The sequence below is a fragment of the Callorhinus ursinus genome, unplaced genomic scaffold (genome assembly GCF_003265705.2).
Source record: "Callorhinus ursinus isolate GAN/ISIS: 27379988/994484 unplaced genomic scaffold, GSC_fseal_2.0 scaffold5, whole genome shotgun sequence".
In the NCBI taxonomy this organism is placed as follows: domain Eukaryota; kingdom Metazoa; phylum Chordata; class Mammalia; order Carnivora; family Otariidae; genus Callorhinus; species Callorhinus ursinus.
The window spans coordinates 61,078,160-61,150,248 of NW_027397067.1; the positions used below are offsets into that span (position 1 = coordinate 61,078,160).

Consider the following 72,089-nt stretch of genomic DNA (forward strand, 5'->3'; position numbering starts at 1 on the left):
CTGTATTTTATATGCATGTGTGTATATATTTGTATAAATTATGCATGTATATACATTATATATGTGTGTGTGTGTGTGTGTGTGTGTTTACAGTGGCCATATGTATACATATATATCTTTATAGTGGTGATGGAGCCAGTTTGCATGGGCTAGTGAAAGCCAATCTGAAGCATCTCTTCTCAGCTCCACATTCAGCAACATCATGTTGGTGGCTTGAAATTGGCCCCATGGGATATCTACACTACAGAAACTGGCAATGCTACAAATCAGGAACTCCTCCCACAAAAAGTGATTGTTAAACATTGACCAGCTCACATACGTCATCAGATGTGTGAACGTGTGTGTGCGTGCATTCACGTGCTTTTTCATCAAAGTGTTTAAACTAAAAGAGACTAAGTCACCTTTACCAAGCATTCTCTCCCACGTCTCACCCTCGAAACACGCACACACAAGTGCGTGCGCACATGCGTGAAGTCATCGTCAGAAATGAGAATTTCTGAGCAAGATGAGACCTGTGATTCAAAAGAAAAAGTTAGCTTTTGCACATGTGAGACGTGAAGAGTAAATTTCAACCACACTATGCTTTACAAGGAGATACCTATCTTTTGGGTCATTATTGACAATGTTGGCTGCTCGTGTCTCTGTCATCATATGGTTGGCAGAGTAAATCTGCATTTGACTCTCTGCTCAACACTTAACTATGTGATGATCCTGCATAAGTTATTCTACCTCTCAGTTCCCATTTCCTCTGCGTAAAATATCCTTACCTAGTAGGGTGGTTGAGAAGAGAGAAATGCAAGTGCAGACCAGGTCAATATTAAGCTTACTAAACAAGTCACTGTTAAAGGTAAGGTACTCGGTTAATAGAACAGATGCTTTCTTTCATGCATCTGCGATGGGCTGGAGAGAGCCCACTGGGAATGGGGGAGTGAGGGAATCACAGTCCACAGCAAAAGTAAGGCATCACCCTACACTTTTTAAAAGAGCTTACTTATGGGACGCCTGGGTGGCTCAGTCATCAAGCCTCTGCCTTCGGCTCAGGTCATGATCCCAGGGTCCTGGGATCGAGCCCTGCATCGTGCTCCCTGCTCCGCGGGAAGCCTGCTTCTCTCTCTCTCACTTGTGTTCCTCTGCTTGTGTTCCCTCTCCTGCTGTGTCTCTCTCTGTCGAATAAATAAAATCTTAAAAAAAAAAAAGAGCTTACAAGTCTGCAGGAGATTATGTGCTCCCCCAGGGGGCGTGGGGGAGTGAGCCTCGCTGCATGGCGGGGCGGGGTGGACACGATCAAATGTGGCGTGCTTCACTCTCTAGGAATAACATCCTAAGGCTGGGCACGGAGCTGGGTATCTGAGGAGCTTTCTTAAATCAAAAGCAAAAAGGCTTGGGAAAGGCCTGCTTGTGCACACAGCTCCTTGAATGCAAAATACATATGTGGCAAAGGGACCGACCAACACCAGCCAGCACGGAGGGGAAAGCAGGGGCTGACACAGTGTAAGGCTGAATCCGCTCACACGCCTCCCCCAGGAAACAAAAAGGCGGGTGAAAAAATCATAAAGAGGTGAACGAGAGCATGAAAGGCCTTTCTTATCCCCAATTAAGTGTGGCGTGAAAGGTGATCCGTGTGAAAGGGAACAAGGCTGCCGGTAGCAGAGAGGCGAACGCGGGACAGCGTTTTTGATATTTGCTGTCTGCGCTGGGAGGGCAGAGGCTGGATAATTGCCCAAATCTCATAACCCTTAATTACCCACATCCCGGAGGACAAATTAAAGAATGTGCCAATAACACCTGAAACCAAGGTTACAGGTTCTAGAACTGTCAGACAGCAGTTCCTTAGAAGTGAAGGAATTTTCCTTGATGTTTTCACACCCGTAGGTAGGAGAGAGCGAGCAGCGAGGACGTGAGAATCCTCACCCCCAGCCTACCACCCGCCCCCCCGCCCGGCCCCAGTTCCAAACATAAACATAAACATCTGCTGTGAAGTGACCCGCATAACATTAAAGAAGAGGGGTGGGGTGGGGGGCTCACGGGAAAGATTCTGAGCTTCACACTTGCCATCTATCTTAGGGGATCAAAGGGAATAGTGGCAATGACCCCGCCTCTCTCCCCTTCCCATTCTTCCTTTGTTACAACTCTTTGAAGATGTGCCTCTTATCCTTGGGGTTTCCAAACATGCTCCCAACAGCAGCTAGGCCAGAAATGGAGGTAGAAAACAAGAGGATTTGTCGGGTAAGATGGGACTTGGACTGATGGCAGAGTAAGAGCCAGCTGGTACAAGAGGGAATGTGGGCACTGCGATGAGGCATTAGATCCAGAGTGAAGGAAGCCTTGGCTAACTCAGAAGCAAGCTGCGTTTCAGGATGCACATCCCTAGCTGAAAGCACCTCCACGTCTGCTGCGAGAACCAGAAAAGTGCCTTTGTCTGCAATGGGGGATTTGGAAACCCAGTTAGGGAAAACTGGTTAGAATGTTGAAAAGTCCCAAAGCAGGACCTCCCCTAGGAGTCCATGTGCAAATACATGTTGTTGTTGTTTTTGGCCCAGTTGTGCAATCCATCCATCTACACATATATATGTATGGGCACCTGCCTTGCCTCATTACTGTGCAGGGCATGATAAGGTTTCAGGAGGTGGTGCCTGGCCTCAAGACACATGAAGTCCAGTGGGAAAGATGAGTTTAGCATCAACAGCAAGATCCCACGTATGATGAAATGCTACATAAATAAATTCACGGAACCAAAAAGGCAGTCATTTGTTCGTCTGCCTATTCTTTGAGGATAGGAAGATAATCTTTTCAGTTTGTCAGGATCAAGGAGACCACCATGCACAAAATAGGAATCCCATAACTGTGGCTGGAGTCAACTTTCTGCTCCCACTTGTTGGGGGATAAAGGGAAAGTTTCTGCCATAAATGCCCTTTCTTGGCAGTGCAGGAGACAGCACTCAGAGACAGAAAGGGAGCCAATGTTGAGCCTGGAAATCTTTGCCCAAGGTCTTCCTACACCATTGTTTGTTTGTGTTCTTGCGCAAGATGTTTTAACTCTGTCTCAGTTTTCTCATCTGTAATATAAAGATAAATATAATTTCTATCAGGCTCTATTGTGCGGATAAAATGAGAGAATGCAAGTAAAAGAGCTTTGCAAAATTAAAAAGTGGATGAATAAGAAGTTGTAGTGATGATGATCATAACCTACAACAAGCTTTCCCACCTCTGGGCTAAGTATTGCTTTCTTTAACCTGTAAATTACCTTGGGAAAAGGTAGCATGCAATGCTCCCATCACTTCCCTGTCAATGAGGTCACAGATTTCCTCTGGTTGTTGAAGGGCCTTGATCCAGCGTAGGGAACCTGGGCATCAAAGGCTTCTAAGTCTTACCTAGGGCTATCCCATACCATGTTTAGATTTATGGGAGAAGATGTTTTAAAGAAGTGAGTGGAAAGAAAAAGTCTTGTAGCACCTGTTACAAACCTCATTGTTCATATCAAATAGTAGAGAAGGGTCTGAGATGCTACTTGGAATCCACAATGGCCAAAACCAAATGTCAGGCCAGAGACAACCGTCTTGGCACATTTCTGGCATGTTCTACCTTAGCTTCTTTTCAGGTTCTTTTGAGGGACTGTCTGAGGAGATCTTGAGCTGGTGTAGAGCGAAAGGGCATTATAGAAAGAAAAAGGGGGAGCAGTTCTTTCTTCAGTGGACACCCACATGTCCTCTGTAAACCTCAGCCATAGGGTGTTAGATGAAAGGCCATCACTTCTTACCCTCTTCTCTCTGTTTTTTTATTCAAGTCAGGGCCAAGACTAAGTAAGACAACTAAGATACCTAGGGCCAAAGTTTAAAGAGGTGTTCATTCATTCTCAAGGTTGATGCTTGGTAAAAAAAAAAAAAAAAAAAAAAAAGGAAAGAAACATCAAAGGTTGCCTTAAATAAGGAATGAAATACAAAGGGCCAACAATTAGCTTGATGCTAGGTATGAAGGAAAAAAGGGCTAGAGAAGCCACTTTCTCCTGATGAAATATGCATTATATGTAAGATTCAGCAACCTGTAACACCGACTAATAGAGTAACTACCTCCCCTTTTTGCTGCCATCCTGGATTCACTGGCCATCTGTCATCACAGACTCGCAGGTCCCAGAAGTATTAGGGTCAGGGTAATTGTCCCACTTTGCTTTGCTCTAGTCTAGAAGTACCTCAGAGGGTTATCCTGTTAGTTGTTCGATCCTCTGTGTTCCCAAAATACTCTCTCCCTATATCTTATTCAGCTTGAACAGTGAGAATCTACCTCCTTTCTTGGCACATTGACAGTGTTTAATATGTTGTGTGAAAGACACGATAAATGCTCAAATTCACTTCAAAACACGTCTGCTGAGGGCACACTATCATTCTTGCCTTGAGTGGAGGGAAAGAGCCTCTTAGTCTTGTCTTTTAGATTTCTCACTGGCTTATGTTCTGGATGAAATTTTTCCACTGAAAATAGAATATACTTAAGATTAGAATGCCTTTTTGTTAAAAAAAAATAAGAAAAATAAGGAAAAATGTGCAAGCACTAAAGAGCGAACGAAGTTCAAAAGGAAATTCTGCAATGCTGCACACAATCTAAGCCAGGAATTATCTTGACAGCATGTGGCTGGCTGATTTTTCTAGGCTGGCTAATTTTTAAGGAATTAGCTGAGGTTAAAACAGCAAACAAAAACATTTTTGCCTTTTTGGGAAGAAAATTTGCTTGGATCTTAAGGTGATGATGTTGATAAAGTAGCCTTTTCCACCACCATTCTCAGAAAGTCAATGCTGAAACACTTGATATTTGGTTCTTGCCCTGAACCTACGTCTAGGGGAGTTGTTAATGAGGGATCCATGAATGGGTGGCTTAGGGAGACAGAACTCCCTGAAAAAACATGCACAATATTGTAAGAAAACATAAGTGTGCTTCTGTGCATGTGTGGGCATTTTGTGGAGGAAGACCACAGTTTGGTCAGCTTCCAAAGTTTAAGAACTACTGTACCACATTTAACATTTCAAAAAAATATCTGTTAAATGAATCACAATTTCATAGTGGAAAGAATATTATCCAGGAGCCCCAAGATCCAGTGGCTTTGCCAGTACCCACAGGAGAGACTACGGACAAAGTCAATTAGGTTCTTTGAAGCTCAGCTTTCTTAAGTGTTTTAAGAATTTGTAAGTATTACCATCAGGTGATAGACAAAGGGCTCTAAATTTAAGAAGGATATTGACAACAACGAACAACTTTCCCCCAAATCTCCAATGAAGAACTAGTTAGTGGACAGTTTAATTCCACGGTCCAAAGGGGCTCCCTTCACAGAAAAAACAGAGTGAAGGAACCACGTATTCCTTGGTATAAATCTTTAAGAATGTTCTATCCACTGTTGCCAACGCTGACACTTCTTTAAAGAGCCTTTGAAATAGTGCAAAACTTTGACAAGACAGATATCTGGAGACTCACACTTTCTTCTCTTAGAAATAAAATAAAACATCTAGATAAAGAAAGTTAAGGGTCAAGGTTTAGAATTTGCAGCCCAAGAATTTTGTACCCCACCCTCTAAAATATACTCGGGCCAAGAATGTGGCCAAAGACTAGGTAGTTAAAACAGGCACACGGATACTCCCTCTCTGGGTTTGGATAAAAACAAGGATGGGTCAACTTCAGAAAATTTTACCATGGGATAATGAAAACAAATTCTTTTATAGACTAGAAGTGGCAGAATCTGAGATGCTAAACCCTAACCTGTTTAAATTTGAAAATGCATCAAACGTTAAAAACATGAGGATAAGGACAAAAATATGACATATGGGTTTTGCTCTGTACAGGAAGAGAGAAATTTTCCTACTCCCTTTCTCTCATTTTGAGAATATTAGAAGACAACACCCTGCTTGAATATCTGATCTGGGGCAAGGTAAGATTAAAAAAAATAAACAAGAATAAAAATTTCAAACTTTCTGCTGATTCTTTGTGCTCTTCAGGGTGGAAAAAAAGAAGTACATAGCGACTTTGTTGATGAAAACACCTGACAGAGTCTTTCCAGTTGAGAAAGACAGGCCCCATGGGCAGATCTCCAGCAATGGTTCTCAACTGACTGCACTTCAGAATCACTAGGGAACCTTTAAAAATAGAAATAGAGATGCCTAGCATTCACCAGGACATTCCGATCTTGTTGCGTACAGATAATGCCTAGCAAGCAGAATTTATAAAAGTTCTGGTTGATGATTCTAGTGAGCAGCCAGAATTGAAAACCACTCTTCTAGAAGAAGGTTGAGGAAAAAGTCTAAATTCCTCTGATTAATCAAGTTATGAGAATTCTTAGTTTGGAGCTGGTAGCTTGAGAGAGAGGAGTTAGGAATTATGGAATTGGATATGGAAAAAATATAGACAAAGGGATTAAAAAAGGAAAATGAATGGATCTCAAAGACTGGCTCAGACTGGAGCCTCTGTGGGACAGACACATGGTAAGAGATTCCCTACCATGGATGGCCAAGTATCTTCAAGGCTGTTGATGTGAAATATTCTACTGTAAGTATCTACTTGTCCTCTGTTGTAGTGTGATGTTGCTCTATCAACAGTACTCAGTTTCTCAGGAGTGAAGGTTAGTGGAGAAAGAACCAAGAAAATAATAAACGGACTCTCCAGTATTAAGGAGGGCACGTGTTGTGATGAGCACTGGGTGTTATATACAACTAATGAATCATTGAACACTACATCAAAAACTAATGATGTACTATACAGTAGCTAACTGAACATAATAAAATAAATAAATAAATAAACAAACAGACAGACAAACAGACTATCCAGAAAACTCTGAGGATTTGGGAGAAAGTGTTAAGCTTACTCTAGATCATAAAATGTGGACTTAAGTTTCTTTGTTCAACAATTATGCTGAGTCCTTTTGCTTCTGACCATGACGAAACACCTGGTAGTGGATTACCCATTCCACCATCAATAACTACAAAACTGGATAAAATTTATTTAAAAAAAAACAATATTCTGAGATTAGACAAAGAATAGCACAGTAAGGTAATTCCCAAAGAAAGGAACACAAATAAGGTGAACCCTATTTGTAAACTAAACAACTAATCTGGTTTGCACAAGGCTGAGAAAATTTTAAGTCGTGACCAAGAAGAGTTCAAGACCTCACTGAACACCAGGGCATTTAGTAGAGAGACCATAACGGCCACACATTAAGAATAGTTATATAGACAAAAAGTTAACACTTCTCTAAGACAAGCTCTAACAGAAGTTAAAAACAAGCGCTGAAAGTATCAAATGGACCTAGAAACAAAGTTAACTGATTCCCAGAACAACATATGACACTCTTTTTAGGAAGAAAGCAAAATCTAGGTATTCTAACTAGGTAACAATCACAATACCCAGTATCCAATCAAAAATTACTAGGCATGGGGGTGCCCGGGTGGCTCAGTCGGATAAGCATCTACCTTCTGCTCAGGTCATGATCTCAGGGTCCTGGGACTGAGCCCCACATCAGGCTCCCTGCATAGCAGGGAGGCTGCTTCTCCTTCTGCCCCTCCCCCTGTTCTTGCTCTCATTCTCTCTCTCTCTCTCAAGTAAATAAATTCTGAAAAAAAGAAAATTACCAGGCATGTAAAGAAGCAGAATATCAGGATCCACCATAGAAAAGCCAAAACAATTTTGAAAACATGAGACAAAGTAGGAGGACTTACACTTCCTACTTTCAAGGTTCACTGTAAAGCTATAATAGTTTAAAAACTATGGTAAGGAAATAAGCATAACAATACAGATCAGAGGGAAAGAATATTGTTTTGGAGAATGTTTATGAGGTAATTCAATGCAAAAAGAACACTTTCTTCCAACAAGTTGTGCTAGGAAAACTAACAGCAATATAAGACAAAAAGAAGTGTAATCCTTATTTAAAACATAAAAAAAAAATAAAATTGATTTAATCTAAATTTTTAAAAGCTATATTATTTCCAGAAGAAAATATAGAATATCTTTGTGACCTTTGGGTGGGAAAGATTTTTTAAAAATTATTACAAAAATAACTCACCACAAAAAAAAAGATTGATAAATTAGAATTTCATCAACCTTCTCTTTAAAAAAACACTTTTTGGAAAGTGAAAAGTCTCAAGGCTGAGAGAGGATATTTATAGCAGATATTGCAATATCTAACAAAAAGCATTTTCAAAATATGTACATAAAGTTTACATCTCAGTAATAAGATGAACCAATAAAAAGTTGGCAAAAGATGGGACACTTCACAAAAGAAGATATTCAGATGGCTATTAAACACAAGAAAAAATGTTCAACATCATTATTTATCGAGGAAAACAAATGAAGTCACAATGATACACCACTAGAAAAACTAAAATTTAAAAATACTGACAATACCAGGTGTCAGCAAGGATGTGGAGAAACTTGAACTGTCATATATTATCAATGGAAGTGTTAACTGGTACAACTAGTTTGAAACACAACTTGGCAGTTTCTTCTATAGTTAAATAAACACTACATGACTCAGAAGTTCTACTATTAGAAAATGTAAACACATGTCCACACAAAAGTGTGTACACAAATGTTCACAAGCATTGTTCATCATAGCCACAAAATGGGAAACAACACACATATGCATCAAGAAGTGGCACATGCACCTGAAACTAATAGGATATTGTATGTCAGGTATACTTCAATTAAAAATAAATAAATAGGGGGGCCTAAATGGCTCAGTTAACTCAGTGGCCAGCTCTTGATTTCGGCTCAGGTCATAATCTTGGGATCCTGGGATCAAGCCCTGCATGGGTCTCCACGCTCAGTGGGGACTCTGCTTGAGGTTTCTCTCTCTCCCTCTTCATCAGCCCCTCCCCCTGCTCCCTCTCTCTAAATAAATAAATAAATCTTAAGTAAATGAATGAATAAATAAAATTTAAAAAGAAGTGATGTATTCGTACAACTATTACTCAGCAATTAAAAGAAACAATCTACTAACACTGGGAGCAAGACGGCGGAGGAGTAGGAGACCTAAATTTCGTCTAGTCCCAGGAATTCAGCTAGATGGGGATCAAACCATTCTGAATACCTACGACCTCAACAGGAGATTGAAGAAAAGAATAGCAGCAACTCTGAACAGAAAAGCGACCACTTTCTGGAAGGTAGGACGTGCGGAGAAGTGAATCTGAGGCGATATTCGGGAGGATAGATGGCGGGAGAGGAGGCCTCCGTCGGCCACTTCTGGCAAGTGATAGAGCTGCGGAGCACAAAATCGGAACTTTTAGAAGTTGCTCCGCTGAGGGACATCACTCCAGTGGCTAAGCAGGGGATGGAACCCTTGCTGGGACAGTGTGGTCTCAGGACCCTCAGGGTCACAGAAAGAACGGGGGTGCCTGAGTGCGGCAGAGCTCCCAGGTGTTGGAGCGGGAAGCCGGCTGCAGAGACCGAGCTGAGGAGTGGGCTCTCAGCTCGGTGTTGCCATAAACCGTGATCCGTGGCACAGTCGGGCCACTGCTCCTCCAGCAGGGACCCAACAAGCGGCAGATCCGGGGAGACTCCCCTTCCTCCCCGGGAGGAGCGGCGTGGGAGCGCACTGCAGGGATCTGCTGGGTTTGGAGACTCCACACGGGGTCGGGTGCCAGAGATAGAAACACTCGGTCACAGGCCAGGTGAGCCCAGAGGGCAGCCAGAGACTGGGGAGATGGGAGTGATTGACTGCTTTTTTTCTGGGGGCGCACTGAGGAGCGGGGCCCCAAGTTCTCGGCTCCACCTGGGTGGAGATTGGGAGGCCGCCATTTTCACTCTTGTCCTCCAAAGCTGTACAAAAACTCCCGAGAGCAAACCGTAGCACATTACTTAGCCCGGCCCCCGGCAAGGGCGGGGCAATTCCACCTCCGGCAAAGACATTTGAGAACCACTTCAACAGACCCCTTCCCCAGAAGATCAGCAAGAACACCCAGCCAAGGCCAAGTTTACCGATCAATGAGAACGGCAGAACTCCAGCCCTAGGGGAATACTGCACATAGAATTCATGGCTTTTTCCCCATGATTCTTTAGTCTTTCAAAGTCAATTTTTTTTTAATTTTTTTTTCTTTTTCTTTTTTTTTTGAATTTTTCTTTTTCCCTTTTTCAACCAACATCTTATCAATCCCTTTTTTTAAAAATCTTTTTTATTTTTCATTTTTAGAGTCATATTCTATCCCTTCACAGTAAATTTATTTTTGGTATGTGTATATATATATATATATATAAGTTGTTCTCTCTTTAAAATTTTGGGATACAGTTTCTTCTAACAGACCAAAATATGCCCTAATCTCTAGTGCATGGTTTTGTTCTAGTCTCCTGCCTGATCACATTCTCTCCCTTTTTTTAAAATTTCTCCTTTCTTTTTTCAACCAACTTCTTATATTATCAATTCCTTTTATAAAATCTTTTATAATTTTCATCTTTACAGTCATATTCCATCCCTTCATCATATTTACTCTTATTTGTGTACATATATAAGTTTTTCTTTCTTTAAAATTTTGGGAGGCAATTTCTTCTAACAAACCAAAATACACCCAAAATCTAGTGTGTGGCACTGATCTATGCACCAGCCTGATCATATTCTGGGTTTTTTTATTTCTTTTTCTTTTTCTTTTTCTCTTTTTCTTTTCTTTTTCCTTTCTTTCCCTTTCTTTTCACCCAGTATTGGGCCTCTTCTGGTTTGTTTGCTGTATATTTTTCCGGGGTCACTGTTACCCTGTTAGCATTTTGTTCTCTCATTCATCTATTCTCCTCTGGACAAAATGACAAGATGAAAAAACTCATCTCAAAAAAAAAAAAAAGTACCGACTGCCAGGGACCTAATTTATATGGACATTAGTAAGATGTAAGAACTAGAGTTCAGAATGACGATTACAAAGATACTAGCTGGCCTTGAAAAAAGCATGGAAGATACTAGAGAAACCCTTTCTGGAGAAATAAAGAACTAAAATCTAAGTCGAAATCAAAAAGGCTATTCATAAGGTGCAATCAAAAATGGAGGCTCTAACTAGTAGGATAAATGAGGCAGAAGAATTAGTGATATAGAAGACCAAATGATGGAGAATATAGAAGCTGAGAAAAAGAGAGATAAACAACTACTGGATCATGAGGGCAGAATTTGAGAGATAAGTGATACCATAAGACGAAACAGTATTAGAAAAATTGGGATCCCAGAAAAGAAAGAGGGGCAGAAGGTATACTGGAGCAAATTATAGCAGAGAACTTCCCCAATTTGGGGAAGGAAACAGGCATCAAAATCCAGGAGGCACAGAGGACCCCCCTGAAAATCAATAAAACCAGGTGAACACCCCAACATCTAATAGTAAAACTTAACAAGTCTCAAAGACAAAGAGAAAATCCTGAAAGCAGCTCGGGACAAGAGGTCTGTAACCTACAATAGTAGAAACATTAGACTGGCAACAGACCTACCCACAGAGACCTGGCAGGCCAGAAAGGACTGGCATGATATATTCAGAGGACTAAACGAGAAAAATATGCAGCCAAGCATACTATATCCAGCTAGGCTCTCATTGAAAATAGAAGCAGAGATAAAAAGCTTCCAGGACAAACAAAAACTAAAAGAATTTGCGAACACAAACCAGCCCTACAAGAAATATTGAAAAGGGTCCTCTAAGCAAAGAAAGAGCCTAAAAGTAACATAGAGCAGAATGGAACAGAGACAATATACAGTAACAGTCACCTTACAGACAATACGATGGCACTAAATTCATACCTTTCAATAGTTACCCTGAATGTAAATGGGCTAAATGCCCCAATCAAAAGACACAGGCTATCAGATTGGATTAAAAAACAAGACCCATCAATATGCTGTCTGCAAGAGACTCATTTTAGACTCAAAGACACCTCCAGATTGAAAGTGAGGGGTGGAAAACCCTTTACTAGGCTAATGGACATCAAAAGAAAGCTGGGGTGGCAATCCTTATATCAGACAAATTAGATTTTAAACCAAAGACTATAATAAGAGATGAGGAAGGACACTACATCATACTTAAAGGTTCTATCCAACAAGACGATCTAACAATTGTAAATATTTATGCCCCTAACATGGGAACAGCCAATTATATAAGCCAACTAATAACAAAATCAAAGAAACACATTGAAAATAATACAATAATAGTAGGGGACTTTAACACCCCCCTCACTGAAATGAACAGATCATCTAAGCAAAATATCAACAAGGAAATAGAGGCTTTAAATGACACACTGGACCAGATGGACTTCACAGATATAGTCAGAACATTCCATCCCAAGACAACAGAATACACATTCTTCTCTAGTGCACATGGAACATTCTCCAGAATCGATCACATCCTAGGTCACAAATCAGGTCTCAACCAGTACCAAAAGACTGGATCATTCCTTGCATATTTTTGGGCCACAATGCTTTGAAACTAGAACTCAATCACAAGAGGAAAGTCGGAAAGAACTCAAATACATGGAGGCTAAAGAGCATCGTACTGAAGAATGAATGGGTCAACCAGAAAACTAAAGAAGAATTTAAAAAATTCATGGAAACAAATGAAAATGAAAAAACAACTGTTCAAAATCTTTGGGATACAGCAAAGGCAGTCCTAAGAGGAAAGTATATAGCAACACAAGCCTTTCACAAGAAACAAGAAAGGTCTGAAATACACACCCTAACCCTACACCTAAAGGAGCTGGAGAAAGAACAGCAAATAGAGCCTAAACCCAGCAGGAGAAGAGAAATAATAAAGATCAGAGCAGAAATCAATGAAATAGAAACCGAAAGAACAGCAGAACAGATCAACGAAACTAGGAGCTGGTTCTTTGAAAGAATTAATAAGATTGATAAACCTCTGGCCAGACTTAACAAAGAGAAAAGAGAAAGCACTCAAATAAATAAAATCATGAATGAAAGAGAAGAGATCACAACCAACAACAAAGAAATACAAACAATTATAAGAACATATTATGAGCAACTATACGTCAGCAAATTAGGGAACCTGGAAGAAATGGATGCATTCTAGAGAACTATAAACTACCAAAACTGAACCAGGAAGAAATAGAAAACCTGAACAGACCCATAACCACTAAGGAAATTGAAGCAGTAATCAAAAATCTCCCGATAAACAAGAGCCCAGGGCCAGATGGCTTCCCAGGGGAATTCTACCAAACATTTAAAGAAGAATTAATACCTATTCTTCTGAAACTGTTCCAAAAAATAAAAACGGAAGGAAAACTTCCAAACTCATTTTACGAGGCCAGCATTACCTTGATCTCAAAACCAGAGAAAGACCCCATCAAAAAGTAAAACTACAGACCAATATCCCTGATGAACATGGATGCAAAAATTCTCACCAAAATACTAGCCAGTAGGATCCAACAGTACATTAAAAGGATTATTCACCCCGAACAAGTGGGATTTATTCCTGGGCTGCAACATTGGTTCAACATCTGCAAATCAATCAATGTGAAACAATACATTAATAAAAGAAAGAACAAGAACCATATGATCCTCTCAATAGATGCAGAAAAAGCATTTGACAAAGTACAGCATCCTTTCTTGATTAAAACTCTTCACAGTGTACGGACAGAGGGTACATACCTCAGTATCATAAAAGCTATCTATGAAAAACCCACAGCGAACATCACATTCAATGGGGTAAAACTGAGAGCTTTTCCCCTAAGGTCAGGAACACGGCAGGGATGTCCACTATCACCACTGCTACTCAACATAGTACTGGAAGTCCTAGCCTCAGCAATCAGACAACGAAAAGATATAAAAGGCATCCGAATCAGCAAAGAAGAAGTCAAACTTTCACTCTTTGCAGATGATATGATACTTTATGTGGAAAACCCAAAAGACTCCACCCCAAAACTGCTAGAACTCATACAGGAATTCAGTAAAGTGGCAGGATATAAAATCAATGCACAGAAATCAGTTGCATTTCTATACACCAACAACAAGAGAGAAGAAAGAGAAATTAAGGAGTCAATCCCATTTACAACTGCACCAAAAACCATAAGATACCTAGGAATAAATCTAACCAAAGAGGTAAAGGATCTGTACTCAGAAAACTATAGAATACTCATGACAGAAATCGAGGAAGACACAAAGAAATGGAAAAACGTGCCATGCTCATGGATTGGAAGAACAAATATTGTGAAGATGTCAATGCTACCTAGAGCAATCTACACATTTAATGCAATCCCTATCAAAATACCATCAACTCCTTTCACAGAAATGGAACAAATAATCCTAAAATTTGTACTAAACCAGAAAAGACCCCAAACAGCCAGAGGAATGTTGAAAAAGGAAAAACAAAGCTGGTGGCATCACAATTCTGGACTTCAAACTCTATTACGAAGCTGTAATCATCAAGACAGTATGGTACTGGCACAAAAACAGACACATAGATCAGTGGAACAGAATAGAAAGCCCAGAAATGCACCCTCAACTCTATGGTCAACTAATCTTTGACAAAGCAGGAAAGAATGTCCAATGGAAAAAAGACAGTCCCTTCAACAAATGGTGTTGGGAAAATTGGACATCCAAATGGAGAAGAATGAAACTGGACCATTTCCTTACACCACACAAAAATAGGCTCAAAATGGATGAAAGACCTAAATGTGAGACAGGAATCCATCAACAACCTAGAGGAGAACACAGGCAGCAACCTCTTCCGACCTCAGCTGCAGCAACTTCTTCCTAGAAACATTGCCAAAGGCAAGGGAAGCAAGGGCAAAAATGAACTATTGGGACTTCATCACAATAAAATCTTTTGCACAGCAAAGGAAACAGTCAACAAAACCAAAAGACAACCGACAGAATGAGAGAAGATATTTGCAAATGACATTTCAGATAAAGGGCTAATATCCAAAATCTGTAAAGAACTTATCAAATTCAACACCAAAAGAACAAATAATCCAATCAAGAAATGGGCAGAAGACATGAACAGACATTTTTCCAAAGAAGACATCCAAATGGCCAACAGACACATGAAATAATGCTCAACATCACTTGGCAACAGGGAAATACAAATCAAAACCACAATGAGATACCACCTCACACCAGTCCAGAATGGCTAAAATGAACTAGTCAGGAAACGACAGATGTTGGCAGGCAGGGATGCGGAGAAAGGGGAACCCTCCTACACTGTTGGTGGGAATGTAAGCTGGTGCAGCCACTCTGGAAAACAGTATGGAGGTTCCTCAAAAAGTTGAAAATAGAGTTACCCCGTGACCCAGCAATTGCACTACTGGGTATTTACCCCAAAGATACAAATGTAGTGATCTGAAGGGGTATATGCACCCCATTGTTTATAGCAGTAATGTCCACAATAGCCAAACTATGGAAAGAGCCTAGATGTCCATCAACAGATAAATGGATAAAGAAGAAGTGGTATATATACACAATGGAATATTATGCAGCCATCAAAAAAAAAAAACAAAAATGAAATCTTGCCATTTGCAACGACGTGGATGGAAGTGGGGGGTATTATGCTAAGCGAAATAAGTCAATCAGAGAAAGACATGTATCATATGATATATGAGGAATTCTTAATCTCAGGAAACAAAGTGAGGGTTGCTGGAGTGGTGGGATGTGGGAGGGATGGGGTGACTGGGTGATAGGCATTGGGGAGGGTATGTGCTATGGTAAGAAGTGTGAATTGTGTAAGACTGATGAATCACAGACCTGTACCTCTGAAACAAACAATACATTTTATGTTTAAAAAAAATAAAGAAGAAGATAGTAGGAAGGGAAAAATGAAGGGGGGAAATCGGAGGGGGAGATGAACCATGAGAGACTGTGGACTCTGAGAAACAAACTGAGGGTTCCCAAGGGGAGGGGGGTGGGAGGATGGGTTAGCCTGGTGATGGGTATTAAAGAGGGCAGGTATTGAATGAGCACTGGGTATTATACACAAACAATGAATCATGGAACACTACATCAAAAACTAATGATTAACAATAAAGTTAAATTTAAAAAAGAAATTAAAAAAAAGAAATAAGCTACTAACATATACAACATGGATGAATCTCAAAAATACCATATTTAGCCAGGTAGAACAACAATGTGTGATCCTATTCTTTACAAAACTAATCCTTAGATACAGAAAACAGTTCAGTGGATTGGGCTTGAGAAGGAAGTTGACTGCAAAAAGTCATGAGGGGAAAATTAAAGGTAATGAAAATATTTTTTATTTTCTCAAACACATTTCTCAAACCTTATTAAATTGTAAGAGTAAATTTGGATCATTTTATTGTGTATAAATTTTGCCTCAATAAAATTGATAAAAACAAACAATTATATGGAGAGAATTTGTCTATAAAGTGAGAAAATAAAAAGCAATAGACAACCTAGTAGCTAGAGATTCTTAGAAATTCAACCAGTGAGACAATTTGCATCAGGAACAAAGTATTTTTTAACCTGTCAGTACCCTTGTTTTCTAATTGTAAAATAGGGATCATATAAGTACTTCTTACATAGGATTGCCCTGATAATCAAATTAGTCAATATATGTAAAGCAGTGAGAATAAATCCTGAAATATTAAGAATTCAATAAAGGTTAGCTATAGTTATCATTGCTTCTACTAAGAGTCAAAACTATACCAGGCGTGTGGAGGGCATACTGATAAGCACTGTAGATGACCCCACTCTTGGGGAGCTTAGGTTTTAATGGGAAGAACGACCAGACAATTCTCAGTCCATGGTGGGGTGCTCTGGGAGACTGGTGGACAAGTGCCCCTTTACAGTCATGTAAGCTCCCCAACATTTGTCACATGAAAATTTATTTTCTGCCTTTCTCTTGGAAAATAAATGGGTGGAATTGGCACATTGTGGGTATTGCTTATTATTATTACATAATTTATAATATAATCTGTATGTGCATTTCCCAGAGAACAATTTATATGTACTGAAACAAAAGGAATATGTATTTCTTGATAACTTAGTTTGAAATTTTGCTTGCTATTTTTATGTTGCTCTTGGGAAAAAAGCAAAGGAACCTCCTTCAAAGGAGAACAAAATTATGATCGGATGTTACTATGGCTCATCATGTCAGCCTCGGGAGACATGTTAAAATGGTCAGGATTCTGACTTTCAAGAAATCACCTGGACATGTCCATTGGGCTTGGGTTGAGGGCATCATTTCTATGTGCATCTTCTGAGACCAAAGTGCCTGCTGTAGTAGTTTCCTGTGGCTACAGCAAAAAACTACCACAAACTGGGCGGCATAAAACACCACATATTTATTCTCTCACACTTCTGGAGGCTAGAAATCCTAAATCAAGGTGTCCACAGGGCCTCACTTTTCTGGAAGCTCTGGGAAGAGAATCCATTTTACGTTTCTCTCCTAACTTCTAGTTGTTTCTGGTAACCCTTGGAACTCTGACTTTTAACTACATCAGTCCAATCTCTTCCTCTTTCTTCACATGGCCTTCTCCTCTATTTCTTCTTTTCTTTTGCTCTTATAAGGACATTTGTCATTGGATTTAAGGCTTACCCGAGTAATCCAGGATGATCTCATCTCAAGATCCTGAACTTCATTATGTCTGCAAAGACCCTTTTTCCAAATAAGGTAACGTTCACAGGTTCCAGGAATTTGGACATGAACATATCTTTTTGGGAGTCACCATTCAACCCACTACACATCCATCTTCCTACTGTGCTTGGATTTTTTAGATAATCCCCATGTTCTACAGAGGACAAAAATGTAATTCTGGGATTACTGAATATTACTTAGCATTGCCAGAATGAAGGAATAAAGGAAACAGGGGAATAACTGAATTTAAGATTCATGAGGACAGACATTGTGTATGTTATTCACTCTTATTCCACAAGACCTATAACAGTGCCCGGCATATATATAGGTTTTTTTTTAAGAGAGAGAGAGACTGAGTGAGAGCACAAGCAGGGGTGGGGGAGGGGCAGAGGGAGAGGGAGAGAGAGAATTTTAAGTAGGCTCCACACCCACCGTGGAGCCTGATGGGACTCGATCTCACGACCCTGAGATCATGACCTGAGCTAAAATCAAGAGTCAGATGCTTAACCGACTAAACCACCCAGGAACCCCTAGGAGATTTTTGGTAGATGTTTATTAATTCTAAGAATGAATAGATAACTCACAAACTAGTCTTTGCATCTTGGTGTCCTGAAAGAATCAAATTTGGCCTCACTTAATCTATGAAATTTTGGTAAGGCCCCCAAGCAAAGAGATTATAACCAGAAAAAGCTAATGCTGACTCCTGGTAGCACAGGGTAGCAGAAATGCTCCTGGTGACCCAAGTTGGGCCAGGATTGGAGGGAAAATGAATCCCATGGTGGGGGCAGCTGCAGAGGCCAGGAGAGAGGCAAAGCTTCATTCTAGGCTCTGAGGGAATGAGTCTCCCTCTTCCAGTTATCGCAAATATATCTCCTTCCCACGATCATTCAGCAGATCTTTTGACAATAAAGCAACAGTTGAGAATGAGAGATTATATCCTTTTTGAAGCTTTCAACTATAGGAAACCATAGACTTAAAAAAGTGAAACAATAACAAAAACTAACTCTTCGTGTGTTTTCCTGTAAAGAGAAAGTGGACAGGGGACTCCCAGGAGCAACCATTCTTCAAATTCTCTTCCCCTGGGTTTGCCCAGAAATTACCTGATTAGCAGGCTTTCACCCAAAAGTTATGAGCTACAGGGAAACTCAATGATTGGGGCAAACAGATCAGTCAAGAAATTCTCTGCATGACACTCTTTATGGCCTTCCAAGAGACACTTGACCACTCTGTGTCTCAATTATTGGCAAACCGGGGACAGCGGTAACAATACTTGCTTACCCTACAGGGATGCTGTAAGGGCCAATTAACCGTGGGCAATGTTACTGGAGATTGAAGGAAGAGTGCCATTATGTAGTTACAAGGCATTATTACTGTAGTGTGAGTGGCGAATGGAAAGTAGAGGCTTAGCAAGGAAATTCATGGGTCTGCCTTGCAGCAGCTTCCTGATAAATTGCCAATAAAGCCTTCCTAATTTATCTCATTCTGCCTGCATGGTGACTTGTACCTGACAGTCTCTGTGGAAGACAGAGGAAGAACGAAGCAGCCAAGCCAGGTACAAAACATTGACAACATGAAATCAGGCACCACAGAAGAGGTTTCTTCTGAAGCTGAATTTTAATCATCCCTTTACATTCTATCTTGAATATTGATTGAGCAAGGGCCATGGGAGGGGTTTGCCATGAAATTGGAGAGAAAGGGATAAATTCTGAAGATGTGTTTCACCTGGAATCATTAGGCAGTGACCTTTAGGATTTAAACTGTTGTTCATCAGCTTGACTTCAGATCCCCTAGTGAGAAATGGGACACAAAACCGAGCCACAAGTCCAGACAGTGTAGGCTAATGGCTCTGTCTGAGCATTTCGATAATGTATGAAGCCGATTTGGACCACACCAAAAGGTTGCCTTAAGAGCTGAAATGAAAATACATAAGCAATTACAGAGCTGCAGGGTCAGCAGTTTGGGGAGAGGGCCTGGGAAAATAAAAGAATGTCTTCAAATCCAAACCAAAATGCCAAACCCCACCTGGGAACTCTGGCCCAATGCCAGGCCTGATGTGTTTATGACTAGCTCCTTGTAGTGGGCAAAAGAGAAAAAAAAATGGACTTGCATAAGAAAATAAAGAGAAGTCTATAGACACAGAAAAGCCTAGACTACTAGGACAAAAAACATCTGCTCAACAGAAATCTGATTCTGCCAGTCGACCAAGGAGATTTAGGGATTTAAGAGAAAATCCAAAAACCTGGAATACCTCAGAGTGCTAAAAAACGCAGAAGATTTTTGGAGCCTGAGAAACCATTTGGGCATGGGAGAGCAGGGCCATGGGGCATGGGAGGTGGTAATTCTCACCCTTTTCCAAAGCCGTTAATTCCTTCTGCCTTTATAATCCTTATCATCACTGAGCTCTTATGTCAGACACTGTGCTAAGTGGTTTAGATATATTGTCATGCCTAATTGTTGCAACAGCTGTGTAAGTTAGAGACTGAAATTATTCCCATTTTAAGACATGAGCAATCTGAGGCTCAGACAGGTTATAAAATTTTCTCACAACCCCAGAGTTAACGACTGGTAAATCTGGGACCCAACCCTGAGACTTTGACTCCAGTGCCCTTGTTTAAGTACTAATACTGTTCTCTCTCCTGAAACACCTTTCTGGGCAATAAAACACCTTCTGAGGTAAGTACTACTGAAATTCCTACCCAGGATTACAGCTCAGATGAAATGGGACAAATGCCCTACAAAATGCTATTAAGAAAATGCTATGGGATTGTGTTGAAAGAAGAGATAAATTCCACTGGGCTGAGGAAAATGGATGAGACAAAGACGAGAGAGGAGAGGCAGCATGGAGGCAGAGACTGAACTTTTCACTGGCCTTTTTAGCATGAAGTAATTGCCACCTCATAAAATCCTCACAGCAGTCCTCTGAAACAGGTAGCATTTTTACCTATTTTACAAATAGGAAAACTGAAGCAGAGAAATGTGCAATATGCAATCCATAGTTATAAATACAAGGGAAGGATTAGGAGCTAGAGTGCCATGTTGGGGTCTTGAGCTCTAAAGACCTCATTCTTTCTGTTAAATTGCACTGCATGATGGGAAGTGGCATCAAGGTGGGGCTCACGTCCCATCTAGGGTTTCCACAGGAAGAACAGGAAACATTCCAGATAAAAGAGAGTGTGAGCTGACAGCGTCATACACAAGAAAAACAAAAGGAGACAGTATGTGAGATTGAAGATGCAGAGGTGGGAAAGTGCAGTGAATTTTTGCAAAACTCTAAATAGTCTAATTTAGATAAATGTGAAGGATCAGAAGAGGTCTGGAAAAGAATGGTTCCCAAAGTCATGAATTTTACCTTGTTCAAGGAGTACGAACCTTCATTCTGGACAGAGACAGTTACTGCAGGTTAACTAAACTTATTGTGGCAATCTTTGCAAAGTATATATAAATCAAACCACTATGCTGTACACTGTAAACTTACATAGCATTGTATGTTAATTATATCTCAACAAAACTGGAAAAAATTAAAAAATAAAACATTTTTTAAGAGAAGGTGATCAGTGCGGTACAACCACATCAGTATATATGCTGTGTGGGAACTGAAAAGTTGCTGCTGGTCTCCTCTCCTGAATCTGGCCCGGGAGGTACCAATAGAAGCAAAAGGAAGACTGAGAAATCTATCAAAATAAGAAAAAAACAGAGAAACACCAGGGATAAGGGAAAACAATGGGTTAGGTCCATGCATATGTTTTGGGTGTAGTCATCAATGCAGAGCATCTGGATAGGGAGCAAAGAAACAATTTTCCGTGCAGTATTTTCTCTCCCCAACATCACCTTGAGATTACTAAACTACAAAGCGGATCAAGAGCAACCCAGCACAGCCCCTGCAGTGAGGCAGGGAAAGTTGGGGTGATGCTAACGTCCTCCTGGAGTATATAGCAGCTAACCACAGGTGCTAACAGGTCTGGCTAGCCTTTCCGTGCTCCCTCCTCCCTGAACATCCCTTCCCCACACCGAGTGCTAAGTGACTACAACTAAGGTTAAACATCCTTGATTAAGGCAGTGCCAAGATCAATATACAAGTCATAATTCATTTCATCAAATACTTTCTCTGCATCAATTAAAACTGTCATATGGATTTTCTCCTTTATTCTATTAATGTGGTGAATTAAATTGACCAGTTTTCAAAATGTTATACCAACCTCGCATTCTTAAGATTAACCTTACTCGGTGGTGATATATAATCCTTTTCATATAGGACTAGATTTGATTTGCAAATATCAAATTTGCATCCATGTTCAAGAGGGGTATTAATCTGTACTTTTTTTGAGAGAGAGAACATGTGAGCAGAGGGAGGGAGGGGCAGAGGGAGGGAGAGAGAGAGAGAGAGAGAGAATCTTAAGGAGGCTCCACACCCAGGGAGGAGCCAGAGGTGGGGCTTAATCTCACCATCCAAGATCATGACCTGAGACGAAACCAAGAGTCAGACACTTCACTAACTGAGCCACCCCGGAGCCCCTTAATCTGTAGTTTTACTTATTCTTTAATTTTTGTTTTGTATTGTAATTTCTTTGCCAGGTTTCAGTATTGGTGTTTTGAAGTTCTCAAAAGAAGTTTGGAAGTCTTCTCTCCCTTTCTATTTTCTGAAAGATATTGCATAAATTTGGTGATAATTCTTCCTTAAATGTTTGATAGCATTTACTAAAGAACCATCTGGGCCAGCAGTTTTCTTCACGTGAAGATTGTTGACAACAATTTCAGCTGATTTAATAAATGCAGAACTGTTGATATTTTCTGTTCCATCTTGTGTTAGTTTTGGTAAATTTTATTTTCAAGGAATGTGTGTGTTTCAATTAAATTGTGACCTAGTGTTGTTCATAGCATTCTCTTATTTTTTACTGAATATCTGCCGAATCAACAGTGACTATTCCTCTATCATTTCTGAAAGCGTATTAGTACATTATGTTTTTGCTCCTTTTCTTCTGTCCAATCTGGCTAAAGATTTATGAATTCATTAGTCCTTTCAAAGAACCATCTTTTCCCGAAGTTAATTTTCCCTCTTGTTTGCTTATTTCTACTTCATGGACATTTACTCTAATATTTATTAGAAAATCTTCCTTCTTTGTGTTTATTTCACTTCTCTTTTTCTTGTTTCTTAAAGTAAAACTTAATTGTAGACTCTTTTTGTTTTTTAAGATTTTATCTATCTATTTGAGAGAGAGGGGCAGAAAGAGCATGAGCAGGGGGAGAGGGAGAGGGAGAAGCATACTCCCCGCTGAGACAGGAACCCCCCCCCGCAACGTGGGGCTCTATCCCAGGACCTGGAGATCATGACCTGAGCCGAAGGCAGACACTTAACTGTCTAAGCCACCCAGGTGCCCCTGATTGTAGACTTTCGGTTTCGAACATGGGCATTTAGGACGATACATTTATTTTTAAACGTTTTGAAAATTTTAATTTGTTGTCCTTTTATTGTCATCCAGTTCAAAACATTTTTAATTTTCTTTGCTTTACTGAGTTATAGATTACTTAGAAGTGTTGTTTTATTTTCAAATATTCAGAGTTTTCCTAGATTATTTTCTGCTTCAATTCAGTAATTAGGGAACATACTCCTCATAATTTCAATAATTTTAAATTTGTTAAAATTCATGTTATGGTGCAATACACATCTATCTCATTGAATGTACCACATACACTTCGAGGGAATGGGCATACTGTATGTCTTTAGTGCATTTTACTATAATTATCAATTAGGTCAAGGTAGTTGATAATGTTTGTCAGACTAGGTTTCTACTGGTTTCGCTGTTACTTGTTTATCAATTGCTAAAAGAGAGGTGGTCACATTCCTAAATATTATTTGAAATACTCTATCTCTCCCTTTAATTTTGTTAATTTTTGCTTCATCTATTTTAAAGCTCTGTTATGAAGTGAATATACATTTAGAGTTGGCATGTCTTCACACTAAACTATCATGTTATTATGGAATGCCCTTCTTTATCTCCTTGTCTTAAAGTACTGATTTTATTTGATACTAATATAGTTACTAACCCTCCTTATATTTGTTGTTCGTATATTATTTTTTCTATCCCTTTATTCTGAATCTCTTTATTTCTATGTAAATTGCATCTTTTATACAGCATACAGATGAAGAGGGGGGTATTACTTTTTTTTTCCTCTTCTAATAGTTTCTGCCTTTTAGTTGTTTAGTTCATAATAGCTAATATTGATGTGATTTGATATAGTCTACCACCTTATTTTCTTTTTTTTCTCTCTATTTCTATCTCTGTGCTCTTCATTTCTTCACTTCTTTTGATCATTTGAATATTTTATTAGAATTCCATTTCAAGTTATCTTTTGGCTTCTGGATTATACCTTTGTTATTTTTTAAAGCTGGTACTCTGTGAATTACGATGTATATCCCTAAGTTTTCACAGTCTACTTAGAGTTAATATCATCCCTTTCATGTAAAATGTGAAAATTTTACAATCATAGAGATCCACCTACCACCCCATTGTCTTTATGCTACAGTTATCATATATCTATTTTAAAAGTGGTAAGAAAATGTTATAATTTTTGTTTTCAACAGTCAAATGTATTTTAAAGAAATTAGTAAGAAAAATATACTTATACAGTATTTATCATTTCTAATGCTGTTTGTTTGTTATAAAAGATCTGAGTTTCCTTTCAGGTAACATTTTCCTAGAGCCTGAAGAATTTCTTCTAGCATTCCTTGGAGTCTATGTCTGCTGGCAATGAATACTCTTAGTCTTATTGCATCTGAAAATGTCTTTATTTTGCCTTCATTTTTGAAGGTTATTTTATGGGATGTAGATTTCTGGATTGACAGTTTTGTTTTTCTTTCAGCTTTAAAGATGTTTCCCCACTACCTTATGGCTTTCTTAGTTTCTGATGAGAATTCAGGAGTCTTTTGAATTGCTGCATCCCTGTACATTGTGTATTGCTTTTCTCTAGCTACTTTTTAGAATTTTTATCTTTGGGTTTCAGTAGTTTGAATATGATTCCTAGCTGTGGTTTACGTCTTAATTATTCTGCTGTGAATTCACTGAACTTCTTGAGAGACCATACTTATGCCTTTACCTAAATTCAAAACACTGTCCAACATCGATTCTTCAAAATGATATCAAGGCAAAATTCACATAACATAAAATTAACTATTCAACAGATGCAATTTACATAGAAATAAAGAGATTCAGAATAAAGGGATAGAAAAAAATAACATATGAACAGTAAATATAAGGAGGGTTAGTAACTATATTAGTATCGAATAAAATCAGTACTTCAAGACAAGGAGATAAAGATGGGCATTCCATAATAGTTTGATGGCCTTTAGTATATTCTCAATGTTGTGCAACCATCACCTCTACCTAGTTCAAAATATTTTCATCACCCCTAACGGCAATCCTGTACCCATTAAGCAGCTACTCCTCAGCCCTCTCTCAACCAGCCCGTGACAACTACTAATCTGCTTTCTGTCCTATGGATTTACCTATTCTAAATATTTCATATAAATGAAATTATATAATTCCTGACCTTTTGTGTCTGGCTTCTTTCACTTAGCATAATGATTTTGATGTTCGTTCATGTTGTAACATGTATCAGCCCTTCATTTTTATGGCTGGATAATATTCTATTATATGGTTATACATATTTTATTTACCTCTCCATCCACTGGGGGACATTTCAGTTATTTCCATCTTTTGGCTATTGTAATTAGTGCTTCTGTGAGCATGTACAGATATTTCTTAGAATTCCTCTTTTTAATTATCTTCCTCAATGGTTGCACAATTTGACATCCCCACCAGCAACATACATGGGTTCCAATTTCTCTACATCCTCACCAACACTGGCTAATTTGTTGTTGCTTTTTTTCATAGCCATCCCAATGGTTGTTAAATGGTAATTCATTGTGGCTTTGATTTTTGTTTCTCTAATACGTAAAGATATTAAGTATCTTTTCATGTGCTAGTTGGCCTTTTGTACATCTTCTTTGGAGAGATGTCTATTGAAGTCTTTTGCTCACTTTTAAGCCATGTTGTCTTTTTGTTGTTCTGTTGTTATTTATATATTATGGATATTAGACTTTTATCAGATATATGATTTGCAAATATTTTCACTCATTCTATACACTGTCTTTTCACTTTGATAAATGTCCTTTGATGCACAAAATTTTTAATTTTGATGTAGTCTGATTTTTCTTTTTGTTTGTTCTTGGTGTTTTTGTGTCTTCAAATTTTTTTCTGACTCACTGTATCTTTCTTTTCCTCTGCAATTCCAGTTACACATACACGAGACATTTGGTATTGTGCCTTAGGTCCTGAGGCTCTCTCTTCTTCAGACTCTTTCATTTGTCATCTCCATGCTGTCAAGTTGACCTAGTACTTTAAAATTTTTCCTTTGCATCATTGCACATAGCCACTTTAAAATCTATGTGTTCTAGCTTATTGATGCATCTCCTGCGAGAATGAAGACCATTCTCAGCAATCAGACTGTTGACATTCCAGAAAATGTCAACATCACTCTGAAGGGACGCACAGTTATTGTGAAGGGACCCAGAGGAACCCTCCGAAGGGACTTCAATCACATCAATGTAGAACTCAGTCTTCTTGGAAAGAAAAAGAAGAGGCTCCGAGTTGACGAATGGTGGGGAAACAGAAAAGAGCTGGCTACTGTTTGCACTATCTATAGTCACGTACAGAACATGATCAAGGGCATTACACTGGGCTTCCGTTACAAGATGAGGTCTGTGTATGCTCACTTCCCCATCAACGTTGTTATTCAGGATAATGGTTCTCTTGTTGAAATCTGAAATTTCTTGGGTGAGAAATACATCCACAGGGTTCAGATGAGGCCAAGGTGTTGTTTGTTCTGTATCTCAAGCCCAAAAAGATGAGTTAATTCTTGAAGGAATTGACACTGAACTTGTATCGAACTCAGCTGCTTTGATTCAGCAAGCCACAACTGTTAAAAACAAGGATATCAGAAAATTTTTGGATGGTATCTATGTTTCTGAAAAAGGAACAGTTCAGCAGGCTGATGAATAAGATCTCAGTTGTCCATCTACAGAAACAGCAAGATGCCAGATGATTTTTCAAACTTATTTGTGATATTTTAAAGATGCAATAAAAGCTATACTAAAATCTATGGGTTCTAATTCCTGTTGGGCTTAATGGTTTGTTTATTCTTTTTTTGAGAATGAATCATATTTTCCTAGTTCCTCAAATGTTAAGTAATTATCTATTATATCCTGGAAGGTAACTCCATTATATTCCTCTAGAGAATGGGTATTTTTGTTGTTTTGGTAGACAAATAACTTGGTTGAATTCAAGTTGCAACTATTTTTGGGGAGAGGGTTCTAACCTCAATCCAGTTCCTTTATCTGTAGCTGGACTGCTTTAATTCTGCCCCCCCCCACATATGTGGCTACATGGTTAGAGAATTGGGTAGAATTTATTTACAAAATTCAGGGCTCTCTCTCTTGCTCTTTTTTTTCCTGGATACGACCCATCCCTTTACTTTCCAGGAGCTGTGGTTCCCCTGAATTCTGTCCTCTCGTTCATTAGGCCAGAAAGTCTGTTTTCTATTAAGGTTTTAAGCTTTAGCTGACTTTCGGGCTAACATCTAAAATAATGGGAAATTTATCCCATTCTGTTCTCTTCTTGCAAGTTTTGACTCTCCTTCAGAGTCTGCCTGCTTTTGTTCACTGCCTGGTACCTCCAGGTATTTTTGTATTTTGTCCAGAGTTGAGAGCTGTTGCTCACAGGAGGCAGGTCCTGTAGGGGCTTTTGCCACCATATACCAGCAACAGAACAGCTTTATAGCTTTTTGAAAATATTCTCATCACAACACGTACCACATTTGATTTTAGCTACTTATATCTTGCCTTTTGTTTCTGTTAGACTGCTCTTCTTGAGCATAAAGACTATCTCCTTTTAAAGGCATAATCTTTTTACTCTTCAACAAATTTCTTTTGGAAACTCCCATTCTCTCTTCCAAGATGGTGTCTCCATCACACAGACCCATCTTTCCCATTAGAAATATAGATACATGCTGTAAATAGAATCCATCACAGCCCCTTTTTCCTGGAATTTGGCCACTTGAAGACAGTATATCACCTTATGTCATTATAATCTGAATGGCTCGGGATGCCTGGGTGGCTCAGTCGGTTAAGTGCCTGACTTCGGCTCAGGTCATGGGATCAAGCCTCACAATGAGCTCCTTGCTCAGTGGGGAGTCTGCTTTTCCCTCTGCCTGCTCTGCCTGCTCTACCTGCCACTCCCCGGGCTTGTGCTCTCTCCCTCTGACAAATAGGAAAAAAATTAAAAATAAAATAAAATAAAATCTGAATGGCCCATGGAAGTCAGAAATTGCCCTGAATCTTCTTTGCTGTCATGGACAGAGAAACTTCCTGAGATGAAAACCTGTAAAGGGGCAGACAAGCTAAGAGAAGGAGAGAGAAAGAGAGGATCTTGATGGCATAATTTAACCTTAGAATTCTATCTTGCTTAAAGAAAACTTCATTCCTTTGGCTTCCAAGTTATGAGAGTTATAAATATTTGTGCGAAAACAGTTTGAGTTGGGTGTTGCACACTTATGACATCTATCGTACTGAATCTTCTATATCTGGCACAGCAACTGCCTACTTAAGATAGATAATAAAAGCTTAGATAATGAATGTGTGATGAAAGGTAGACATATACTGTTACTGAAAAGGAGCATCCCCAGTGTGAGCATGACACAGGCATCCAAGATTATCAAATGGGTCACTGTTGGGAAATCAAACCAAGTTCATCTTTCATTATTGTTCAGAGCTTACCAGACCCTGATATGGAATCTGAATCACCTTTATCACCTCTGCCAACATCTAGGCATACAGTGAAGTAGATACTCAATTTTGTGGATAGCCTTGCTATGACTTTGCTCACCTTCAATAATAAAAATAAAGCAGTGATATGTATGTTTGTTTATTTTTTATTGCTCGCTCCTAAGTGTTCCATTTTGAAAAGAAGGCAATTTGGCAGTGTTTAATGCCCTCTTTCCTAGTATCTTCACCTTGGCACATTCTGCTCTGTCAGACCCACAAGAAGATGGTCATTGCTGGGTGATGTGTTTTTCACAGTGTGGGAAGTCTCACTGAGAGGGTCTGTTTCCAGTAGCATTTACAACATAGGGAGGACCATAACCAGCTGAGTTTGTGAAAGCACTTTTCTTCTATCTTGCCAAGAATTCAATCTGTTTCTGGTTCCTGCAGACTAACAAAAGCTGTTGCTATGTTATCACTCTAAAAGATGAAGCCATGTAGTCATATGTAAGCTTCCCTTTATATGGCAAAATGTCACCCAGTGACAGGACCAAGAGCTTAGCAACTATATCTGAACGGTTAACATGTCTGTCAGCACTATGGTGACAGTCTTCGGTACAAGTTGAACACCTGCTTAGTGATCCCTAAATCATTCTGTATTCTTCCATTAAAATCAACAATAGATTTTTGAGAAATTTCAACTGCTTTGATTGATCCAAGACTCAAACTCAATAGCAGAAACAGCAGAAACACAATTTTAAGAGAAATAAAATTGGGGTGTAAAATTACAACTGTGGTATGATGAATATGTGTTTCAAATATATCAAGAACCCATAAAAACTCATAAGAACAATCCACCAGGATCTCAGAAGAAGAGTATCTAAGGGATAGGAAGAGTAAAATAAAAATCGATAAGATAAAAATAGATAAATGGAATCTACATGAAAAAATGTTCAATTTAACTAATAATCTAAGTAATATAAATTAGAAGATACAACTTATCTACCCGTCACAATATCTAAGATGAGAAAAAAAAATATTGACAAGATTAGAATGAGAGAAACATTTTTTATCCTCGGAGGCAAGGATGCAAACATAGAACCTCTCTGGGGGAAAAAATGGCAAAATTTTGTGTTCTGTATATTCATCCATTAATTTGTATCAGAAAACAAATTCAAGTTGATTAAAAGGACACCTAAATATAAGAGACTGAAAGAAGAAAAAGAAGTCGAGGAGGAAGAAAAAAGGGAGAAGGAGAGGAAGAGGGAAGAAGACAATGTAGGAGATAACATGGAGCTGAAAATAAGATGGAAAATGAAGCTGGGGGAAGGAGGAGCAAGATAGTGGAGGAGTAGGAGACCTAAATTTCATCTGGTCCCAGGAATTCAGCTAGATAGGGATCAAACCATTCTGAACACCTATGAACTCAACAGGAGATTGAAGAAAAGAATAGCAACAACTCTCTGAACAGAAAAGCGACCACTTTCTGGAAGGTAGGATGTGCGAAGTGAATCCGAGGCGATGTTCGGTAGGATAAATGGTGGGGGAGGGGGCCTCCGTCGGCTACTTCTGGCAAGTGATAGAGCCACGGAGCACAAAATTGGACCTTTTAGAAGTCGGCTCTGCTGAGGGACGTCGCTCCAGTGGCTAAGCAGGGGGTGGAACCCTCGCGGGACAGTGTGGTCTCAGGACCCTAGGGGTCACAGAAAGACAGGGGGTGCCGGAGTGCAGCAGAGCTCCCAGGTATTGGTGCAGGGAAGCCAGCTGCATAGACAGAGCCGAGGAGAGGGCTCTCAGCTTAGGGTTGCCATAAACCGTGATCCGCAGCACAGTCGGGCCTCTGCACTTCCAGTAAGGACCCAACAAGCGGCAGATCCAGGGAGACTCCCCTTCCTCCCCCCGGGGAGGAGCGGCACAGCAGCACACCGCAGGGATCTGCTGGGTTTGAGGAGACTCCACACCGAGTCAGGTGCCAGAGACAGAAACACTCGGTCACAGGCCGGGTGAGCACAGAGTGTGGCCGGAGACCAGGAAGACGGGAGTGATTGACTGCTTTTCTCTGGGGGCGCACTGAGGAGTGGGGCCCTGACTTCTTGGCTCCTCCCGGGCAGAGATTGGGAGGCCACCATTTTCACTCTCATCCTTTAAAGCTATACCGAAAGCTTGCAGGGAACAAAAGCTCCCGAGAGCAAATCCGAGCAGATTACTTAGCCCAGCCTAGGCAAGGACGTGGCAATTCCGCCTCCAGCAAAGACATTTGAGAGCCACCACAACAGGCGCTTCCCCCAGAATGTCAGCAAGAAGAGCCAGCCAAGACCAAGTTTACCAATCAATGAGAATGGCAGAACTCCAGCACTAGGGGAATACAGCACATAGAATTCATGGCTTTTCTCCCCCTGATTCTTTAGTCTTTCAAAGTTAATTTTTTTAATTTTCTTTTTTTTCTTTTTCTATTTTTTTTAATTTTTCGTTTTCCATTTTTCAACCAACATCTTAATTCCTTTTTAAAAAATCTTTTTTAATTTTCATTTTTACAGTCATATTTTATCCCTTCATTGTATTTAACCTTATTTTATATATATATTTTTTCTTTTCTAAAATTTTGGGATACAGTTTTTTCTAACACACCAAAATATACACTAAATCTAGTGTATGATGTTGTCCTAGTCTCCCACCTGATAACATTCTCTCTTTTTAAAATTTTTTTCATTCTTTTTTTAACCAGCTTCTTATCAATTCCTTTTTTAAATCTTTTTTAATATTATCTTTACAGTCATATTCCTTCCCTTCATTGTATTTACCCTTATTTTTGTACAAATATAAGTTTTTCATTCTTTAAAATTTTGGGAGGCAATTTCTTCTAACAGACCAAACTACACCCAAAGTCTAGTGTGTGGCTCTGTTCTATTCACCAGCCTAATCATATTCTTTTTTTCTTGTTTTATTTCCTTTTCTTTTTGCCCCAGTTTCGGGTCTCTTCTGACTTGTTTAGTGTGTATTTTTCTGAGGTCGTTGTTACCCTGTTAGCATTTTGTTCTCTCATTCATCTATTCTCCACCGGACAAAAGGACAAGATGAAAAAACTCACCTCAAAAAAAAACCCAAAAAACAAAAAACAAAAAAAAAACAAGAAGCAGTACATACTGCCAGGGACCTAATCAATACAGACATTAGTAAGATGTTGGAACTATAGTTCAGAATAAAGATTATAAAGATACTAGCTGGGCTTGAAAAAAAGCAAAGAAGATACTAGAGAATCCCTTTCTGGAGAAATAAAAGAGCTAAAATCTAACCAAGTTGAAATAAAAAAGCCTATTAATGAGGTGCAATCAAAAATGGAGGCTCTAACTTCTAGGATAAAGGAGGCAGAAGAGAGAATTAGTGATATAGAAGAACAAATGATGGAGAATAAAGAAGCTGAGAAAAAGAGAGAAAAACAACTACTGGATCACGAGGGGAGAATTTGAGAGATAAGTGAAACATTATAATAATTGGGATCCCAGAAGAAGAAGAAAGAGAGGGGGGGACAGAAGGTATATTGGAGCAAATTATAGCAGAGAACTTCCCTAGTTTAAGGAGGAAACAAGCATCAAAATCCAGAAGGCACAGAGAACACGCCCTCAAAATCAATAAAAAGAGGTCAACACCCCGACATCTAATAGTAAAACTTACAAGTCTCAGAGACAAAGAGAAAATTCTGAAAGCAGCTCGGGACAAGAGGTCTGTAACCTAAATGGTAAAAACATTAAATTGGCAGCAGACCTACCCACAGAGACCTGGCAGGCCAGAAAGGACTGGCATGATATATTCAGAGCACTAAACAAGAAAAATATGCAGCCAAGCATATTATATCCAGCTAGGCTGTCATTGAAAACAGAAGGAGAGTTAAAAAGCTTCCAGGACAAACAAAAACTAAAAGAATTTGCGAACACAAATCAGCCCTACAAAAAATATTGAAAGGGGTCCTCTAAGAAAAGAAAGAGCCTAAAAGTAACATAGAGCAGAAAGGAACAGAGACAATATACGGTAACAGTCACCTTACAGACAATACGATGGCACTAAATTCATACCTTTCAATAGTTACCCTGAATGTAAATGGGCTAAATACCCCAATCAAAAGACACAGGCTATCAGATTGGATTAAAAAACAAGACCCATCAATATGCTGTCTGCAAGAGACTCATTTTAGACCCAAAGATACCTCCAGATTGAAAGTGAGGGGGTGGAAAACCCTTTACTAGGCTAATGGACAAAAAAGAAGGCTGGGGTGGCAATCCTTATATCAGACAAATTAGATTTTAAACCAAAGACTATAATAAGAGATGAGGAAGGACACTACATCATACTTAAAGGTTCTATCCAACAAGACGATCTAACAATTGTAAATATTTATGTCCCTAACATGGGAACAGCCAATTATATAAGCCAACTAATAACAAAATCAAAGAAACACATTGAAAATAATACAATAATAGTAGGGGACTTTAACACCCCCCTCACTGAAATGAACAGATCATCTAAGCAAAATATCAACAAGGAAATAGAGGCTTTAAATGACACACTGGACCAGATGGACTTCACAGATATAGTCAGAACATTCCATCCCAAGACAACAGAATACACATTCTTCTCTAGTGCACATGGAACATTCTCCAGAATAGATCACATCCTAGGTCACAAATCAGGTCTCAACCAGTACCAAAAGACTGGATCATTCCTTGCATATTTTTGGGCCACAATGCTTTGAAACTAGAACTCAATCACAAGAGGAAAGTCGGAAAGAACTCAAATACATGGAGGCTAAAGAGCATCGTACTGAAGAATGAATGGGTCAACCAGAAAACTAAAGAAGAATTTAAAAAATTCATGGAAACAAATGAAAATGAAAAAACAACTGTTCAAAATCTTTGGGATACAGCAAAGGCAGTCCTAAGAGGAAAATATATAGCAACACAAGCCTTTCGCAAGAAACAAGAAAGGTCTGAAATACACACCCTAACCCTACACCTAAAGGAGCTGGAGAAAGAACAGCAAATAGAGCCTAAACCCAGCAGGAGAAGAGAAATAATAAAGATCAGAGCAGAAATCAATGAAATAGAAACCGAAAGAACAGCAGAACAGATCAACGAAACTAGGAGCTGGTTCTTTGAAAGAATTAATAAGATTGATAAACCTCTGGCCAGACTTAACAAAGAGAAAAGAGAAAGCACTCAAATAAATAAAATCATGAATGAAAGAGAAGAGATCACAACCAACAACAAAGAAATACAAACAATTATAAGAACATATTATGAGCAACTATACGTCAGCAAATTAGGGAACCTGGAAGAAATGGATGCATTCTAGAGAACTATAAACTACCAAAACTGAACCAGGAAGAAATAGAAAACCTGAACAGACCCATAACCACTAAGGAAATTGAAGCAGTCATCAAAAATCTCCCGATAAACAAGAGCCCAGGGCCAGATGGCTTCCCAGGGGAATTCTACCAAACATTTAAAGAAGAATTAATACCTATTCTTCTGAAACTGTTCCAAAAAATAAAAACGGAAGGAAAACTTCCAAACTCATTTTATGAGGCCAGCATTACCTTGATCTCAAAACCAGAGAAAGACCCCATCAAAAAGTAAAACTACAGACCAATATCCCTGATGAACATGGATGCAAAAATTCTCACCAAAATACTAGCCAGTAGGATCCAACAGTACATTAAAAGGATTATTCACCCCGAACAAGTGGGATTTATTCCTGGGCTGCAACATTGGTTCAACATCTGCAAATCAATCAATGTGAAACAATACATTAATAAAAGAAAGAACAAGAACCATATGATCCTCTCAATAGATGCAGAAAAAGCATTTGACAAAGTACAGCATCCTTTCTTGATTAAAACTCTTCACAGTGTACGGACAGAGGGTACATACCTCAGTATCATAAAAGCTATCTATGAAAAACCCACAGCGAACATCACACTCAATGGGGTAAAACTGAGAGCTTTTCCCCTAAGGTCAGGAACACGGCAGGGATGTCCACTATCACCACTGCTACTCAACATAGTACTGGAAGTCCTAGCCTCAGCAATCAGACAACGAAAAGATATAAAAGGCATCCGAATCAGCAAAGAAGAAGTCAAACTTTCACTCTTTGCAGATGATATGATACTTTATGTGGAAAACCCAAAAGACTCCACCCCAAAACTGCTAGAACTCATACAGGAATTCAGTAAAGTGGCAGGATATAAAATCAATGCACAGAAATCAGTTGCATTTCTATACACCAACAACAAGACAGAAGAAAGAGAAATTAAGGAGTCGATCCCATTTACAACTGCACCAAAAACCATAAGATACCTAGGAATAAATCTAACCAAAGAGGCAAAGGATCTGTACTTAGAAAACTATAGAATACTCATGACAGAAATTGAGGAAGACACAAAGAAATGGAAAAACGTTCCATGCTCATGGATTGGAAGAACAAATATTGTGAAAATGTCTATGCTACCTAGAGCAATCTACACATTTAATGCAATCCCTATCAAAATACCATCAACTCTTTTCACAGAAATGGAACAAATAATCCTAAAATTTGTATGGAGCCAGAAAAGACCCCGAATAGCCAGAGGAATGTTGAAAAAGGAAAAACAAAGCTGGTGGCATCAAAATTCCTGACTTCAAGCTGTATTACAAAGCTATAATATCAAGACAGTATGGTATTGGCAGAAAAGCAGACACATAGATCAATGGAACAATGCAAAGAAGACATCCAATGGCCAACAGACACATGAAAAAGTGCTCAGCATCGCTCGGCATCAGGGAAATCCAAATCAAAACCTCAATGAGATACCACCTCACACCAGTCAGAATGGCTAAAATGAACAAACCAGGAAACAACAGATGTTGGCAAGGATGCAGAGAAAGGGGAACCCTCCTACGGTACTGGTGGGAATGCAAGCTGGTGCAACCACTCTGGAAAACAGTATGGAGGTTCATCAAAAAGTTGAAATTAGAGCTATCCTACGACCCAGCAATTGCACTACTGGGTATTTACCCCAAAGATACAAATGTAGTGATCTGAAGGGTCACGTGCACCCCAATGATTATAGCAGCAACGTCCACAATAGCCCAACTATGGTAAGAGCCTAGATGTCCATCAACAGATGGATGGATAAAGAAGATGTGGTGTGTGTGTATACACACACACACACACACACACACACACACACACACATACAGAATGGAATATTATGCAGCCATCAAAAAAATGAATTCTTGCCATTTGCAGCGATGTGGATGGAACTGGAAGGTATTATGCTAAGTGAAATAAGTCAATCAGAGAAAGACAATTACCATATAATCTTGCTGATATGTGGAATTTGAGAAACAAGGCAGAGGATCAGAGGGAGCGAGAGGAAAAAATGAAATGGGACGAAACCAGAGAGGGAGACAAACCGTAAGAGACTCTTAATCTAAGGAAACAAACTGAGGGTTGCTGGAGTGGTGGGGGGTGGGAGGGATGGGGTGGCTGGGTGATGGACATTGGGGAGGGTATGTGCTATGATGAGCCCTGTGAATTGTGTAAGACTGATAAATCACAGACCTGTACCCCTGAAACAATATATTATATGTTAATAAAAAATTTTAAAAAGATAGTTAAGTATAAAAAAAAAAAGAAATGAAAATGAAAGCCCTTAACAGCTGAATTCACCAAGCTTCTGACTAATCTACCAGTCAATGGACAAGGACAACCACTGTAAAGAAAAATTCTCTTTCCCATCATAGTTCACTGGATCCTTTTCTTGAAGTTTTGTGTGGGTGCCTTAGCATAACCCAATGGTAATGACCTTGTTTGCTTTTCAAAACTTCAGATATGGAGGTGACTATCTTCCAGAAATGCACACAGGAAGAATTGGACCTTTGCATCTCTTGGTTGGGAGGATAAGAGCATCTCTGTTTATATAAGAAGATAGCTGCATCCTCTTCGGTGCAAGCTTAATTAAAGCTGTTTTACTGCTGTATTGAAATGTAACTATGTGTAGAAGGAGTAGATTAATAGCCAGAAGGGGTAGAGTGTGGTGATTATTAAAATGCTGCCTCTCGGCTTCTCTACTGTTTTCTGATGGTAGAGTTGGAGCTCTGTAAGTCTCATGTCTCCTTTGCCACCTGGTTCTCCATTAGGGCTCTGCTCGTAGGGATGCTAGGAGGAAGACTCCAAGCCTGGAGAGGAAGAAGCACTTACTCCTTCTTGCTTTGTTTCCTGTTCCGGTCTCGCCATTACAGCAATGGCTCTTTAACAGCAATTGGTGCCAGCAGCACTGCTTCTGATCTGCGGTTGTCCCAACACTGTCCTTTCTTGGGGACACAAACACAGCCCCACGCAGCACCCTTCCACAGAGGTCTGAGTCTCAGATGCACGGGGCCCTTCCTTCAAGCTCTTACCTTTTAATAATTCCAACTTCTTCCCTTCCTTCTTCATAGCCATAGAGGTACAGGGACAACTTCTGTGATACCTCAGTGCCACCTTTTTTCTTTGATACCTTATGTTAAATTTTCTCTGTCATAATAAATAACTTTCCTGACTGAAGCCAGACTGATATGATGGAGACAATAATAATACAGTTTTCACAGAAGTGTGTGTGTGTGTGTGTGTGTGTGTGTGTGTGATATGACCTACATCTCTCAACAATTCTATATGTAATTCTATGTTATATATCACACATATAAATATATTTTTATAAATTGTACTTAGAATTGTATATGGCACATAACATATGCTCAATAAATATTTGGAATTTTTATTAACAGCAATACTATAATAATAATAACACTGCTTTGAGAAGCAACATCTTGATGCAGGAAAGTTCTGGCTGGGTGACTTGAGCTAATGGAGTACATCCTAATGGCCAACTGCAAGGCCCCAGAAAAGTGAGAAATATTTATGAAGAAGGCAGGTGAGTCTACCTAAGTTTTCCAAAGTGAGAAATATCACACTTTTTTTTAACTGAATAAACCTATATAATCATCCTCTATTGACCATATGGAATATGGATGTTCAGAATCTTGATAGCCCAGGAGAGATATTAAACAGAGAGAAACTGCCATGCATTGTCCTCTTGCTATATACCAGCTAATTTCCAATGTTACCCCATCTTCCCTTACCATTGCTGTAGTGAGTTAGGTATTGTTTTCATTTCATGGATGGCACAATGAAGACTCAGAGAGGCTGAACAGCTTGCCTTGGTTACGTGTGATAGCAGAGGAAGAACTAGAATGTGAAACAAGATTTGTGTCTACAAAAACACAAAAATCATCAGATGGGAAACCTTCAGAGTGTGTTTATGTGGCGGGGGGGGAGGGGGGGAGACTGCAACAAATGTAAGGAGCCAAAAGCTATTATCCACCCAATGTTAAAGACTTCTTGTAATCCAATGGGAGAAAACTCCAGGAAGCTCAAAAAAGAAAGAACTTTGATCAAAGTCACATCACAAGATCAGGCCTATAATGTGACACTGGAAAGCAGACAAGTGCTCTTCCCTATAAACCACACTTTATTATGGAATTAGCATCCATATTTATACTGCTCACTGGAAAGACCGGCCCAACCCCAGTCATGAAATCCACTGGCTTATATAAATTGTGAACTCCATGGGCTTTTGAAAGATTACCTTCATCAACTAGAAGAATGAAACATGCTACTTACAAAGGATGTTTGTGGCAAGTAGACACGTAGTGACTTTTTCATATGAAGAAAGAAAGAAAAGATTAAATTTGGGGTGCACGGAATGATGTTACCAGGACAGATGCAGTAAAGAGGACTATTAATGGTCTTCATGTGCGAGGAGAAAAGTGCTATTTTCCTATTAAAAAAAGGTTACCCCAAAAGGTTTCTAATTATTTTACTTAAGTAAATAAATTTTATGCAGGTAAATGTTACATGAGAGTATGTTATATAATGCTGATGGCTGTGTCAAGACCAGTTTTCATGGAAAATTTTTAAAACTATCAAGTTTTGAGTCTTTATCTTAGACCCTATTAAGCACTGTATTAGGATAGACTAAGTTATGCTATAATAAGAGGTTAAACCCACAGTTCCAAAAGCTAAAGAAACCAAGGTTTATTTCCTGCTCATACAGTTTTCTCTGGGCTTTTCATTTCTCTAGGCTTCTTTATCCCAATGGCACCATCATACCAACATGTGCTTCTGCCCAGGAAAGGGCAGACTGAAAGGACCAGCACCAGCAATTAAATATTTCTACCTAGAAATGACACACACTACTTACACTCCTAGTCCACTGACTGCATCACCTGACCACTCTTTGTTTCAAGGACAGGGGAAAGTGCAAACCTCCTCTGTGCCAAGAAACAGAAAACTAGATTATGGTGAAAAATAGCAAAACCTGCCCAGAGCCCTCTACATACATTTCTCATTTAAACTTTCCATGGTCCTGAGATGTAAGCACAATATGACCTTCTTTTTACAAATAAGGAACTTGAGTCTTAGAGTCATTCCGTAAGTTTCCCAGTGTCACGTGGCTACAAAGGTAGCAGAGCTAAGATTCAAACACAGGTCTGAGAACCCCAAAGACACGCTTCTGATCTCCATGCCATCCTACCTCCTTGCATGTAGATGGGCATCTGAATGGACATCTACTTTCTGCCATGATTATTTCTTTCAGGCAACACTTCCCCAAGAATAAAGGTTGAGAAAAGTCTAAGGTAACTTTGAGTCTGTAATTCAGCAAGAGACAGGAACAACCCATTGGGACCATGTTAAAAAAAAAGAAGAAGTTGCAACAAACAAATTCAGCTTTTTAATTTCTTCACATTTTCTCTTGTGTCCCCTGTGTTCTCCATAATAATTAATAAATAGGAAAGACTTTAAGGATTAAAGATACTGTGAGCTTGTCTTTGGGTGCAGTGGAGAGGATAATGTCTAGGGAGATGACACTCTTTGGTGAAGTAAGAGCTCCAAGGGATAAAATGAATGGTGGTAGCATTAAGGAAGAGAAGAAAGTAGACCGTTTCCAACGTGTGCTGCAGGAAAAGAGACAGCCCTCCCTTGACTGAGAAATGTACCTGAGCAAGAGCAAAACTATGCCACTCTGCCCCCATCAACATCAGGATCCGGCTTTGTTTTCTGGGAATTGAAATGGGAGGGTGAACTTTGCTGCTCTCTCATGACCTGTGTGCCGGGGTTTTCAGGATCAATTCAACAGTTACTAGGTACCTATTTCATCCAAGGGGCAGCAATGGCTTTAAAGAATTTATAATCTAGTAAAACAGATAAGACAGGAGTACAAATAAGGATAAACCACACATTCAAGAGAAATCTAAGCAAAGTGAATAGGAGAAATTGATTATATCTGGAAATAAAGATCCAGAAGAATTCACAGAAACATTTATCCTTAAAGTGGACTTGGAGAGAAGGGTAGGGTTTGTCATGATAGAGATTAAAAAGCAAAACATAAAATAGAGTAAAAAGCATTAGAAAATGAATGGATATGAAAAGGCCACAGATGTGAGAAAAAGTTAGTAACCCACTTTGGAAAAGCATCCAATCATAAAAGATTTATAACAAGCTAAGTCTGGAAAGCTATGTTGGGACTAAGTCATAGAGGTCTCTGAGAAGTTTTTCCTGTGAAAATCTAACTGACCCTGAGTTAGCACATTAAGCCCTCAATGTCCGCAGTGAAAAATATATAGGATATTTGATGTTGCCAAAGACAAGAAGTGAGACTGTAAAGTAAGATTACCTGGGTTGGAATTATAACTCTACACTAATCACTATATATAACTGTGAAAATATTATTTCAATTCTCTGCTCTTCATTTTCTCACCTTTAAAATGGGGATAGTAATAATTAGGGGTTGTTGATAATTCAGTTTGATAAAACATGTAAGGAGCTCAAAGCAATACCTGGAACAAAGCAACCACCAATCAATGCTAATATATTAACTGCTTTTTTTTTTAAAGATTTTTATTTATTGAGAGAGAGAGAGAGAGAGAGAGAGAGAGAGCATGAGAGGGAAGAAGGTCAGAGGGAGAAGCAGACTCCCCGCTGAGCAGGGAGCCCGATGTGGGACTCGATCCCGGGACTCCAGGATCATGACCTGAGCCGAAGGCAGTCGCTTAACCAACTGAGCCACCCAGGCGCCCTATATTAACTGCTTTTATCCCTTGACACATACTATCTGCTTCATTAGAGCTATGGCAATAACTGACATCATATTAATTTCCCTGTAGGAAGGACTGGCACTCAGTACAAATGTTAAGTTCACTAACAACTCCCTGAATTTCAAGTAAATTATCAAGCCATCTCAAATCTGCCAAAGACACAGAAATCATCTCAAGACTAGAAATGAGCAAAGATGAGCTGTAATAACTCAATATAAGGACTTGAAACACAATGTTACTCACCAAAGTGTTGTGTCTCAGGGTGTTTTTACTTTTACTTTACAACTTTATTTTACAACATCCTAACAAACATAATGATGAACCAAATTATTGACACACTTTATAGAACTGGTGGCTACCTGAAGCATCTTTAGGGTAGAATAACGTATAAAAAATAAGGTATTATCACTATCATGGGTGTTTTGATTAGGTAAAAGGGCAGTCTGTCATCTCCCTAGACATTATCGTCTCTACAACACGTGTGTGCACACACACATATATGCACACACATACACACATGGACACATGCACGCATACATACACATGAACATATGCACACACATACATACACATGCATGCACACATGCACACTCACATTCTCATGCCCCTCTCCATATGAACCAGGAACTAGGAAGACCATCTTTTTCTGGACTTAACACTTTTCTAGATCCTCTGTAATCCCAATCTAGGAGGAAGTATGAAAATTACCTAAATGACTTGCATGTAGAATTCAGACAATACATTTTATTGTTTTATTTAGAACAAAAGAAGGTTTGCTTGGGGCGCTTGAGTGGCTCAGTCATTAAGTGTCTGCCTTCGGCTCAGGTCTTGATCCCAGGGTCCTGGGATCGAGCCCCACATCGGGCTCCCTGCTCTGCAGGAAGCCTGCTTCTCCTTCTCTCACTCCCCCTGCTTGGTTCCCTCTCTTGCTGTGTCTCTGTCAAATAAATAAAATCTTTAAAAAAATAAATAAATACAATAAAATCTTCTCTAAAAAAAAGGGTTTGCTCAATTCTCCCAACTGTAGTACCTTTAGCCAACACTAATTACCTTACTTAAAATATGGCTACCTGTGCAACTTATTATATTTCAATACAATACAAAGAGCTGAGTCATTGTAAAGACTGAAAACTGTCTTAATTTCTTTTTACATGCAACTTCACAGTGAATAGGGGGAAAAGGCAGTGCAGGATAGAATAGAATAATAAGGGTCATGAAGATTTTTAAGAACATTTGAAAGGGATTATTCGGTTAATAAGAAGGTTGAGAGAGGTAACATAGTAATCATTCCAAGAATTTTTCTTTTTATAAGAGAAAAATGTGACACATATTGAATCTCTAATACATTTTATCTACTGTTCCATGGGCATTACATATATTCTTTCCTTTTATCATCATAAGAATAAACGAGGGAACTGAGGTTTGGAGAAGTTAAATTATTTACCCGAGATTAATCACTTAGAAGCTGGCAGAGACAGAACTCAGTTGATTAGGCAAGTTATTATCACAGAAAATATATTTGATCAAAAAGTAACATGACTTTAAAAAATTGGTTACTCCTTGGTATTTATTGTAATAGCACTTGACATTTGCAAGACCAAATAAAACAGAACAGAAAACTTCTTTTATCATGACATTCAAATTAGTCACAAGTACATCACAAAATATATGAAGTCTGGAGACTACTTCTTAAATATTATTTCGTGATATATGTGGGACAAGAATCCAAAGCCCTAAAATAACACAGGGGAAAAACTGTTCTTATGGCTGTCCCCAACATGATGCTTAAAGAATTGTTTAGGTTGAAATTTCAAAATCACTGTGGTGTGGCTCATTCTCTTTCTTGAATCTTTTCAGTTCTGTACTCAGAAGCTAAATACATCACTTCAAACAAAAATAATACAAAAATCCATTCTCCATGTTTATATGGAATTTAATTTCTTCTGCTCTCAACACCACATTCCCAAATGCCTAAACCACAACATGGAGGGGGTGCCTTTGTGAGGTTTCCTATCAGGGGAAATGGTTTTATAAATGGAGCTCAAGCTAAATCAAGTTAATTTGTTGACATTAATGTGCAGTCATTCCTTCTTAGGTGATTCCTAAGATTAGTTCTGAAATCCAACTCACAGCCACAACATGGTCCTCTGCTCCTTCTGGTGGTGGAGGCAAGATTTGTCCTAGAATCACGTCAGTGCAACAAACACTGGTACGTTCCTCATGCGAGGCACTGTGCTAGACACTCAGCACAGAGGGATGCTCAAGAAGCCAATACTCTTACTTGAGTCTCTGAGTAAGAACACAAATCAATGTGACACCTGTGATGTGTGTCATAAATAGAGAATGGAGGAATGAAGAAAGAAGAAAAGCTGGGATGGTGGGAGATGATCTTGAAACTGAGAAACTATAAAAGAAGAAAATAGATTTGGGGATTAACAGCAGGGGAAGAGACCTGCTACTCTGCAGAAGAAAGGTTTGGGTGTCCACCTTTAGGGTGAAGCAGGTGAAGGGTATGGGAGTGCAATTATGGTGATGAGCACTGAGTGATGTGTAGGGTTGTTGAGTCACTATGTTGCACACCTGAAGCTCAGTCACACTATATGTTAACTATATTGGAATTCCAGATTTTTTTTAAAGATTTTATTTATTTATTTGACAGAGAGAGACACAGCGAGAGAGGGAACACAAGCAGGGGGAGCGGGAGAAGGAGAAGCAGGCCTCCCACTGATCAGGAAGCCCAATGTGGGGCTCGATCCCAGGACCCTGCGATCATGACTTGAGCCGAAGGCAGATGCTCAATGACTGAGCCACCCAGGCGCCCCCAGATCTTTTTTTTAAATGCCAACCTTTAGTGAAGACTTAGCTCTTACTGTCCGTAGCATTCTATCTGGTAAAATTCTAAAGCTTCCAGATGAGATTTAGGACTAATTCAATCATAACTTGAAGCAGCAGCAACAGACAACATATTCTAATTTATACAGTTTTTTTCTAGACATTGATTTGGTGAGAATGTGGAAAATCAGACAGATGTAGGAACAGCCCTTTGTATGTGTTATTTTAATTGTGTAATTTGGCATGCATACCTGAGATACCAAATAGACCTTACAGGAGAGAGCAAGCCTCATGGATACATTCTTTCCTTCTTCTTTCCAAATAATAGCTTCCTAATAAATATTAATAAGTTCAAAAAAAGAACATTAAGCCATCAACAAGATCCCATTTTTCTTGCCCCTGGCTGGAGGGCCCTTAAGCAAACTCATTAATTTTCTTTAGCTATTATGAAGCAAGCCACATTTTTTTAGGGACTTCAAGTCCAGTTTTCTTAATTATGTGTGTACCTCAAGATCTTCCTTTCAATAGGACAGAGTTGGACTATTTTCCAGACAGAGTTTATGTATGTAAATATGCAAGGGTAAAACTATTCCTAGAGCAAGACACATGGCTTAGACAAAAGTATAGAATCACAGGAGTCATAGTTGCCAAAGTTTTAGGATTTGAAGTGATCTTAAGGAGGATCAAGTCCAATATCTTCATCCAGAAAGTTAGTAACTTTTTTAAGTAGTCTCCATGCCCAGCATGGAGCCCAATATGGGGCTCAAACTCATGACCCTGAGATGAAGACCTGAGCTGAGATCAAGAGTTGGTCGCTTAACCAACTGAGCCACCCAGGTACTCCAAGAGTGAGTAACTTTTAAGGATAAAAAGCCAGTTAATGAACTACAGGACTCTTGTAAGTCTTGTGATATGTAGCTGAGTGCCCTTTTGTTGGTGCTAGAATGGACTAATAAAATGCCATAGAGCCCCAGCATCCTAGAGGAAACAAAGGATCATGAAAGGGTAAGAACCATGTTTCTGAGGCTATGGCCCAGGTAGAGACCCCTGAAACAGTGTGGGAGGTTGAGCTGGTCTACCGTTCCCTAATCCCAAGTGGTTCTCATATGACCATAAATCAGAGTGCATCTGTCCACAGTGACTAGTCTAAGAGCACAGAACCCATTCAGGACCAATTAAATTTGGGACAGACAGCTTCTCTGTCCTCAATAACATGAGCAACAGTGACGCCTGTTGGGGGGCTGCCTACAGCCAATTTTTCCATTACACAGACAGTCTCTTCATAGCAGGAGAAAACGAAGCCAATAGGTTTAAAGAAAAACAAAACAAACAAAAAATAAGCATAGCTGAAAGATGGTACCACTATATCTGATGACACAGTTTGGGCACCTGGATGGATCTCACCATGCTGGAAGTCCATATGACCTTGAACTTCCCAGCCACATTAGCCAATAAATTACCTTTCATCTTAAATGGGTCTAAAGTTATATATATTCCCAACACTAAGGGTCCTAATATAAATACTTACGAGTGTTTCCAAGAAGGAAACAGAATTTGTAGTTCTCTAGTACAGTCTCTACTAGACTTGTTTCAGACTAGTGAAGAGAAGTCAGAATTTTGGGGTTTCACAAGCTAATTTTTTGGTTTCACAATTTTTGTAGTTCTCCAGTACAATCTCTGCTAGACTTGTTTCAGACTCGTGAAGAGAAGTCAGAATTTTCGGGTTTCACAAAAACAGTGGTATATGTGATGTTTTAGATATTTGGGAAGAAGAAAATTCAAATAATTTGTTGTCAATGTTTTTCTCTTCCCCTTTAACTTCTACATTTACTGGCTTTTAGACTTAAAAACAGATACCTTTCACACATGATGAAGATCATATTCTTGAAATTTTTATAAATCTGTATGGAAATACTTAGCTTTTTTTTGCCAACTTTGTTTACAGAACCAAGTGTAAATATTAATAAAGGTGATGTTTGCATTTTTCTACAGAATTGGGTACTTATTATAGAAAAATTGTAAAATAAACTTGTGGCTCATTTAAAAAAACACGAGTGTTTCATCACTAAATATGTAAATATCTGAAACTAACACTGAATTATAAATGTCTTAATGTCAAAACCATGAATTTTACATAGGAAGGGCTCACATCAGAGACAAATGGAACTGGTAAAGAAATTTTAAAAATTATTTAAAAAGGAGGAATTTTTAAATGACACATTTTATGAGTGTACAAATTATATTCATCTGCCAATCCTTTGCTGTATAAGGCTGGATTTTTTTTTTAAGATTTTATCTATTTATTTGACAGAGCGAGAGAGCACAAGCAGGGGTAACAGTAGAGGGAGAGGGAGAAGCAGGCTCCCCACTGAGCAGGGAGCACGATGCAGGACTTGATCCAAGGAGTCTGAGATCATGACCTGAGCCAAAGGCAGATGCTTAACCATCTAAGCCATGCAGGCGCCCCAGTAAGGCCATATTTTTGAGAATAGGTCTAATGATTGGTCATTCTGCTTTCACTGAGCTTATGTATAGCAAGGGAGTATATTAATTAAGAATTGCATTTAGCTTTCAGTAACAGAGAACATAACCAACTGTTTAAACAAATTAGGTGTTTATTCTCTCATATAACTTGAAACCCCAGAGTTTAGCAGTCCAGGACTAGTATGGTCATCCTATGAAATTGTCAGAAGCCAAACTTTCACCTATCTTTCTGCTTTATTGTCCTAGAGCATGCTTTCCCCCTTCAAAACACCTCGTGGATCATGTCAGCTGCTAGAGCTCCGACCATCAGAAACAAGACCAGACTGCAGGAAGGAGAAAGCTGAATTAAATGGGCACATTTGTGAGTTATCACCATTACCATCATACAGTTTTCTGTTTGCATGTCATTGCAAGAACTTAATTTCACAGCCACACTTAGCTAAAAAAAATATCTGGGAAACATCTTTGGGAACTCTAATCATTGCTCCCCAAATAAAACTTGGATTCTGTTAGTAATGGAAAGGGGCAAATGGATATTGAGGGGCTCTCCCTTACATGGAAATATACTAGCTAAATTATGTGAAACTCTAAATTCTTCATGAGGACACCAGACGAATGGACACAGAACCATTTTAGAATAATTAAATGCTACTTTTAGTGCAAAGAAAAATTTAATTGGGAAGAACATTGCTCCTTAACATGATGCAGAGAATTAAATATGAAGGATTCCTAAGAACCTCATTATTGTTGTATTTCAAAGCATCTTTGTTGGTATAGGGCTTGCACACATGTTTCAACTAAATTTAAAGTAGGGAAGCCCCCTTAGTGAAAGACAAGGCACAAATGGTTTGGGATGAAAAGATGTCCCATGTCATGACATGGTTCTCAAGCATGGCGTCCCCCCAAAGTGTGACTCTCTGGTTCCAGTCATACCACATGCATAGCCCAGAGAACAGAATTTCAAAGCTTCCGAAAAAACTGGAACCTCCAAGAGCGATAAGCACTATGTTTGTCTCACTGCCTTCCTCCCTTTGACAGCCCTTCTGCTTCTTAATAAGCATTTTCGATTCTTAACCTCACGACAAGCCTTGTTTCTCAGATCACTAATTATTACCGCTCCACCCCAACACCTCTGCGGTGACATGCTCAACAAACAGCACCATTTCGGATCCTGAGAAACCTGTGAAAACGAAACACCACCAGATTTTCTCACTGACATCATCCTGCTTCCAGTAACAGATCTGAAATGCCTGTGCATGTTAAATTGGGTGTTAAAAAAAACTTCTGTTGGTGTTCAAACTGTCACAAATGCTGTGGAGGGCCCTGACTTGTAAGAAGATGTGGTTTCTTGTTTTGATAATTCTGGGTTGTTGTTGTTGTTGTTTTTTCCTTCTAAAACCGGCATGGTTTTAAAAACATGGATGATTTTAGAGTAAGAGATTTTTCATCTTCCCTTTGGATCAACAATTCCCACCCTTTGGGACACTCTCATTTTGCTCTATTCTGAGACACACCCTCCCTTTCACCTTTTGAAGATATTATATTCAGGAATTTATTGTTTCAATTTCAATTAATTTTGTCTTGACAATCTCTTGACACTGCTTTATGGCTGAAGACACTCTGGGGTGTGGCAAAACCGAGACTATGAATTACTGCTCTCTATGTTCAAAGAAAATAGAATTGCCAGCACCTTTATGAAAAGACCCAGATAGAAAAGAGTAGACGGTGGTATTTTGAGACAGCAAATTCTCCAAAAGGACCCAAACTGGTTATTAACTCTGCCTTCCTAAGTGGAAAATTTGGAAGAGAAAATTGTAGCTGATGGAGAATGATGAAAAGGCCTGGAAAAACTTGGGAGAACTCCTGTTTATTTTTCATTTTCTTAAAGAATGTTTTATTTTCTTTCTCATAAGAAAAATAAAGGAAGAAATGTATCCAATTCTCTTAAACTTTGGTGGAAGATGACGGGGGAATTCATATTTATAATCTCAAGGCTACATGATGTAGTAAAGTGGTTTTCAAACTGCCCCTTGAAACTCCTTAGCCAAGAAGAATATGTTAGGCATTTTAAGGAAGAGAGGCCACCATCCTGGCTTGAACCAAAGATGATACACACATATGTGTGTGTGTGTGTGTGTGTGTATTTGCTTAATTTTAAATACAATTTAAAATATAGTAATAAAATATAATAAAATATAATTTAGATATAATTATAATTATATACATAGATATGTTATATAAATATATCATATATATTTAGATTCATTTTAGATTAAATATACACATACAGAAAGAACACACAACTATGACTCAAGAAACTGATTTTACTATTCATTGTGCCATTATCCAGCTCTGTAATTAATGAACAAGTCAGTGTTTGGCTGTCAAATGAGAAGGTTAGTGGGTCACAAGGTCTCTTTGAGGACTAAATTCTATGTTTTGGTGACTCTTATCATCTCAGGTATCTCTAGAGAAGAGGAAAGGAACAAACTTCTGAATTCAAGAATTATAATGATCTTGGACAAAAAAGCAAGAGTATTTACTCTTCTATACCCATCTTTTTTTATTATGTTATGTTAATCACCATACATTACTACATTAGTTGATATAGTTAGTATTTACTCTTCTAAAGTACAATTAAAGATCAAGTGAGGGAAGGCAGAAAACTAGGTTACATGAATTTTATTCTACCTCTACCTAAAGAGGACATTTATTTCTTCAGACTTTGAGGATAGATTTGCTCTTCCTGTTTAGCTTTACTGAGAGAAGAGACATTCATTTGTGTGTCCCAAATGGGACCTGGCTGGAGACAAGAATAAAAAGGAGATCACCTAGGAGCTCACTCAGCAAAATTGCTCCCTGCTTCCAGGGTCTGAGGGAGGTCTGGTCAATATTTATGGCCACGTGGCACTGGAGTCAGGGACACAAGCTAGAACACTATTCTGTAGAGACCAGTGACCTTCCAACCATAACAAAAGAGTTAGGTAGACCTTTTCCCATTGACTGGGACCACACAGAGTACAAGCACTCCTAGAGCTGTTATATTCATTTCTTTATCTGTCATTTTGCTCTATTGTGAGACACACCAGAATATTTTATTCTGGTTTATTTAAGCATTTAGTAAATGTCAGGCTCTGTGAAAGACAGGGAGAAATAAAAAAATGAAGAAGGAATCATGAAGCATCCAGGCTTTATAGGCAGATGCATACTCACAGCACAGTAACATGTCAGGTTCATGGATGGGGATGTGTACAGAGGAAAGACCCCTAATCAAGCTCTTAGGAAGTCATAGAAGGCTTCCTAAAAGAGCTGATACTTAGGGACAACCTTAAAGTAAGTAAAAATTCACTCACTGAGAGGGCCTGAGTACACCAGGGGCAATATTAGCCCGGGAAGAGAAAAAAGTATACAATTGAGAAACTGCACAGTTAGGCACAAGGCCAGCAGAAGTACTGTTACTCATGACTCCCTTCCCCCAGTAATGAATTCTCTGCCTCACCCTCTGTGAGCCAGGGTGAGGTTAGGATGGATGTGGGGAGTAAGAAGTAAGAGTTGGAACCCTGGAGGATTGCTTGCACCTGAGCAAAGAAGAAAGCAGCTCATCTTTGTTTTTTTCTTTATCTGAGAAGTTCAAATGGGTAGTCAAATACATTTCTGAGCTCTGTCACAAGCTTTATCTTTCCAAATCCGACTTTTGACACTCTTTTGCTTCAATTCTAATCATTTGGCCTTTCTAGCTTGACACAGAATAAGGGCGGCCCCCTAAATCGGATTCTCCTCACACATTCCCCCAAGACTCATCTGGATAAATAAAGAGCAGCAAATTAAACTGCCCATAATCTATGCTTTCTGCATATGTAAGTAACAGAAAATATAAAATTATGAGCTTGAAACACTAACAACTAGCAATATTTTTTAAAATCCAGTTCTGGAGAACAGGCAGGCACAGATATTAAAGAGGTCATAGGAAAGAGGAACAGGGACCATAGAGGGGACAGAGTCCAAACAGAATTGCCCCAAAGTGACTTCCCACCATGAAAGCCCCACCATGAGTTGAAAAACACTAAGAACAAATTTAAAACCTGGTAGATCAGAGTTCTAGCTCAAAAGGAAAGGATTTGAATATATGGAGGACCCAAAGCATCAGTCTTGGAAAGCAACACTTCTGCATGGGGAATGGAGCAGTCTGACAAGGGCATATGCCTCCTGGTACCTGGTGATGAAGGGAAAAAGGAAATAAAAGTATGAAATTGAGACTTCTGCTGAGTGTGTGTGTGAGAGAGAAAGAGAGAGAATATCACAAAGCAGAATAAACAGAAATCCTCCCCCCAACAAAAACAGCAAAATTAGAGAAACTGTACTTCACCATGCCAACAGAGGAGGATAGTCTTGAACTAAGGTACACAGTAAACCTCTCAAAACTCATTTTTTGGGTGGATACAACTGCCACTGCTGGTCTGGAAAATTAGACATTAAAAATAAACAGAAAAAGCAAATGGCATTCATACAAAATTAGACTCAAAAGAAATAAAAACCAAAATATATCAGCTGTTGAAAAAGCTCCTCAAATGTTAATCATGAAATAAAAGAAAAGATGGGGATGTGTAACATAATATCCCCACCTGAATTAAATACCTGAAAATAGGAATTTGTAGATGTGAAATAAATACCTGAAATCAGAAATTAAAACTCATACAAATATAAACAACAACAAAAACAACAACAACAAAAAAAAAACAGGAAGATGTTAAATGACTGAACTCAGGAAGAGAAACTGTAGAAAAAGTCAAATTCATTTTAGAAATGAAGACCACATTAAAAATTGCCTGAGCAAGAAAACACTGCATTGAAATTTAATGACTCTTAGAGAGTCAAGAGAATGAAAACAGCAAAGAGAATGAAAATAAAGTAAAAAGGACCAAGAGAAAGTATTTGGGATAGGCAAAGATCTAATATACATATAATTGGAGTCTGAAGAAGAAAAACAAAACAATGTAACAGAACAATATTTTAAACTACAATCCAAGATACTTTTCTCAAAATAAGGAAGTCCTATTTCCACATATTGAAAGGACCCACGTGTACTTAAAACTGATCTGATCTGGATTAGCCATCTCTGAGACATATACTAATAAAACTATTAGACTTTAAAAGCAAAGTCTACAGCCACAACAAACAAAACAAAACAGAAAAACCACAAATAAAATCATGTCATTTGCAAAGGAAAGACAATCAGATAGGAGACTTCATCATAGCAACATATAAAGTTGTTTTTTTTTTCAAAAAACATGTCATATCTACCAATTATCTTCACAGTAACACCTAGATTGGTGTTTGATTGAATAGGACTGTAGGAAAACCAAGCTGACACATAAAACTGACCGTGATACAAATAGATAACATGATTAGGTTTCTAGAAGAAACAACATTCACAGGGAATTCTAATGTAACTAGGGAGTCTCGATGTACCATTCATCTTATCCTAACACTTCTCTCTCCTGACAGTACTGTCTTCTATGGCAGTGCTTTTCAAACTACGTTGTGTGTAAGAATCTCCTCAGGATCTTGCTCAAATGCAGATTCTGATTTAGCAGCTTGAGGCCTGAGATTCTGAATCTCTAACAAGTTCCAGGTGAAGCTGATGCTGCCAGGCCAAAGGCCAGACTTTGAAGAACATGCCCTTACAGTACAATTGCTGAGACCCCCAAGTGCCCAAACTGATCTATCCCATCACAAAGGCTTCCTTTCTATGATGTGTCCAAGGAGCCCCTGAAGAGCTCATTCGTGAGTCGGAAACAATGGACATTCTGGATGCTGCATTCTGGATGCTGAAACTCAGACATGTCCTTCCCTCAATATTACACTAAGCATTAGTACCTTACACCAGATTTAATGTGGCCTCTCAGTATTTTGGCTTTTAAGTGTACTCAAACAGCTATTTCCTCAGGGCATGTTATCTGTCACCTGGATGGCTGGATGACAGCCTCATAGATCTGGATCACTATTCTCCTTTTATCCAACCTTCTTGGTTTGGGGCACATTGATCGTATTCCCTCCTACTGTGATGATATTGATAGCTCTGAGACCTCATGGCCCTTTCCTGTTGTGCGACCTGGTCTGGGCCACCAGTGTCCACTAAAAGAGATTTTAATAACTTTTAATATTGGGGAAAAAAAGAGTTAGAGACTATATCTTTATGACCAGAAATCACCGTGGCTCCTTAGATAAAACTGGCCCTCCCCACCTGTATTGGTTAGCTGTTTCTGTGTAACAGAGAATACAAAATCTCACAAGCATATGTTATAGACTTAATTGTGTCCCACCCAAATCCATATGTTGAAGCCCTAGCCCCTAATACCTCAGATGTGACCATATTTGGAGACAGAGCCTTTAAGGAAGTATCTAAAGTAAAGTAAGGTCATAAGGGTGGGCTCACCTCCAGTTCCTTATAAGAAGAGATAAGCACACGGCCATGTGTACACACAGGGAAGTGTCCCATGAGGACACAGTGGGAAGACAGCCATCTGCAAGCAGAAGAGGGAGTCATCAGAAGGACCCAAACCTGCTGACAAATTGATCTTCAACTTCTAGTTTCTAGAACTGTGAGAAAATAAATTTTTGCTGTTTGAGCCTCCCAGTCTGTAGTATTGTGTTATGGAAGCCCTACAAAACTAATGCATCTATCATAATAGGCATTTATTGCTTATGTTTCTGCAGATTGGCTGGGATGATTTTGCTGATCTCAGTTGGACTTCTTTAAGCATCTGTTCATAGGCTGGAGGTCAGCTGATCTAGACTAGTCTCATCTCAGCTCACCTGGGTAGCTCAGCTTCAAACTGTAAGGCTGCTTGTCAGCCAGATCATTCTTCTCTATGTGTCTCTCTTGCTCTTTGGATCAAGGGGATGAAGAACAGGCAATGTTCTTCCCACAGATAAGGCAGTGGCACAAGAAAGCGAGCAGATACCTGCTGCAACGTTTAGGGCCTAGGATTGAAGTGTCACAATGTCTCTTCCACCTATGTGCCATTGGCCAAAGCAAGTCATATGTCCAAAGTCAAAGTAGAGGGAAACACCCTCAGCATACACAAGGTCATGGAAAAGGTGTGAATGCAGAGGCTAGTAATTCAGTCTACCACAGCTAGTGAGTACTCTTCAAGCTCAGCATGGTTACAAAGCCAAGATTTGCAGCATATTCATGATAGCCAGGACTTGGAGACAACTGAAGTGTCCACAGAGGGGCACCTGGGTGGCTTAGTTGGTTAATCATCTGACTCTTGATTTTGGCTCAGATCATGATCTTGGGGTCATGGGATCGAGCCCCGTGTCAGGCTCTGTGCTCAGGATGGAGTCTGCTTGTCTCTCTCCCTTTGCTCCCTCCCCTACTCTCTCTCTCTCTCTCATCTCTATCTCTAAAAAATAAGTAAAATCTCAAAGAAAAAGAAATGTCCATAGAGAGATGAATGGATAAAGAAAATGTGGTATATACATACAATGAAATATTAAAAGCTTTAATTAAAAGCCCTTTATCAGCCTTAAAAAAAGGAAACCTCGCATTTGCGACAACATGGAAGGATATTACACTAAGTGAAAAAAGTGAGGCACAAAAGGACAAAAATGCATGGTTCCACTTAGAGGAGATACCAAAAATAGTCAAGCTCACAGAGGTAGAGAATAAAATGATGGTTGCCAGGGGGGGAATGCAGAGTTATAGTTCTACAGATTTGTTGTACAACATAGTGCATATAGTTTTCAACACTGTATTATACACTTAAAAACTTGGTAAGATGGTAGATCTCATTTTAAGTGTTCTTGCCACACACACACACACACACACACACACACACACACACACAAACAGCAAGAGGACACAAGAAATCCTTTGGAGGCAATGGATATGATAGGTTTATTACCTTTTTTGTGGTAATGGTATCATGGGTATATGCACATGCCCAAATTCATCAAAATGTATATATTAAATATATACAACTTTTTGTATATTAAGTATACCTCAGTAAACTTTAAAAATAAAGATTCAGGGAATATCTTTTCTTTGAATCCAAAGAGGCTAGCATAGCTCCAAGCACACTGTCACATTGAGAAGGGTACTGTAATATCGTAATAAAGCATACACTACTGCATCAGGCTCCCTGGATACAAACTCTACCATTTACTAGCTGGATGATCTTGGGAAACTCACATAACTTCTCTGTGCCTCTTTTCATCATCCGTAATTCAGGAATAAATTCTACCTACCTACCTGTTGTAAGACTTAGAAGAGTCAGTATTCAGAAAGCCATTCAAACAGTACCTGGCATATAGCAGGGATTCACTAAATGTCAAATAGTTTACATTGTAAATGTTTGGTTACTTGCCTTCCTCTCCCCTCCCACACTACCTCTTCTCTTCAGACTGTGAGCTCCTTAAGGTAAGTATTCTGCCTAAAATTGTCCTATACGAGGTGTCATGGAAAGGGCATAGAAGACCTGGCTGTGAATCTTAATTTTGTTACTAATTAAAAGTTGCTTAATTCCCCTTAACCTTAGTCTCTGCTTTCACATATTCATCCACCAAACATCTATTATCTCCTCAACTACAGTGTAAGCTCTATAAAGTCAGGGACCATGTCCACCTTGCACTTAGCCTCATCCCCACAGGCTAATACAGTACCTGGTTCATGGTGGGCTAGTGATAATTTTTGATAAATGCATGTATGAATAAATAAGCACTTAGTATTTGCCAGGCATTGGGTATAGCCATCTAGGATAGAATGAAGAATAAGGCATGATCCTAGCTTTGCCAGAGTTTGCAATAAGGAAGCAAAGAATAATAATGACTGCTCATAAGGTTATTGTGTAAATCAAGGAGATTCTCTAAGAAAAGCTGACCAGAGTCCCTGGCACATAGTAAGATACTCATGGTTGGGGTCCTAACAATGGCCCCATTAAAAGCACATATATTCCATATTTTAACATGACACATTACTGGTGTAATTATGAAAAAGAGCTAAGAGGGAGAAATGCATCATTTAGTTTGTGTACTCAGTTTTGAGCAAAATGGAAAATCAAGTAACACTTGAATAATGCAAGAAATATCCTGGAGCTGTTTAATGTTGAACTCTGAACGAGTAAGTAAGTGCATAAAAAAGTGAGTGAAAGAATAAATGAAGGAATGAATAAATTAATGACTGCAAAGCTGCAATACCTGAACACAATAGCAAAGAAAGAGGATGCTGCATTTAAGTAGTGCTTTCTCAGCTAAAGCTAAATCATTTTCATGATTTGCACAGCCTGCACCTTAGCCAGAAACAACTTTCCCTGGAGGGTTCACAGCCTCTGAGAGCAGATATTCTCCGAGGAAGTAAGATGATTCATGAGATGACTCTTAGGGAGACTTGTCCCAAATAAAATCTCTCAGAAAAAAAAAGGGGGAGATCAACAAAGACAGGGAGAGCCCAAAGTGATTCAGCAGATTCATTTGCTCTTGATCATTCATTTGATGCTATTTCTGGGCAATACAGAGTCTAAGGAGAGATTAAGTGATGTTGAAATGAGAAGTTTACAAAGCTGATTAGCCAAGAATACTGACAGGGAGTTTGTCTCAAGATACAGGGGAAGGAAATTGGCTTCAATAATCTCTGAGGTTTGGGACTTGGGACCTTCTAGAATCTTCCTCTTGGCAAAATAGCTGCACAATTCGAAGAGTCCCATGCTGTCTCTTTTTGAATCAACTGATAAGATTTTTACAAAGCATAATTCACACAATTATGTGTGCAGTTCACTCCTGAATGGGTCAGACGGCCTCTCTCGTCCCTCTGTGAATCATGAAAATCAATAACATTTTATCTGGTTGAAGGAATCACAGAATCATAGAATTTCAGAGTTGGAAAGGTCCTAAGGGTCACATAGTCCTCATTCTTCACTGAGCATTGAGGGGGGTGAGGAATTTCATGCATTTCTGAACCTGTGAGAGTCTAATGACAGCCAAGGAGAAGCGGTTTAAGATGAAGGAGATGTTTACCAGCCAGGTAATTAGCTGATAATATTAAATATTAAGAGCATTATAATGAGTGAGCTGACTTTAGCAGCAGGTATTTTAGAAAGTACTCGCCTTAGTTACCCACTGGAATTATTGACACTTTGCCTGCAACTGCTTTTCAAATCTCAAGCAGAAGCATTTACTAAGTGTGGCTCCAAGATCCTGACTTTACTTTCAAGGCCAGCATTTTTCAAAATATGTTAGCAATGTTAACACTTTGATTTTAGGGTTGAACACTGAGGTCTCTTCCCACTGTACAAAGCCTGGAGAAGAAATAGAGTTGGCCCAGGCATTGAATGTGAAGGCTTTTCTGTGAGCCTCTGGCTCCCATAAAACAGTAATTTCTCAAACAATTTAGAGCTTCAGAAATCTGACTTTACAATAAGCTGCTGTTGGATTCAGGGGAGGTCAAGGGTAATGTGCAGAGGGTATGTGTTCATTCAATCAGGATTTATTGAATAACTATCATGGGTTAGTCCCTGTAATACAGAAATGAATAATAATATCATCAGCAGTATAGAAATATGAACAATGGTGTCATGGCAAGGAGGGCAACTAAGGCCACTTGTGGGGGAAGCATAGCAAAACAATTCTGAACAGTCTTGAAGAATGAAAGGAAGGTTTCCTGGTGGAGAAACAGGGAAAGGTATGCCAAGTAGATTTTTATTGGTATCATTAACAGCTAACATTTATCGAGTGCTTTCCATGGCCACATGCTGTGCTAAGGGCTTTATGTGCATTTGTTCAGTTCACCCTCACAACCTCACAAAGTAGATACTATTTTTACTCTGTTCTTTTAATAGATGATGGAATTGAACACTCAAGAGGTTAAGTCCTATATTCAAGTTCACATAGCTAATGAGTAGCAGTCTGGGTTAGAACTCTGGTCCTTTTGACCCTGAATGAAATGTTCCCCAAAATGATAACATCCCACTTTTTGATTTGATGTTTGCTCAACAATCCAATGATCACTCAGTTTCCTAAGTTTACCATTAATGGGACAAGGTCATACCTAAATGCAAACCTCAATATTCCAGACACTACATGGGTATTAACAAAATGTGCATCTATTTATCAGGACAAACTGCATTTCTGTTTTATGAAACTGAGCATCAGAAACTGGACTGAGATTTCAACTAGATTATGAGGCTTAGGGTGACTCCTCATTGAAGACTCCTGTGGGGTTTCAAAAACAGTAGTGAAGCACATGCCTGGTCTACAGGCAGGTTCTAAATCAAGTCAAATCAAGAACTGAAGAGAAAACCAATGAGGAGAGCTAATAACATCAATAATTCCAGGCCTTGCTTGGAATGTCAAAAGAGGTGTGAATGGTTTTAAAACCTAAGTCACAGAAGAACACTCTTAACCTCTTAGCATGCAACTCAGTTCTGTATTTCATTCTTAGCACCAAGGACAATGATGTCAGCTGTAAATGGACACCACCATCTCAACACTTTCCCAGGGGAAGGAATAAATGAGAAGCAGGCATCACATTTCTGAAAGGCTGCTGTTCTTTATTAAGCTTCTGAATTCTTGTCTGTACATTTGGTAATACTATCATTGGCTTAATTGTTCAATATTTTGTCACGTTTAGATAAAAGTGCATGCAGTAGATGATAAAGCCTGTTTTGCATTCTGTGCAGTGTGCTGGTGATACTGGCCCTGGTCCATTGATGCTATCATGTCCCCATGGTCTCTAAGTGATTTGGTAATTTCTGGAAAGTCATACACAGATATTAAGCAGAAAACAATTGCTTATTTAATGGCTTTCATTTCATCCAGCAAATATTTCTAGAGTGTCTCCTTTATGCCTGGCACAATTTAAGAACAAGGGATACAGAGTAGACAGGGTGCCTGTCCTCAGGGTGTTTGTATTCCAGTGAGGGAGTCAAACAGTAAGCTTATAAACAAATACCAAATTGTTGAAGCCTTTGATGCTGCTATGAAGAACAAGATTAGGGTAATGTAGTAAGGTACAATGGAGGAGGAGAGGGCCACTACCTCCTTTAGATGAGGTAGTCAGGGACAGTCTCTCTGAGGAGATGGCACTTGAGCTGATCCTTGAAGGAGTCCACCATACAAAGAGACAGGGAAAGAAAGTCTTGGCAGAAGCGATCTCTAGAGCAAAGACTCTGGAGTGGTAGCAAGTTTAGTGTTCAAAGAACAAATACTTAGGCTTGATTAAGGAAAGCTTTAAAGACCTTGGAGCTCCTTAGGGAAATTTGCCATGTTGGATAAGTGCTTATCAGGCTTTGAATTTCCAGAAGGCCCCGAGACTTTGGATCAGTAGCTTTCTAGGCAGCTATATTCTTTTGAAAGCTAAAGGTGAAGGATCCACAGATGGATGCTGAGCCAAGCTCTGCCTTCCTACTTGAGTGTCAAAATATTCATTATTGTATTTTCTGTTGCCCAGAAAAGTAACAGTGGTTAAGAGATGACATCTGGAGTCAGAGAGACTAGCTTTTATTTCCAATCTTCTACCAGGTACTAGAGGTACCTTGGACAATTAACTTAGGCGAGCCTTCTTCCTCCACTTCTTTTCCCTCTTCTTCCTATTTATTTCAGACACCTCTGTACACTGTCTCACATACTCTTGGCCTCACTTCTGATTCTAACTATGGCTATAGCAAATGGTTCTTATGGTCTTTGACTCATTGGCATCATCTCCTCTCAAGGACACACCACCTATTTTACACCACCTTACTGTTTCAGGTCTTCTCTGACATGGTGGCATGGAGAATAGTAGAAAGCAAGCTCTGCACTCCTGTGGAGACTAGAAGTGAAGAAAACTTAGTGCCCTAAGGGCACCCCTCAACCAGTAAATGAAGGAGTCTGAGAATCTTAAACCTCTAAAATCTCCCAAATACTCCATGCTGGCAAAAGGAATTCCCCCTTATTAGCAAAGAGCAACCTCCATTGCCTAAACACCTTTTTAAAAAGGCCATAACTGAGTCACATGCCTTGCAGAGCATTACTTTTTCTCTTCAAAATCCACTACCACTCAACTCTTTTTTACCAAGACCAATAACATGGGTCTTGTCTCAGCAGAGCCTGAACAAAGATTCAGGATTTACTGCTCTGGCAAAGAGATCTGGAACCAGTTCTAATCCACTTTTGGTCTCCTTGAACCCCATCCACAATGATGTGCACAGTAGATGAGATGGAGATGCCAGACTGTCTGGATAGAAAATTGAAGAAGGAGCCAAAAGTCTAATGGATGTGAGAATGTTAGAATAGATTTATTATGTGAGACCAGAAAAACAAGCTAAATATTTATTGGAAGGAACCACAGATAGATACTCCTTTACCAAGGCCACAATGAAGACTCTACTGAATAGTAGATTTTAGAAGCTCAGTGCAGACTTCCAGCTGTTGGTAGGGTAGTAGAATGTGCTATCTTGGAATTAGACTGCTTTGTATCAGTTACTAAATGATCTAATGATCTCAGAATAGCAAAGGCCAAATGGCAGCATTTAATCTTCAGAAGCAAAATAAATGTGATTATAATGGGAAGGGCCAAGATTGCAATCAAGATGACTTGACCTGAAGGGTTCCATAGTGGTGGCTCACAGATTAGAATGTTCCAGGGGACAAGATAGATGGACAGCTGACAAAGATGTTAATACAGGAATTTAGCAAAGTTGCAGGATACAAAATCAATGCACAGAAATCAGTGGCATTTCTATACACTAACAATGAGGCAGAAGAAAGAGAAATCAAGGAATCAATCCCATTTACAATTGCACCAAAAACCACAAGGTACCTAGGAATAAACCTAACAAAAGAGGTAAAAGATCTGTACTCTGAAAACTATAGAACACTTATGAATGAAATTGAGGAAGACACAAAGAAATGGAAAAACGTTCAATGCTCATGTATTGGAAGAACAAATAGTGTTCAAATATCTATGCTACCCAAAGCAATCTATACATTCAGTGCAATCCCTAACAAAATACCATCAACATTTTTCACAGAGCTGGAACAAACAATCCTAAAATTTGTATGGAACCAGAAAAGATCCCCAGGAGCCAAAGGAATATTGAAAAAGAAAACCAAAGCTGGAGGCATCACAATTCTGGACTTCAAGATGTATTACAAAGCTATAATATCAAGACAGCATGGTACTGGCACAAAAACAAATGATCAGTGGGACAGAATAGAGAACCCAGAAATGGACCCTCAACTCTATGGTCAACTAATCTTTGACAAAGCAGGAGAGAATATCCAATGGAAAAAAGACAGTCTTTTCCACGAATGGTTTTGGGAAAATTGGACAGCCACATGCAGAAGAATGAAATGGGACCATTTTCTTACACCACACACAAAAACAGACTCAAAATGGATGAAAGACCTAAATGTGAGATAGGAATCCATCAAAAACCTAGAGGAGAACACAAGCAGCAACCTCTGCGACCTTGGCTGCAGCAACTTCTTGCTAGACCCATCGCCAAAGGCAAGGGAAACAAAGTCAAAAATTAACTGTTGGGACTTCATCAAGATAAAAAGCTTTTGCACAGCAAAGGAAACAGTCGACAAAACCAAAAGACAACCAACAGAATGGGAAAAGATATTTGCAAATGTCTTATCAGATAAAGGACTAGTATCCAAAATCTATAAAGAACTTATCAAACTCAACACCCAAAGAAAATAATCCAGTCAAGAAATGGGCAGAAGACATGAAGAGTTTGACAATTTTTTTTAAGATTTTATTTATTTATTTGTCAGAGAGAGAGAGAGGGAGAGAGGACACAAGCAGGGGGAGTGGCAGGCAGGCAGAGGGAGAAGCAGATTCCCCACAGAGAAGGTTGCCCAATGTGGGACTCGATCCCAGCACCCTGGGATCATGACCTGAACTGGAGGCAGATGCTTAACCGACTAAGCCACCCAGGCATCCCATGAACAGACATCTCTAAAGGAGACATATAAATGGCCAACAGACACATAAGAAAATGTTCAACATCATTTGGCATCAGGGAAATACAAATCAAAATAACAATGAGATACCACCTCATACCGTTAAGAATGGCTAAAATTAATAACTAAGGCAACAATAGATGTTGGTGAGGATGTGGAAAAAGGGGAACCCTCTTACACTGTTGGTAAGAATGCAAACTGGTATAGCTACTCTGGAAAACAGTATGGAGAGTCCTCAAAAAGTTTAAAATAGAGCGACCCTATGACCCAGCAATTGCACTACTAGGTATTTATCCAAAGGATACAAACATAGTGATTTGAAGGGGCACATGCAGCAATATCCACAGTAGCCAGACTATGGAAAGAGCCCAGTTGTTCATTGACAGATGAATAGATAAAGAAGATGTGGTACATATACACGATGGAATATTACTCAGCCATCAAAACAAATGAAATCTTGCCATCTGCAACAACATGGATGGAACAAGAGAGTACTACGCTAAGTGAAATAAGTCAGTGAGAGAAAGACAAATACCATATGATTTCACTCATATGTGGAATTTAAGAAATAAAGCAGACGAACATAGGGGAAGAGAAAGAAAAATAAAATAAGATGAAAATTGAGAGGAAGGCAAACCATTAGAGATGCTTAACTCTAGGAAACAAACTGAGGGTTGCAGGAGGGGAGGTGGGTAGGGGGATGGGGTAACTGGCTGATGGGCATTAAGGAGGACACTTGATGTAATGAGCACTGGGTGTTATATGCAATTGATGAATCACCAAATTCTACCTCTGAAACTAATTTAAAAAAAAAGATGTTACTCAACTTGAATTAATGTAACCTCCTCTGCCCTACCCTACAGAAAAAAATCAAGAGCCAACACAATGTTAGCCAACACAATGAAAACCTGTAGTCTTTCACCCAAATTTCATATCTCAATTAGTTCACAGACTCAGAGATTATTAATTAAAGAGGAGATGTTTCTTTTGAGGAAGAAAAATATTCTCTAAAATTGATTTACTAGAGTAACTGTACAAAAGGAAAATGGAATACCTAGATCTTTCAAGAACAGTTGAATACAGGATCTAAACTGACACTGATACAAAGGAACCAAAATAGCATCCAGGAGTTCCAGGTAGAAACTAATGAAAGCCAGGTGACAAAGAGTTCTGACATAAGTCCATTCTACAGAGTGTTCATTGAGTCCACAGACTCATTTTCCAATTCCCTAGTGTACAGTTGAGGTAGATATACTTAAGAGCTGGCAGAACACTAATTATTTCTTGGCCTATGAAGTATGAGTCAATGTTATAGGAAACTCCTGAAATTACCTCTACCCGCTTGCCAAGAAACTTAAGCATAAGAATAACTCCATTCCAGGAGGAAATTTGAAGATTAGCCCTATTATTAGACTTATAGGATGCAAAGACAGTGCTCCTTACATATCTTTATTAGATTCACCTATACAGATTCCCAAAAAATAAAGCCTATATTGAAAGGCAGTAGACCCATAAACCTCACCAAGTGTTATGGCCATCCCAACTCACCTACTGTGTTGGATGTGAAATCTTTATGAAACAGAGCAACACAGACTTGGGTACTGGGTATGAGGCTACTGATCTTGTGAATGTGTTCTTCCTTAATTCTATCAGAAAGGAGGGTCACAAGGCAGTTCCCTTTTATGTGGAATGGATATTATACATTCATTTTCTTTTCCCAGGGCTATATTAAGTCTCAGGCTCTCTGTCACAACATAGTCAGCAGGAATCTTGATCATACTGGCACTCCTCAAGAATCGTACTGGTCCACAATATTGAAGATATCATGCATATGAGATTTGGTGAACAGGAAGTAGTAAGTACTCTGGTACCCTAGCAAGAGAAATACATGTCAGAGGGTTTCAGAGGGTTGGAGATAAACCCCATGAAGAATTAACTGCCTACCACATTAGTGATATTTTTAGAGAACCAATGGTCTAAGAAATGCTAAAACATCCCTACTAAGGATGAGGGCAACTTTTGCATTTTGTACCTTTTACTCCTATGGAGGCACAGCATTTGGTATGTCTCTTTGGGTTTTGGATTTCTAACTACATTTTGAGAATAGTTCTCTAATCCATTTATCTGGTGACTTGGAACACTGACAGTTTTGAATGGGGCCCAGAGTAAGAGAGAGTTCTGTAACAGGTCTTGGCTATGATGCTAGCTTCTCTGCTACTTGGGGGAGCCATATAACCTGGTAGAACCAATGGTTCTAGAACTACCTATGATAGATAAGAATGCTGTCTGGAACTTCTGTCAAACCCCAATGGGAGAGACACAGCACAGAAACCTTCCACAGCAGAGAATTTGTTGCTATTTACAAAGCACCTCCCAGAGTGCTGCTGGGTCCTGTAAAGACTGAGCACCCAACAACAGATTACCAGGTAACTGAAGCCATCAGACCTGAACTGGATTTTATCAGATTCTTCAAATCACAATATTGGGTGGGCACAGCAACAATCTACTAGACACTGAACAACAGAAATTTTGTATTTAGTATCAAGCCCACACGGTCTAGAGATATAAGTAAGCTATATGAAGCCATGTTTCAACATATTAGTGACACTTCTCCCACAGTTTACATCTATGACCTCATTTCCTGGGACTAAAAAATGAAAACCTGGTTCACAATGTCTTTTTTCTCCCACTATGTTGGTTTGAGCTGAAAATGGACTGCTACTTGAGTAGAGACCCATTTATGCTGGGTACTAAAAGACCGTGGTAAATCTTCCAAATGGAAAGGTGTGAGTAGTGCATTTGACCATTTACTCTGTATGAAGTGAGAAGTGACTTGAGGTAATAATCTACACAGATCTTTGAGCATTGGCCAAAGGCTTGTCTACTTGGTCAGGGGCCTAAAAGATTAGATCAGCGACAAGGGGATCTGGGAAAGAAACATACAGTTGTACCAATAAAAGTGGACAAAAACCATGTAGATGTTTTTATTTTATGTTAATGTCCACCAGAGACCCTCCATTGTAGAGGAGGTGTTTAATTGAGTGGACAATAGGATGCACCATCCAGTGGCTGTCAACCAACCTCTCCCCTTGGCCCACCCTTGTGAATGTCAATGGGCCCATGGACTAAGTAGCCATGTAGGCAGAGATAAAGGCTATTCATGGGCTCAAAGTTTGGGGTCCCTCTAATCTAGACTAACCTAGGCTTTGACACTGCTAAATGCACAAAATGCTGGCAAAAGATCAAGTCTGTATCCCTTGATATGGCACCATCTCCCCAAAATATCTACCAGTCACTTTGTGACAAGTTGATTACAAAAGATCTCTTTCATCCTCCAGGGAATATCAATTCATCCTTAAATGAACTGACACTTATTCCAGATATGTCTTAGCATTCCCCTCTGTGCTCCCCCTAGTATCACCATCCAAGGGCTTGCAGAATGCCAGATTTGTGGGCATGGGATCCCATACAGTATTGTCCATCTAAGAGATGCAGTTTATAGCACAGAAGTCATAACAGAGGACCAATGACCATGAAATCAATGAAGTCTTACCATATTCCATATCACTCAGGACCAACCAAACTAACAGAATAGTGGAAAGACCTATTAAAGTCTCAGCTAAGCCACCAGCTTAGCTCAAGGAGGACGTAAATGATTTAAACCAACAGTTGATATGTCCCTGCTCTTCACAAATTAAAACAAACACAACCACTGTTAACACTATTTGTAATGTGTGGCCAAATGTTTCTTGTTGTTTTTTTAACCAGGAGAAGATGCCATGGTTTAGTGGAAAGAACCCAGACTTTGAAGTACACTGAAGGTATTTAATGGGTATTAGATGATCCATAAGGGCAATAACTTGGTTTTATACCTGTATATTTTATCTCTTCACTGCTGAATTTCTAGTGCCTAGAAGAGTGTCTGGCAATTAGAATACGTTTGAAAAATTATTGCTGATGCAATGTATACATAACATTTAATATATTTAATGCTTAATAAAAGGGGTTATCATGATTATTATTGTCCATCCATATTGTGTGCCACGTGTGAAGACTTCATTAGTTTGACCGTCACTGTTCTAGCCTGTAATACCACCTCTGAAGACTCTTCATTCATCCTTCTCTCCAAAGTGAACTAGCCTAGGAAGGATGGCTGGCTTTGCCACTGCTGCTGCAGCTGTTCTTCCTGGTCTCTCACAGCTGCGCTGATCAGTATGAAACTGGGCTTTAGCATGTCATTATGGGGCCTCCTCCACCCTACCCTGCTTGTGGCCTCAGCACTTAGATTCACTGTTCAGCTTTTACCTGGGTGCCCTGCTGACATCCAATGTCAAGAAAATCCTCAAAATGCGTGAACACCGTAATTACACAGCCTTAGACTTCTCCCTTCTGAGATAATTACAGAAATGAGTTGTGTTTCTCAAACAAATCAGATTGTACAGTTTGGGGGAAGCATATCTTGGTGGGCATAAGGGATCTCAGACTTATTCTGGCTGCGTGCCCAAAATCAGTGATACAAGGAGCCCTTTGCTGCAGCAGAGAGAAGCTTCTGTCGGAATCCTTATGGGAAATTTGTACAAGCAATTCCTACCCTCATAAACAGGAATCCTGCTGGCAATTTGTTCTGTAAGGAAAACAGAAAAAGTGCTGATATAGCTTCATCTGGACCTATACCCTGGGCTTCATCAAGAAAAGAGGTAATTGAAACAATTCCTGATTTGTGGCCTGAAGGGGTTTGCAGTTTTTTTCATTCCATCTCGCAGAGAAGTTCTGAGCTGAGAAAAAATAAGGAAAATAAATCTAATGAGTAAAATATTGAAGGGATTGTGATTCTAAAAAGACAAAGACGAAGGAAAGATCACTTTCTCAGCTCATTTGAGTCCAAGAGGCCAGGATGCAACTTGTAAACATCTTTGAGTGACAAATTTTATGACCCCCTCTCTGTTCTAGCTCCATCCCCTGCACTTGGAGATCAGCCAGTTTGCAGGCTAACCTAGAAAATTAATGTTGTCACAGACAAGGTGAGGTGAGATACATGTTGGTCCACTGACACATCTTTTGTGGGAAGGTGAGAAACCAGATTTTAGTAGCATCAATGTCCAGGATACAGGATGGTGTGAATGAGAGCATTTCAGACACAGAAACTCCAAGGGGCATTGAGGACTGAGATGATTTTCAGTGTCCATCTGGCCAGTGGCATGCAGGAACAAAGCTCTCAGGGGTGAACAATACCTAGGAGAGGTGAACAGCAGTTGGCTCCAAGTTTGTCCATGTGTATGTCTTACTATCAGGTAGAAATACGAGAGTAGAATTCAGCTTTGGGAGAGAATGTTTCCAAGAGCCAGGTAAGATGCTGGATAGAATTCAGAGAAATACCCTAAGCTGAACAAGGGTACTAAACAGGAAAACTAAGCAGAAACCATGAAGGAGGAAATAAAAATAAAGAACCCATGGCTAGGACTCATAAAACAGAAAGAGAAAAGGCTGTATAATAAAGGGTTCTCTAGATTCTCAGAGCTCATTCCTGGTACACAGGGTCCTGAGTCAGACTGGCATTAAGATGACGCATAGGGCATTTGACAGGCCATCAATCCTAACTGGATTTGGGGTCTGAGAAATGAAACTGAGTTCCAAGGGGGAGAGAGGGCAAGGCTGCCAACATACCTCTTCATCAGAACTATCTCAGGATCTGAGATGAGCTTGGGTTTAGCAAATGGGACTTAGTAGCTCCTATTTATTGAGAACATAGTATATATCAGGCCCTGGGCTAAATACTTTACACCCATTATCTCCCCCTACCTCTCCCCCACACACCAGAAAATACAAGTGGGAAGCTCTAAAAGACTATGGTATTTCTGACAGTCAGATTTGGAAAGTTATCTACTAAGAAGCTATAATATACTTAAGGTACTATTACAGCAGGTTAATTTTCACCTAATTAAGAGAACAGAAGTTTTGTTTATGCAACCAAATAGAGACTTACTGTCTAGAGCATATACTTTCTAAATCAAACAAAATAGAGAATGACATCGAGATGTATAATAGCCTTACCACAACAGATCTGTCACATGTAATTGTGTGTTAGTTCATGTGTCCCCTCCATCTGAATGAGCAATAAAACTAACTTGGAGAAGAATAATTTCTTCTCAGATCAGGATATTTCTTGGTTACCTCCCATTGCTCTCAGACATGCTACCTGTGATTTTCAGTTAAACTGGACACATTGGCATGGCTAGTACTTTAAATCTACAAATTTTTTCATGTCCCCGTTTCTCTGTGTCCTCCTTCTATTTTATCTACTATAGTACAACAAAAGACTATCTTCAGAAAGAAAAGGGGAAATCCTTGGAGATTGATCTCCACAGTACTATACAATGAATCACCTTCTCTGATAATAGCCTCATACTTATGATGTGGATTGTTCCAGAGATGATTCGACCAAATGAGAATGCTGGTATTACCTGGCATATACAGCTGTGCCCATCTCCAATCGGGTTTGATGTTCTGTTTTGGGATTTTGTTGATGTGGTTTTGATATCAAAGTAGAAAAGAATGTTTCCTGGGAATAGCAGAAACCAGACTCCTTAGTACCATTTTTCATTACAGCGGTGGTCAGACTGGGGAATTAGATGTTGTCTGGTTGTTTAGACAGAGATGTGCACCTCTCCCACTAAGTGTGTATCCTTTTGATGGGCCCCGGTGAAAGCTTCCATGTTCACCATCTAAGCCAAATTTGCTAAGGTTCTCTGACTCTACTAGGGTATCCTGACAAAGTAATATATGCCATATACAGACTGCCAACTAGAATTTTCTACCACCGAAATCTGAGATCTAAATATCCTAAAATATACCACAAGTGATCTACATTGCTAAGTTTCTAAAAGAGGAGAGGGTAACTCTGTGGCATTCTTTGACAGTCAGTATAATTTTTTTCAGAGAATAAACCTCAAATTTTTGCTTGAAGATAAATGCTTGATTCTAGGCCATCTTCATGTGTCCTTGGAGGGGAAGGGCAGAGATAGGAATGCTGATGTAAGTAATGTTTGTACCCTTTGTATTATTTTATTAGGTCCATGTATTATCTTTTAATTTTTTTATTTTTTTTACTTCCAGTATAATTAACATACAGTGTTATATTAGTTTCAGGTGTACATAGTGATTCAACAATTTGATACATGGCTTATTGCTCATCATAAGTGAACTCTTAATGCCCTTTACCTATCAGACCATGTATTATTGAAAGATATTGCCTTTACCCTTGACTCATGTTTCCATGAAGAGGAACATAATCAGTATAATATTCTTGACTTTCTCTATGTCTTTACTAACTTTTCCCCAAAGGAGAAGGATTAAATGATCTGATTCACAAATTTAGGAGCAGAAACTTGGCAACTGTGGCTGAGTCTCTTCCCTTCTTCTTCTCTTCTTTGGACCTACTAGATTTGGAGAAGATGCACTCTAGTCTGTTGTTGGTCATTCAGTGAGGTTCCCAGTAGCAGCCCTGACCTTGGTGTGGAAGACTGTGGTTGACCAGCGCTACCTGACATTGAGTGACGAAGTCTGTACATTAATGGAGTTAAGCATCAGAAAGCCCATTGTTGCCTTATGTGTAATACTCATTTTCCCATAACTCCACCAGTAATGAAACAGGCATTTCAATCTCCATCTGCCTGATTCCTGATGTCTCTCAGCACAGAACTTAGGCAAGAAACAAAATAACTCTTCAGCCTGAACTCAAACACCAACATATGCCATCAATAATTTTCACATTGTTGAGATTTACCAAGTTCTCTCCTTTAGTGAACTCCCAGATAGCATCATAAATACTGCTGTAAAGGGGGAGTAAATTGCAACATTTCTACCAATACAGTCCTACTATGGCTTTTCCTTTCATAATATCCCTTTATTTTTGTTAGTCATAAGGCATCTCTTTTCTTGGAAGTTGTTATTTTTTATTTATTATTTATATTAAGTTATTATTTTTAATAATACATGGTCTGATAGGTATTTTCTTGGACGTTAGATGATAGTATTAATCTTAGATACCTTTGAGACATGTCCGATGTATGATCAAGGAGTAAATCTAAGATAATTGGAGAAATTGGTCAATGGTAAATTTACAGAAAATAATCAAAGAGTGGTTCATTTCTTTATAAGACAAAATTCAGATTTTTAAAGTTGTGAGATTTCACCAAATGAAAGGTAAAACCCCTAAGTAGCAAAGAAGTACCATTCCAGAAATTACAAGCCTTGGGGCAGGGGTAGGGAGGGAGGCTGAAATATAAGAAAGCATTCTGGAGTGAAAACCTGCATGATTTTTCACTCCAGAATGCTCTCTTATATTTGATGAGGCTGGGAAATGCACACAGTTGGCATCCAATACAGAAAGTACAGTTTAGATGGACAATAAGCAGTATCAGTAGGCTTTGAGGTACGTAAAGCAGAAAATAATACAGGAATCAAAAAGTTGACCTCCAGATTTTCAGGTTTCGATTTTGCTCGCAACATTTTAAATGGCTCCTTTGTCTCATTTTTTCTTGAGCAGAAACAGAAGTTATATAACCAAAATGACACAAGTTTTAATGGTCTATTTGAAAGAAAGCCTTCAGCTCTATATATGTAGACTTAAGAAATGTTACTAAAATTTATACTAAAATATATCCCATTTGAATAAAAATCAAGCACTTTTATGAGTGAATTTCTATTGAGGTTTTCTTTCAATGCAATGTAGTTGTTTTGTTTTGTTTAAGTTGAAGTGTTGTTGACACACAATGTGACATGCAATGTAGTTTTTAAGGAGTTTATCATTATCATATAGTTTCACTTATTTGTGAAACATAAGGAATAGCATGGAGGACATTAGGAGAAAGACAGGGAAAATGAAGGGGGGGAAATTGGAGGGGGAGATGAACCATGAGAGACTATGGACTCAGAGAAACAAACTGAGGCTTTTGGGGGTGGGTGGAGGGATGGGTTAGCCCAGTGATGGGTATTAACGAGGGCACATATTGCATGGAGCACTGGGCGTTATAAGCAAACAGTGAATCATGGAACACTACATCAAAAACTAATGACGTAATGTATGGTGATTAACATAACATAATAATAAAAAAAAAGAAAATATAAAGAGTTTATCATTAAACTACTAGTCTTCCATGTCTGCGTCCAAACTAAATTCCAAAAGTAGTTATCTTGACAGGTTATCCTTGAAAATATTTTGGGATATAAGGAGTTATATGCAAGTATTACCACTGGTTGTTACCTCAGTGGGCTGAGAATGGGGCAAAATGGTGGGAAAATTATTAGAATTTTTCTTTTTTCATTAAAAATGTATAGAAACATATTTTTCAAAAGTTCACACACTGGGTTATATTTTGAAAGCAATTCAAAGCTTCCCAAGAATTTTTAAGGTGCTTTTATTGTAGGAGGGATAGGAAGAATCAGTGTTAATCCCTATATTGTCATTTCAAACCACTGAATAATATAAATGCATAATCCCTTATTTGAAATTATGCAATTATGTCTCAGAATTTGGAAATTTGGGGCTTTTAGACTAGGAACATGGTGCACAGATCAAATGACATCAAACGACCCCATCAGGGCCTGGAATAGCACTCTTTAGTTAAACACATTAATATTTCTACAGTGAAAACATATGATGAGATAAAGAAAAAAAACACTGATACTATGTGTGATATGTAAAGATTCTAAACAACCTCAGATGAGCCTTTGCCATCAAATGAGTTACAAAATAACATCCAGTTTTCAGTGATTTTTGGATTTCAGAATTCCAAATAAGAGATTACTGTCCTAAAGTAATACAGAGAAGCACTGAAAATAATTATGCTAAGCACCTCACATATTATTTCATTTAGTCCTTTCAACAACCTTATTAGGAGGCAATTATCATGGTTCTCATTTAAAGATGAGAAAACTGAGACATGTTAGCTAGTAAGGGTAGAACCAGGATTTGAATCTAGACATTTTGGCTCCAAGACCATGGTTTTAACTACTATACTGCCTTTCTTTCTAAAGGGACAGTGTTGACCTCAAAAAAGAAGGAACCCGACCCCATACATCATGGGTATTGCCATCAAGAATGGCCATAGCCAGTGGCTATGACCTTGACAAATCACTGCTCCCCATCTTCCTCCCCCAACAACCAGTGTTTTCCAAAAGGCATTCTAACTTTCTTGGTCTTCTCTCCCATTAGCTCCCTACCTTATATTCCAGACAAGTAATTTAATGCTCCCTATGTTGGACTCAGTTTATGCTCTACCATAAATCTGCCTCCTTGTTTTCTGGCTAGAGTGGCCCTAGGAAAGTTTTGCACTGTCTGCAAGGTCATGAAGTTAGGTCACTGCTGCTGCTGCCACCGCCAGCACTACCATTATAGACCACGGAGCTCCGCCTATGGCACTGACTGGCAACAAGAGAAGTCACACAGGCACCTTGGCCAGACTGAACACACGGGGCCTCTTACTTTCCCAGTAGCTAAGAGGGCTGGGTGGCATAACCTAACAGTGCAGGGAAGTTAATGCCCAGAGGGGTGAATTGGCCAATGAAATGAAAGAGAGAGACAGAGAGAGAGAAATTCTCCCTTCGTTCTTTCCTCTACTCTACCATGTGGACTGTTCTGAAACATGGAAATTCATTCAACCTCCAGGAAGCTGTCCCCAAAGTCACAGCATTCAGTTACGCTTTTTATGCAGTTGTGGCCAGCCTGGGGAAATGCGCCTCTTACATTTGCTGTCCCTCCATCTATGCCTCACTCCCTTTCATCTCTGCTTTCTGCTTCCCTGGGATTGCACTTCCCAATAAAATATTAGTACAAAGTTTTGACCTCAGATTCCATTTACTAGAGGATCAGGGTTAAGACACATCCCAAACCTCTTAACATTTCTTTTTGCCTGTGTCCTGTTAGGCTATTTTCTCTGCCTGTGCCCAGCTGCCCACCCCCCCAAATTGCAGCCACCCTTCAAGATGCACTATTAACATGAATTAATTTTCTCATCTCTCCAATCAGATATGATTTCTCCTTACTAAAAAGATCCTCATTATATGTTGTTTGGACTTTTCTATAGTATGCTTCTCATTCTGTCATATGCTTTATTTAATGTCTTATACATCCTACTGAAGGCTGAGCTTCACAAGGGTAGAGATTGTGCCCTATTAATATAGGTGTCTTGTCATGCCAAATGTTTGCATATGAAATTCTCAGTAGGAGGTCCTTCCATATAGGATCTGGATTCTACTGGGCCTTCTAGCCTCCAAACCCCAGTCTTAGCTTCAGCCAGAAAAAGCAATGGGCAGATTCCTA

The 72,089-nt window shown here is 39.2% G+C and overlaps 1 pseudogene; it reads left to right on the forward strand.

Moving 5' to 3' along the window:
* The first annotated feature begins 25,992 nt into the window (after positions 1-25,992).
* Positions 25,993-26,577, forward strand: LOC112823683 (large ribosomal subunit protein uL6 pseudogene; annotated as a pseudogene).
* Positions 26,578-72,089: the final 45,512 nt, after the last annotated feature.